The sequence below is a fragment of the Amblyomma americanum genome, chromosome 7 (genome assembly GCF_052857255.1).
Source record: "Amblyomma americanum isolate KBUSLIRL-KWMA chromosome 7, ASM5285725v1, whole genome shotgun sequence".
Lineage (NCBI taxonomy): Eukaryota > Metazoa > Arthropoda > Arachnida > Ixodida > Ixodidae > Amblyomma > Amblyomma americanum.
The window spans coordinates 138,168,814-138,239,321 of NC_135503.1; the positions used below are offsets into that span (position 1 = coordinate 138,168,814).

Sequence of the window (70,508 nt, forward strand, 5' to 3'; positions counted from 1 at the left end):
ACTGGTCAAGCACACCCCCGCAAGAGTGACAGTGGTGCCGAGCTTTTTTTTTTCTTTTTTGCTTGACTGCATTTTAGTGTATACCATACCTTACGATTTTATGGTACATTTGTTGGGGACTGGGAAATAGATAGGCGCATGGCAGCAGCGAAACAAGTCAGGAACATTTCATTGAGTCTATCGATGATAAATAAAATGAAAATATTTTGTCTAGACTGCATTTTGCTCCAAATAGTGGCCAGTCGGCTAGGTGGAGATGCGGTTTGCTTGGTATGATTGAAGGCGAGGATAAGCGGAATATTACAGTCAGGTGATTATTTCCAGGGGTTGTCAATAACATCCTATTTATAATCAGTAAAAACAGCTGATGAAGTAAAAGACAAATTATACGGCTCATTCAACCTGAACTCGGATAGCATTATGTGTTCAGAAGCGTGAATTGTTGGGCGAGTTGGTACATGTTCACGTGAAAAAAATCAGCGAGAAAAGACGCAAGACCAGAGAAAGACACACACAGACTGTCGCCGGCGACAGTCTATGTGTGTCTTCCTCTGGTCTTGCGTCTTTTCTCGGTGGTTTTTTTTACGTGAGCATTATGTGTGTTTGTCTGAATTGAGCACGTAGATAATGAGCGGAATAAAATCTTTAAACCATGGCTTCTGGTGTTAGTTTCTTCACTTCCTCAGAAACAGGAGTGTAAATAAAATTCCCAACAACTATTTATGGCTCTTGTAGCTGTTTTAAAAAGTGCTTCGAAGTCATGAAGTGTTTACGTTAGAAGTTGCTCAAGATACAAGGAACATATTGTGATCATTTTGAAATTAAAAAAAGTGACTACAACAAGCCTCATATTTGGTTTTAAGGCTGATTTCGAGAGTTTCAACACCACTGTGAACAACAATAGCAACAACCGTAGAGTCTCAGCTTGCTTTCTCCCGGTCACAACAGAAGACTTTGCTCTTCTTTAAAATTTTGTTGTGCTGACGTACCAAGTTAGCCCCTTGTAAGCATAAAGCCATCGACTTTAAAAGATCTCTTACATGGATGCAACTTTTTGTAAGCGCACGATAGTTTCAACGTAATAGGAACGCCATGTTTAATGACTTTTGTATATTTCGTTAAAAACGTAGTTTTCTGGATTTTTTATTTTTCCTTTTATTGCACGCTCAAGATTTCCGGCAGATTTCCGGACCCCAGATATGAGGCACGCGGCAGTAAACAGCGCCGGATTATTTACGAACGCCTGAGGTTCTTTAAGCCGCACTGATACCTCGCTATGCTGCAGAACTTTTTGCATTTCGCTTCAATTGAAATGTGGTCGCCGCGGTGATTTGCACATAAACATAGCCCCTATTTCCATATAGCAGCATCCGCACGCAGCATACCAACATGGCAAAGTAGCAGCGCGATGCGTCCGAAACCATCTATGTGAGCACGCAAATTCACTGAAGGAGGAGTTCATGTAATTATCTCCTAATTCACTGATCGCCAGTGACCCAGCACCAGGTACCGCGTTTCGATGGAGGCGAAAAGCAAAAGGCGCTCCTGTGCTGTGCGATGTCAGAGCATGTTAGAGATCCCCAGGTGGTCGAAATTATCCTGGAGCCCTCCATTACGGCACCTCTTTCTTCCTTCCTTCGCTCACTCCCTCCGTTATCCCTCCTCTTATGGCGTGGTTCTGGTGTCCACCAAGATATGTGAGACAGTTACTGCATCATTTCCTTTCCTCAAAACCATCTTTAAAGCGAAAGCTTTACTTGCCGCAGTTTGAGCCGTTTCGCGTGATTCCTGGAGAGCCGTGCTGCGCCTACGCGAGGAGCAGTGAGGACACACGGCGCATTTCTCTCCCTCGCTCCCTGGTCGCAACTGCGCATGCTGCGTAGCGCTGCGCCTTTCCTCAAAATGCAACTTTGAATTTTCAGTTTTCTCTTCTTTCCCTCCCTCCTTTATCCCTTCCTTTACGGCGCGGCTCCTGTGGCCACCGAGATATTGTCACGAGGTGGTGACGGGAACTCCGCCGGGGTCACGTAGCACCGACTGGGGTCCGGTCTTCAGGAAGGCACAGAGCAGCTCGTAAGAGAATACTTTAATAGGCTGGCTTACGCCCACTAAGAACAGCTCTGAAAACTCAGCGGCGGCGATAGCAGCGAACGTGCTCGGCGGTCGTCGACTAACAGAATGCCCGCCGCTCTTAGCCGTGCTCGATTTTAAAGGCGTCAAGGAAAGTTCCAGAACGTAGTAGGCACACTTGCGCGAGGCTAGGAAAAATCGAGATAACTCTGGTCGCGTCTCGCGTCCCAGAAAATTGATAATGCGGCGTGCCTGCCGCGATAAGAAGATCAGACAAAAAGCAAGCTTCGCGGCATTACTCCCCCCTTAAAGAAGCATCGACCCGATGCTTAAAAACAGGGATAACGGACATAAAGATACAGAGCATACAAAATAAATACTCATAATGTAAACACAAAGAGTCATTAGCGCGAATAGTAAGGCTTCAGACGGGCGACGTGGATAACTTCTGAGCGTGTGCGGCGTCTCTGGGATGCTGTAACTCCGTCAGGGACGACTTCATAGTCCAGATTACCCAGTCTGCGAAGAATCCTGTACGGGCCGAAATAGCGGCGCAGAAGTTTTTCACTCAGTCCGCGGCGGCGAATCGGCGTCCAAACCCAAACTCTATCGCCTGGCTTGTACTGCACTGCGCGTCTTCGAAGATTGTAGCGTCGGGCGTCGGTGCGCTGCTGGTCTTGTATTGTCTCACGGGCAAGTCGTCGAGCTTGTTCTGCGCGCTGCAGGTAGGCGGCGACGTCGAGGTTACTTTCGTCGGTAACGTCGGGCAGCATGGCGTCGAGTGTGGTCGTGGCCTCCCTCCCGTGGACGAGACTAAATGGTGTCATTTGGGTGGTCGCTTGCACAGCGGTGTTGTAGGCGAACACCGCATAGGGAAGAATGACGTCCCATGTCTTGTGTTCTCCGTCTACGTACATAGAAAGCATATCGGCGATGGTCTTGTTGAGGCGTTCTGTAAGCCCGTTTGTCTGCGGATGGTACGCAGTTGTTCTCCGGTGACTTGTATGGCTGTGCTGCAGAATGGCCTGGGTTAGCTCCGCCGTGAACGCTGTCCCCCTGTCTGTTATCAGTATTTCGGGGGCGCCGTGTCGTAAAAGAATGGATTCGACGAAGAATTTGGCGACTTCTGCTGCTGTGCCGTTCGGGAGGGCCTTTGCTTCGGCGTACCTGGTGAGATAATCGGTCGCCACAATAATCCACTTGTTGCCCGTCGTTGATGTTGGGAAGGGGCCAAGTAGGTCCATACCGACCTCCTGGAAAGGTCTTGATGGCGGTCGAATCGGCTGCAGGAACCCTGCTGGTCTTTTCGGTGGCGTTTTCCGGCGTTGGCATTCACGACAACTCTTAACGTAGTGCGCGACGTCGGAGGATAGACGAGGCCAGTAATATCTCTCTTGGATTCGGCGGAGGGTGCGAGTAAACCCGAGGTGGCCAGCCATTGGTTCGTCATGCGAAGCCTGCAGAATTTCGTCCCGAAGGCTCTTCGGGACGACGAGAAGGTAGGCGGCCTTGTTCGGTGAGAAATTCTTCTTCACGACGATTCCCTGTTGCAGACAGTAGGACGATAGTCCACGCCTGAAGAGGGCAGGAGGTGAAGGAGACTTCCCCTCAAGATACTCGTGCAGGCGCTGTAGGTCAGGATCAGATTGCTGCTGTCGTGCGAAGTCGCTGGAACTTAGCAGTCCAAGGAAAGCTGAAGTTCGTTGAAGGCTTCCGCTTGTGCCGAATTCCATGTGAATGGTACGTCTGCCTTGGAGAGCTTGGTCAGAGGTTCCGCGACGCGCGAAAAATTCCTCACAAAGCGTCTGTAATAAGCACACAATCCCAGAAATCTGCGGACCGCCTTCTTGTCATGAGGCTGCGGGAAATTGGCAATGGCGGCTGTCTTCTGCGGGTCGGGGCGCACGCCGTCCTTGCTGATGATGTGGCCGAGAAACAATAGTTCGTGGTAGGCAAACCGGCAATTTTCAGGCTTCAGGGTAAGTCCGGATAACTTGATTGCGTCGAGTACTGCCTTCAGCCTCCGGAGGTGTTCCTCGAAGCTCGCTGCGAAGACTACAACGTCGTCTAGATAGACGAGACAGGTTTGCCACTTGAGGCCTGCCAACACTGTGTCCATTACCCTTTGGAAAGTTGCGGGTGCGGAGCAAAGCCCAAATGGCATGACTTTGAACTCGTACAGTCCGTCCGGTGTGATGAAGGCAGTCTTTTCCCGGTCTCTTTCGTCGACTTCAATCTGCCAATATCCACTCTTGAGATCCATCGACGAGAAATACATGGCGTGGCAGAGCCTGTCCAGAGTGTCGTCGATCCTCGGGAGGGGGTAGACGTCTTTTTTCGTAATCTTGTTCAGTCGCCGATAATCGACGCAGAATCGAAGAGCACCGTCTTTCTTTCTCACTAGAACGACCGGTGCCGCCCATGGGCTCTTCGAAGGTTGGATGACGTCGTCGCGAAGCATTTCCTCTACTTGGTCCCGGATGGCCTGTCGTTCTCGCGGCGACACACGGTAAGGGCTTTGGCGGAGAGGTCTGGTGTGTTCGTCGGTTATAATTCGATGTTTGGCTATCGTCGTTTGTCGCACCTTTGATGACGAGGCGAAACATTCGCTGTAACTTTGAAGAAGAAGGGTGATTTTCTCTTGTCGGTCCCGGGGTAATGCTGGGTTGATGGCGAACGTGGGAGCATGGTCTTGCTTTAGGCTGTCATTTAGGTTCGTCGGAGATGATGAAGGCGTCCAGTAAATCAGTTGCTTCGTCCAAGAACGCAATTGTAGTGCCTCTGTTGAGGTGTCGGTATTCTTCGCTGAAGTTCGTGACCAGTACTTCGGCTTTTCCATGCCGCAAATGAGCGATGCCTCTTGCGACGCCAAGTCGTCTGTCTAAGAGCAACTGCGTGTTTCCCTCGATGATGCCTTCTGCGTCTTCGAAATTTCTTGCACAGACGGGGACGATGACGCTGGACCGGGGTGGGATGGTTAGTTCTTCATCGAGAACACTGAGGGCCTTTGACTGCTCTGGGGTTGTTTTCGGAGGTAAAGCTTCGTCCGTCGAAAGCGTGACGGACTTGGACTTGAGGTCGATGACTGCGCGGTGCTGTGTCAAGAAGTCCATCCCCAAAATGACGTCACGGGAACATTTCTGAAGTACGACGAATGCTGTCGGATATGTGTGTCCGTTGACAGTCAGTCTCGCAGTGCACCTTCCTGATGGCGTGATGAGGTGTCCGCCTGCTGTGCGTATCTGCGGGCCATCCCAAGTCGTCGTCACTTTCTTGATCCGGTCGGCGAAGGAACCACTCAGCACGGAATAGTCAGCTCCCGTGTCGATTAGAGCAGTAACGTTTCGGCCGTCGACAGTCACCTCTAGATCGGAAGTCCTTTCTCTTGCGTTGCACGTAACTTTCGGCGTCGGGTCACGGCTTGGTCGGTGATTGCGACTGCGGCTGCAGGGGCTTGTCGATGTCGGTGGCCTGGGGGTCTCTAAGTTGCGTCGTGTCGTCGTCGGTGCGGCGTCGCCGTGAGTTCTCGTCGTTGGAGGGTCTTCGTTTTTTTGCCGGGAAGCAACCTCACCTCCTAAGGTTGCTGTTTTCAGTTTCCCCTACGGGGGCTGGGGGACCTTCCTCGCACAGCCGCTGCGTAGCTGTGGCGGGGCGACGTGAAGCGCGAGGCTCGCGGCGAGGGTGAGCGGGAAAATCGGCTCGACACGTATTCGTCGCGGCGCAGGTAGTCGTCGATTTCTTGTGGATGTTGGCTGAAGCGTGGTCGTGGTGCGTCAACGGCGAATCCACGAAGACCGATGCGTCGGAACGGGCAGTGACGCAGGACGTGACCGGCTTCACCGCAGTGGAAGCACAGCGGACGGTTGTCACGGTTTCTCCAGGTGTCGCATTTCCTTGGGCCCGAACGTTGTTCGTAGGTCGGGCGGGCGGGGCCCGGAGGGCGGCGGTCCAGCACTGCTGGCTCACGTCGAATAGGACTTGGGGTGGCACGTCGAGGCGCGGGCTTGCGTACTGCAGCGACGTAACTCATGGCTGGAGCTTGAGGTTCAGTCGTCGCAGAAGGGGAGCCAAGCGCATGCCGCACTTCTTCACGGACGACTTCCGTCAGGCTCGCTACTTGAGGTTGTGAAGATGATGGCAGCAGCCGGCGTAGTTCTTCGCGGGCGATTTCACGGATGATCTCCCGCAAGTCGCTGGTTGTAGTCGTCGTGTCCGGAAAGCTGGAGCAGACCGGCGGTGGTCGGTTGTACTGCCTTGTGCGGGCGTCCAGGGTCTTCTCAATCGTTGACGCTTCTTCAGCGAATTCGGCGACAGTCTTGGGCGGATTTCGTACGAGACCAGCGAAAAGAGACTCCTTTACGCCCCGCATTAGATATCCCGTTTTCTTCTCCTCCGTCATATTCGGGTCAGCTCGGCGGAAAAGACGCTGCATTTCTTCGACGTACATGCTGACAGTTTCGTTTGGGTGCTGCATTCGTTACTCCAGCAGCATCTGCGCATTTTCCTTCCGGAGAATGTTGGTAAACGCCTTCACGACTTCAGACTTGAATAATTTCCAGGTCTTCAAGGTAGTCTCGTGGTTTTCGTACCACGTTCTTGCAGGACCGTCAAGGGAAAAGAAAACATAGCGGAGCTTCATGTCATCTTCCCACCTGTTAAATGTAGCCACGCGCTCAAATTTGTCTATCCAATCTTCCGGGTCGTCGCCAGGGTAGCCGTGGAAGGTTTGAGGCACCCGTGGCTGGTGGAGCATGACAGGGGTGGACGTCGCTGGCTCGGTCATGGTGGGCGCTGGAGCTTGTTGTCGTTGTCGAGTAGGATCCGATAGTAATCCGTGCTGAGCTTGCAGGCCTTGAAGACGGCGGCTGTGTCGTACCTCGGGATCTTCTTGGCTCTCGTTCTCTACGGTGGATCTTCCAGGTTGGGTTGGGTGCATCTACCCCGCACCTCCACCAGATGTCACGAGGTGGTGACGGGAACTCCGCCGGGGTCACGTAGCACCGACTGGGGTCCGGTCTTGAGGAAGGCACAGAGCAGCTCGTAAGAGAATACTTTAATAAGCTGGCTTACGCCCACTAAGAGCAGCTCTGAAAACTCAGCGGCGGCGATAGCAGCGAACGTGCTCGGCGGTCGTCAACTAACAGAATGCCCGCCGCTCTTAGCCGTGCTAGATTTTAAAGGCGGCAAGGAAAGTTCGAGAACATAGTAGGCACACTTGCGCGGGGCTAGGAAAAATCGAGATAACTCTGGTCGCGTCTCGCGTCCCAGAAAATTGATAATGCGGCGTGCCTGCCGCGATAAGAAGATCAGACAAAAAGCAAGCTTCGCGGCAATATGTTAGACGGTGACTGCGCCTTGCGCGCTCGCCGCGCCATCTGGCATGACGTCACACCACACGGCTCACCGCCGCCACCGTTTGGTATGACGTCACACCGCGTTCCTCGTCGTTGCACTCGCCTCCACTTGCTTCGCCAGCTGCGTCGCATGCCTGAAAACATCTTGGAGGATTGAAAAGGAGAGCTCGCGTGCGCCGCAACCACAGCTGTGTCCTCTTTAATGTGACAACAACATAGCTAGACAACCCCACTAACCTGGGCTTGCAATCAAGATTAACCAAGGCTAACCATGCTATGCCTTAGCTTTCGCTACGTATATACTGGCATAGCCGAGCTAAGCCACTGCCAATTTCCTCTCTCTCTCGCTCCCTAGTCACTATTGCGCAAGCGCCACTAGTAGCACCGAGCCACAGGTGTTCCGCCGCTGCGCAGCGCCGCGCCTTTCCTCAAATAATAACAATAATAATAATTGGTTTGAGGGGAAAGGAAATGGCGCATTATCTGTCTCATATATCGTTGGACACCTGAAACGCGCCGTAAGGGAAGGGATAAGGAGGGAGTGAAAGAAGAAAGGAAGGATGAGGTGCCGTAGTGGAGGGCTCCGGAATAATTTCGACCACCTGGGGATCTTTAACGTGCACTGACATCGCACAGCACACGGGCGCCTTAGCGTTTTTCCTCCATAAAAACGCAGCCGCCGTGGTCGTGCTCGAACCCGGGAATAATAATAAATGCAAATCCAACTTTCAATTTTCAGTTTTCTCTTTCCTCTTTTACCTCCCTGCTTTATCCCTTCCTTTACGGCGCGGTTCGTGTGTTTACCGAGATATGTGAGACGGTTACTGTGCCATTTCCTTTTCTCAAAAACAAAACAAAACAAATGAGCCGACGGCGTTATAGAGTTTATTGGCGTTGACAACTTTGCAAAGACCACTCATTTTCACGAAAGGAAAGGCGCACAACCGGCTCCGTGGGTCAGTGGAGACCTCAATCTCGATTTCGCTTTGTATACTTTGTGTATCCTGGATTAGCTGGGGATAACCCACATTAGTTTTTCTTAATTAATTAAGTTAGGAGGCAAGAAACGCCACATCAGGGCGGTAAAATGTGAAGTTATACCTACAAGAAAATCTAGTAAGCACACATGCACACAAAGAATTTCTGAAGATGAGAACATGACTCCTTTGTGTGTGAGAAATGTCGACACACATTTCGTCCCACACACACTGAGGCCGGGAACGTCAGCCAGATTCAGAGAAGAATCGTGATGCAACAAACTGGTCACCCTTCATTGTCCTGCGGTGAGGACAGAAAAATGAATGCAGATGCAAATTACGAGGACTTCGTGAACAGTGCACAACTTCGTCTCCTTTTTTGTTGTCCTGGTTTGTGCGCTGTTTTCTATGCTTTGGCAGCGTGCACAAACCGACCCATCTCCCAACACTGTTACAGAGAAACCCAGTTTATATGTTTGGTTGACATCATTGGCAACTATTTATTGTTAATTGAGTTTCCGTGTCGTTGCAAGTGCTGACACGAGTGTACCAAGCCCCAGTATACGACTTCCGAAGTGATGGTCTGCGGCTCTATCAAACTGACACAAAATACTTTTTTTGCATCATGTTCACAATAAATGAAATAAATAAGCACTCTGTATGAGGATACAAGACAGCAGATTCTCCTGCTTCTTAAAGCTCGTCTTCAGCGCACCATATCGTCCACAACACTAAGAGCGCATTCTCACAGGTAAGTAGACATCGAACAGAAATAACTTCAAAACTCGTACTCAAGAATCCCGCAACTCAAAACTTGACTGCGTGATATTTTTAGCAAATATAACGGTCAGCAGCGTTCTTCTCTCTCTCAGAACACAGAACACATAAAGCTTTAAGACCAATGGGAGACTTTCCACTTAGGCTACGGTCCGGAGGTTAATCTGAAGACCGTCCGCCTGGCCGAAGCCGCCACTAGGGGCCAAGGGCTCTTAGCTGTCGTCTAGGTGAGAAGGGTGCAGCCTTCCCTACATCTGTTGGACAAATAAAGTTTTACAATCCAATCGAACCACATATTGTGAAGGGTGGCCGCCTCTGTTTGCACAGAACGCGTTGGTGACCCTGGTTCAGCACTCGTCCGCGGGCGGTTTGTGCTGCGGTCCCAGCGCATTGGCGAAAGGGCTGCTCAAGGGCCAAGGCTTGAACCGGTCCGAGGATAGGTACTCCTTGAGTCCCGGCAGGTCGGCCATCATCTGGCAGTATTCTTCGAGAGCACGGTAGCCGTTGCGGAAGGTGCTCATCCCGAGAGTCCTGACCGCCTGCGCATTTCCATGAAGCAGTAAACGTGTCTCTCGGCCGGTCACGCCATTTTCACAAATCGAAACTAAACACCCCGATATATCCGGTTATGGGTCTCAATGACGAGAGCACAGGTTAAAATAAAAAGGTAAGCCCCATTATCTCCCACTGAATGTACCTGCTGCGGGCTGCAATCAGTTAATCAGAGCACATCATTGAATGTGCCTTCTGGGGACGTCATAAATAAATTCCTAAATGATGCACCTAATGCTCGGTGCATGCCCGCATACGATATCCAGAGCAGAGCGCTGCACGGCATGACTGCAATTTTCTATCCCCATTTTAAAATTATTCTCTTAAATCCCTGTACATACAAGGATACACATATTTTGAACCAGAGGTATTTCGAACGAAACAACAAGGAACCTTATTGTTCTTTTTTGAAATTTAAACCTTTTTCATGGGTGCTCAGACTCGCATTTCGGGAAAGCTATTTAGGCAGATTTCAGTAAGTCCCCTGGGCTTCCATAGAAGCACAAGTGCACGGAAGGAGCTCAATAACGGGGTGTGCATTGACATCTCGGCCAGCAAATTCATTTTCTATGAAGGAAATTAATTTTTCATACCGCTTCAGCGTACTGAAGTGTAGCGTATGTAACAGCTACGATGTGTCATGAAATGCAATATAAAGTGTGTGTTACTGTTGCGCGAATACTTCGCACCCCATTTGTTCGAAACCCAGTGCCCGAAGTTGTTAGTAACTTCCCGAATATACATGTTTTTTGGCTCGTCATCTCGCACAATAATTTTCCTCGTCAAAAACAGAACGCAAGGTTCAGCCATTATCAAGGGCCTGCGCTGTTTGTTTTGCATGACAATTTTGTTTCGTCCAGTTTCATTACAACTTCCGGTTTCCAGCGCCACACAGCGCAAAAGAGGAGGCCTTTAATTGCGACGGATAATCAACCTTACGAATCTTACGCAACCTTACCGCAACATTAGAGCAGCCTTATAAATCGGATGAGCTTGCCTTGAAAATGCGTTCGTATTTTTCGAAACTCACAAGAAAGGCGGTATTTTTTTCTGAAGTAAATAACTATATATTCCTCTGTATTCGTCAAGTAGAAAATCAAAAAGCGCTGCGGCGCATTGGATTACCACTGCGCTTTGGACGCACCAGACAGAAGTTTGAGTCCCTTGGGTTATTTTCTTTGAGCTAGCTTCGGGTTTCTATTCCACTACTTTTTCGCAGTCGCATGAGAGTTCAACTGCAAGCATGATAAGGCAGCAAGGCCCCCATCTCGCTAACATCACATTAACGGATGTCACGTTGGGGCCGGTCAGACTAACAACGCTGGTTAGTACCGGGATGCAGTTACCGAAATCGGCCAGCATGGCCGCGGGTAACTCGCGGTCACAGCACGCGCTATCGGTTCGACATAGCAGGAAAAATGTCATGAAAGCCCGAGTACGTTGGTCGTTTCATTTGCGCATATTTGGCACACTCGATTAATAAGCCTTCGTGCGGTCTTGGTAACCTTCTCTGGGTATTTGTGGCTCCGAGCTTGCAGAGTCAGTAAATACATACCTTCCTCTTCGTCTCTTTAAGCTCACCTCAAAGTTTGCTTGAGGATATAATCTTTCACAGGAAATAATTTCTGAGTTGCGGGCCCGTGGCGCCAGCGCCTGTGCCGCTACAACCAGAAGTCGTGGGCGGAGCAAGAATACCATGAACGCACGCGAAAAGCGGATGGCCTCATTAATTGTTAAAGTTCGCGAAAGCTTACTGCACTTCCAGCACCGAGTCTCGTGGACATAAGCGCGCGTACGTCAGCGCGCCTCCCGGTGGGAACACTAACCTGGAGTGTCTCGTACAGCAGAAAGTCGACGTATGTGACATCCTTTCCGGCGCCAAATGGACCGTGCTTGGCCAGGTAAGCTTCGAACTGGTGCAGCTTCTCGGCCACGTCCACCAGGAACTGGCGTCGCTTATCGTCCCCGTAGTCCGGGTCGTAGCAGAGCAGTGCCGCAGACGAGAAAACGTCCGACGCCTGCGGAACGTTCGACTCGTGACACCAAACGCCATGGCCAGTATTAAACAGATAAAGTTGTTCATTTTGCTTTGTGCATTTCAAGAGTCAACAGCGAGCCTACCTTCCCGAAAGAAGTCTAAATTGAAATACGACTGCCAGTACCATAGAGAACAAGACCAGTTGAGTACTGGGTGCTCACAGTCAAGTTGAAGCACACCTTGAAGGATCAAGTATCAATGCAACGGAAGAAGTATACCCCGAGATTTCAGCTTCCAAACTATCCCATCAGAATCCGCTGTTAAGCTCTATGCGCCTTTCACACCAACACCTCTGAACGTTCGCCCTAACCCTAGGTCGCCCTGTGTCGCACCGCCCTAACGAAGTCAGTTTCGAGCTTCTTCCGGGATAATCAACCATCTGATGGAAAAAAGTGCGGTTGGGCTCTGCGTTGCATTCTCTGCAAAAACTGTGGATCCAATGTACTGAAGACGCCCTGACAATGTATCGACTCCTCCAATAAACAAGCGCGGTGCGTGCTGAAAAAAGCAAGCGTGCGATAAGGACTTCAAAAATAAGGAAAAAACTGCTTGTTCCGGTTTATTTTCGAGGATTAAACGAATTACGGCTCCGGTTTTCACAGTGCAGATGGCGCAGAAAACCATAGAAATTTCAACACGAAGTTTCCTTCACAGTGTCACCTTACTATGAACTCTAAATTCTGCGTTCGCTTTCTTGAGGTTGTTACAACGCCATTTGTCTGACACCGCATCGCCATGCTCGGTATAAAGGCGAGACCAGAAATGCAGGGTCGGCGTAAGAAGCCCCCTTTTTGAAGCGAAAAGCTTCACTAGGCTCGTCAACACCGGGCTGTGCGTGAGCCTAACTACAGATTTGCAACAGCTGCGCATGCGCGAAACCGAGTGACGTCACGCGGAGCGCAGGTGGTCGCTGCTGCCGCATCCTTCGTAGCCACCGCGCCCTGACTCAGTCGTCTGACCGTGAAACAGAGTGACGTCACGCGGAGCGCAGGTGGCCGCTGCTGCCGCAGCCGTCGTCGCCGCCGCGCGCTGCCTCCGTCGTCTGACCTTTCGCCATGGAAGGAGGAGAAGAAGACCCAGAAGTGGTAACGTGGGAGTTATAGATTTTAATAGCCTCGTATAACGATTGTGCAAGCTTTTTATACCTAAGACAACACGTTTTGGAAAAGCTAAAAAGGTATACCCAAATTGTAACCCTATGTAACCCTAAGCTAAACCATGAGCATCGCCACGAAGCTTTTCGCTTCGATATATCATGGCTTAACAGTTTAGCTAAGTCTCAGCCCAACTTTTTTGACAGCCCCGCTTATTACTGAGAGATTTCCTCATATTGTTTCCACTGACTGCGTCGTTCACGGGGAAGGCTGTACTTTTAAATCAAGTTCTGCGGCGAAAAGTTCTGTGGACTGTAATCAAACGTCCCTAGAGAGCACCGAGAACGTTCAACGCACTGAAGTTGCGCTGCTACTTTCCAACAAGAGAAGAGTTCAAATGCGAGAAAGTCAACGCACTGAAGTTGCGCTGCTACTTTTCAACAAGACAAGAGTTCAAATGCGAGAAAGTCAACACACTGAAGTTGCGCTGCTACTTTCCAACAAGCCAAGAGTTCAAATGCGAGAAAGTCAACGCACTGAAGTTGCGCTGCTACTTTCCAACAAGACAAGAGTTCAAATGCGAGAAAGTCAACGCACTGAAGTTGCGCTGCTACTTTCCAACAAGACAAGAGTTCAAATGCGAGAAAGTCAACGCACTGAAGTTGCGCTGCTACTTTTCAACAAGACAAGAGTTCAAATGCGAGAAAGTCCACGCACTGAAGTTGCGCTGCTACTTTTCAACAAGACAAGAGTTCAAATGCGAGAAAGTCAACGCACTGAAGTTGCGCTGCTACTTTTCAACAAGACAAGAGTTCAAATGCGAGAAAGTCAACGCACTGAAGTTGCGCTGCTACTTTTCAACAAGACAAGAGTTCAAATGCGAGAAAGTCCACGCACTGAAGTTGCGCTGCTACTTTTCAACAAGACAAGAGTTCAAATGCGAGAAAGTCAACGCACTGAAGTTGCGCTGCTACTTTCCAACAAGCCAAGAGTTCAAATGCGAGAAAGTCAACGCACTGAAGTTGCGCTGCTACTTTTCAACAAGACAAGAGTTCAACAAATGCGAGAAAGTCAACGCACTGAAGTTGCGCTGCTACTTTCCAACAAGACAAGAGTTCAAATGCGAGAAAGTCAACGCACTGAAGTGCGCTGCTACTTTCAACAAGACAAGAGTTCAAATGCGAGAAAGTCAACGCACTGAAGTTGCGCTGCTACTTTCCAACAAGACAAGAGTTCAAATGCGAGAAAGTCAACGCACTGAAGTTGCGCTGCTACTTTCCAACAAGACAAGAGTTCAAATGCGAGAAAGTCAACGCACTGAAGTTGCGCTGCTACTTTCCAACAAGACAAGAGTTCAAATGCGAGAAAGTCAACGCACTGAAGTTGCGCTGCTACTTTCCAACAAGACAAGAGTTCAAATGCGAGAAAGTCAACGCACTGAAGTTGCGCTGCTACTTTCCAACAAGACAAGAGTTCAAATGCGAGAAAGTCAACGCACTGAAGTTCGCTGCTACTTTCCAACAAGACAAGAGTTCAAATGCGAGAAAGTCAACGCACTGAAGTTGCGCTGCTACTTTCCAACAAGACAAGAGTTCAAATGCGAGAAAGTCAACGCACTGAAGTTGCGCTGCTACTTTCCAACAAGACAAGAGTTCAAATGCGAGAAAGTCAACGCACTGAAGTTGCGCTGCTACTTTCCAACAAGACAAGAGTTCAAATGCGAGAAAGTCAACGCACTGAAGTTGCGCTGCTACTTTCCAACAAGACAAGAGTTCAAATGCGAGAAAGTCAACGCACTGAAGTTGCGCTGCTACTTTCCAACAAGACAAGAGTTCAAATGCGAGAAAGTCAACGCACTGAAGTTGCGCTGCTACTTTCCAACAAGACAAGAGTTCAAATGCGAGAAAGTCAACGCACTGAAGTTGCGCTGCTACTTTCCAACAAGACAAGAGTTCAAATGCGAGAAAGTCAACGCACTGAAGTTGCGCTGCTACTTTCCAACAAGACAAGAGTTCAAATGCGAGAAAGTCAACGCACTGAAGTTGCGCTGCTACTTTCCAACAAGACAAGAGTTCAAATGCGAGAAAGTCAACGCACTGAAGTTGCGCTGCTACTTTCCAACAAGACAAGAGTTCAAATGCGAGAAAGTCAACGCACTGAAGTTGCGCTGCTACTTTCCAACAAGACAAGAGTTCAAATGCGAGAAAGTCAACGCACTGAAGTTGCGCTGCTACTTTCCAACAAGACAAGAGTTCAAATGCGAGAAAGTCAACGCACTGAAGTTGCGCTGCTACTTTCCAACAAGACAAGAGTTCAAATGCGAGAAAGTCAACGCACTGAAGTTGCGCTGCTACTTTCCAACAAGACAAGAGTTCAAATGCGAGAAAGTCAACGCACTGAAGTTGCGCTGCTACTTTCCAACAAGACAAGAGTTCAAATGCGAGAAAGTCAACGCACTGAAGTTGCGCTGCTACTTTCCAACAAGACAAGAGTTCAAATGCGAGAAAGTCAACGCACTGAAGTTGCGCTGCTACTTTCCAACAAGACAAGAGTTCAAATGCGAGAAAGTCAACGCACTGAAGTTGCGCTGCTACTTTCCAACAAGACAAGAGTTCAAATGCGAGAAAGTCAACGCACTGAAGTTGCGCTGCTACTTTCCAACAAGACAAGAGTTCAAATGCGAGAAAGTCAACGCACTGAAGTTGCGCTGCTACTTTCCAACAAGACAAGAGTTCAAATGCGAGAAAGTCAACGCACTGAAGTTGCGCTGCTACTTTCCAACAAGACAAGAGTTCAAATGCGAGAAAGTCAACGCACTGAAGTTGCGCTGCTACTTTCCAACAAGACAAGAGTTCAAATGCGAGAAAGTCAACGCACTGAAGTTGCGCTGCTACTTTCCAACAAGACAAGAGTTCAAATGCGAGAAAGTCAACGCACTGAAGTTGCGCTGCTACTTTTCAACAAGACAAGAGTTCAAATGCGAGAAAGTCAACGCACTGAAGTTGCGCTGCTACTTTCCAACAAGAGAAGAGTTCAAATGCGAGAAAGTCAACGCACTGAAGTTGCGCTGCTACTTTCCAACAAGACAAGAGTTCAAATGCGAGAAAGTCAACGCACTGAAGTTGCGCTGCTACTTTCCAACAAGACAAGAGTTCAAATGCGAGAAAGTCAACGCACTGAAGTTGCGCTGCTACTTTCCAACAAGCCAAGAGTTCAAATGCGAGAAAGTCAACGCACTGAAGTTGCGCTGCTACTTTCCAACAAGACAAGAGTTCAAATGCGAGAAAGTCAAGGCACTGAAGTTGCGCTGCTACTTTCCAACAAGACAAGAGTTCAAATGCGAGAAAGTCAACGCACTGAAGTTGCGCTGCTACTTTCCAACAAGACAAGAGTTCAAATGCGAGAAAGTCAACGCACTGAAGTTGCGCTGCTACTTTTCAACAAGACAAGAGTTCAAATGCGAGAAAGTCAACGCACTGAAGTTGCGCTGCTACTTTCCAACAAGAGAAGAGTTCAAATGCGAGAAAGTCAACGCACTGAAGTTGCGCTGCTACTTTCCAACAAGAGAAGAGTTCAAATGCGAGAAAGTCAACGCACTGAAGTTGCGCTGCTACTTTCAACAAGACAAGAGTTCAAATGCGAGAAAGTCAACGCACTGAAGTTGCGCTGCTACTTTCCAACAAGCCAAGAGTTCAAATGCGAGAAAGTCAACGCACTGAAGTTGCGCTGCTACTTTCCAACAAGACAAGAGTTCAAATGCGAGAAAGTCAACGCACTGAAGTTGCGCTGCTACTTTCCAACAAGACAAGAGTTCAAATGCGAGAAAGTCAACGCACTGAAGTTGCGCTGCTACTTTCCAACAAGACAAGAGTTCAAATGCGAGAAAGTCAACGCACTGAAGTTGCGCTGCTACTTTCCAACAAGACAAGAGTTCAAATGCGAGAAAGTCAACGCACTGAAGTGCGCTGCTACTTTCCAACAAGACAAGAGTTCAAATGCGAGAAAGTCAACGCACTGAAGTTGCGCTGCTACTTTCCAACAAGACAAGAGTTCAAATGCGAGAAAGTCAACGCACTGAAGTTGCGCTGCTACTTTCCAACAAGACAAGAGTTCAAATGCGAGAAAGTCAACGCACTGAAGTTGCGCTGCTACTTTCCAACAAGACAAGAGTTCAAATGCGATAAAGTCAACGCACTGAAGTGGCGCTGCTACTTTCCAACAAGACAAGAGTTCAAATGCGAGAAAGTCAACGCACTGAAGTTGCGCTGCTACTTTCCAACAAGACAAGAGTTCAAATGCGAGAAAGTCAACGCACTGAAGTCGCTGCTACTTTCCAACAAGACAAGAGTTCAAATGCGAGAAAGTCAACGCACTGAAGTCGCTGCTACTTTCCAACAAGACAAGAGTTCAAATGCGAGAAAGTCAACGCACTGAAGTTGCGCTGCTACTTTCCAACAAGACAAGAGTTCAAATGCGAGAAAGTCAACGCACTGAAGTCGCTGCTACTTTCCAACAAGACAAGAGCTCAAATGCGAGAAAGTCAACGCACTGAAGTTGCGCTGCTACTTTCCAACAAGAGAAGAGTTCAAATGCGAGAAAGTCAACGCACTGAAGTTGCGCTGCTACTTTCCAACAAGAGAAGAGTTCAAATGCGAGAAAGTCAACGCACTGAAGTTGCGCTGCTACTTTTCAACAAGAGAAGAGTTCAAATGCGAGAAAGTCAACGCACTGAAGTTGCGCTGCTACTTTTCAACAAGACAAGAGTTCAAATGCGAGAAAGTCAACGCACTGAAGTTGCGCTGCTACTTTCCAACAAGCCAAGAGTTCAAATGCGAGAAAGTCAACGCACTGAAGTTGCGCTGCTACTTTCCAACAAGACAAGAGTTCAAATGCGAGAAAGTCAACGCACTGAAGTTGCGCTGCTACTTTCCAACAAGACAAGAGTTCAAATGCGAGAAAGTCAACGCACTGAAGTTGCGCTGCTACTTTCCAACAAGAGAAGAGTTCAAATGCGAGAAAGTCAACGCACTGAAGTTGCGCTGCTACTTTCCAACAAGACAAGAGTTCAAATGCGAGAAAGTCAAAGCACTGTAGTCGCTGCTACTTTCCAACAAGACAAGAGCTCAAATGCGAGAAAGTCAACGCACTGAAGTTGCGCTGCTACTTTCCAACAAGAGAAGAGTTCAAATGCGAGAAAGTCAACGCACTGAAGTTGCGCTGCTACTTTCCAACAAGAGAAGAGTTCAAATGCGAGAAAGTCAACGCACTGAAGTTGCGCTGCTACTTTTCAACAAGACAAGAGTTCAAATGCGAGAAAGTCAACGCACTGAAGTTGCGCTGCTACTTTCCAACAAGACAAGAGTTCAAATGCGAGAAAGTCAACGCACTGAAGTTGCGCTGCTACTTTCCAACAAGCCAAGAGTTCAAATGCGAGAAAGTCAACGCACTGAAGTTGCGCTGCTACTTTCCAACAAGACAAGAGTTCAAATGCGAGAAAGTCAAGGCACTGAAGTTGCGCTGCTACTTTCCAACAAGACAAGAGTTCAAATGCGAGAAAGTCAACGCACTGAAGTTGCGCTGCTACTTTCCAACAAGACAAGAGTTCAAATGCGAGAAAGTCAACGCCCTGAAGTTGCGCTGCTACTTTTCAACAAGACAAGAGTTCAAATGCGAGAAAGTCAACGCACTGAAGTTGCGCTGCTACTTTCCAACAAGAGAAGAGTTCAAATGCGAGAAAGTCAACGCACTGAAGTTGCGCTGCTACTTTTCAACAAGACAAGAGTTCAAATGCGAGAAAGTCAACGCACTGAAGTTGCGCTGCTACTTTCCAACAAGACAAGAGTTCAAATGCGAGAAAGTCAACGCACTGAAGTTGCGCTGCTACTTTCCAACAAGCCAAGAGTTCAAATGCGAGAAAGTCAACGCACTGAAGTTGCGCTGCTACTTTCCAACAAGACAAGAGTTCAAATGCGAGAAAGTCAAGGCACTGAAGTTGCGCTGCTACTTTCCAACAAGACAAGAGTTCAAATGCGAGAAAGTCAACGCACTGAAGTTGCGCTGCTACTTTCCAACAAGACAAGAGTTCAAATGCGAGAAAGTCAACGCCCTGAAGTTGCGCTGCTACTTTTCAACAAGACAAGAGTTCAAATGCGAGAAAGTCAACGCACTGAAGTTGCGCTGCTACTTTCCAACAAGAGAAGAGTTCAAATGCGAGAAAGTCAACGCACTGAAGTTGCGCTGCTACTTTCCAACAAGAGAAGAGTTCAAATGCGAGAAAGTCAACGCACTGAAGTTGCGCTGCTACTTTCCAACAAGAGAAGAGTTCAAATGCGAGAAAGTCAACGCACTGAAGTTGCGCTGCTACTTTTCAACAAGACAAGAGTTCAAATGCGAGAAAGTCAACGCACTGAAGTTGCGCTGCTACTTTCCAACAAGCCAAGAGTTCAAATGCGAGAAAGTCAACGCACTGAAGTTGCGCTGCTACTTTCCAACAAGACAAGAGTTCAAATGCGAGAAAGTCAACGCACTGAAGTTGCGCTGCTACTTTCCAACAAGACAAGAGTTCAAATGCGAGAAAGTCAAAGCACTGAAGTTGCGCTGCTACTTTCCAACAAGAGTTCAAATGCGAGAAAGTCAACGCACTGAAGTCGCTGCTACTTTCCAACAAGAAAGAGTTCAAATGCGAGAAAGTCAACGCACTGAAGTCGCTGCTACTTTCCAACAAGACAAGAGTTCAAATGCGAGAAAGTCAACGCACTGAAGTTGCGCTGCTACTTTCCAACAAGACAAGAGTTCAAATGCGAGAAAGTCAACGCACTGAAGATGCGCTGCTACTTTCCAACAAGACAAGAGTTCAAATGCGATAAAGTCAACGCACTGAAGTGGCGCTGCTACTTTCCAACAAGACAAGAGTTCAAATGCGAGAAAGTCAACGCACTGTAGTCGCTGCTACTTTCCAACAAGACAAGAGTTCAAATGCGAGAAAGTCAACGCACTGAAGTTGCGCTGCTACTTTCCAACAAGACAAGAGTTCAAATGCGAGAAAGTCAACGCACTGAAGTCGCTGCTACTTTCCAACAAGACAAGAGTTCAAATGCGAGAAAGTCAACGCACTGAAGTCGCTGCTACTTTCCAACAAGACAAGAGTTCAAATGCGAGAAAGTCAACGCACTGAAGTTGCGCTGCTACTTTCCAACAAGACAAGAGTTCAAATGCGAGAAAGTCAACGCACTGAAGTCGCTGCTACTTTCCAACAAGACAAGAGCTCAAATGCGAGAAAGTCAACGCACTGAAGTCGCTGCTACTTTCCAGCAAGACAAGAGTTCAAATGCGAGAAAGTCAACGCACTGAAGTTGCGCTGCTACTTTCCAACAAGACAAGAGTTCAAATGCGAGAATGTCAACGCACTGAAGTTGCGCTGCTACTTTCCAAGACAAGAGTTCAAATGCGAGAAAGTCAACGCACTGAAGTTGCGCTGCTACTTTCCAACAAGACAAGAGTTCAAATGCGAGAAAGTCAACGCACTGAAGTCGCTGCTACTTTCCAACAAGACAAGAGCTCAAATGCGAGAAAGTCAACGCACTGAAGTCGCTGCTACTTTCCAACAAGACAAGAGTTCAAATGCGAGAAAGTCAACGCACTGAAGTTGCGCTGCTACTTTCCAACAAGACAAGAGTTCAAATGCGAGAAAGTCAACGCACTGAAGTTGCGCTGCTACTTTCCAACAAGACAAGAGTTCAAATGCGATAAAGTCAACGCACTGAAGTGGCGCTGCTACTTTCCAACAAGACAAGAGTTCAAATGCGAGAAAGTCAACGCACTGTAGTCGCTGCTACTTTCCAACAAGACAAGAGTTCAAATGCGAGAAAGTCAACGCACTGAAGTTGCGCTGCTACTTTCCAACAAGACAAGAGTTCAAATGCGAGAAAGTCAACGCACTGAAGTCGCTGCTACTTTCCAACAAGACAAGAGTTCAAATGCGAGAAAGTCAACGCACTGAAGTCGCTGCTACTTTCCAACAAGACAAGAGTTCAAATGCGAGAAAGTCAACGCACTGAAGTTGCGCTGCTACTTTCCAACAAGAGAAGATTTCAAATGCGAGAAAGTCAACGCACTGAAGTTGCGCTGCTACTTTCCAACAAGAGAAGAGTTCAAATGCGAGAAAGTCAACGCACTGAAGTTGCGCTGCTACTTTTCAACAAGACAAGAGTTCAAATGCGAGAAAGTCAACGCACTGAAGTTGCGCTGCTACTTTCCAACAAGACAAGAGTTCAAATGCGAGAAAGTCAACGCACTGAAGTTGCGCTGCTACTTTCCAACAAGCCAAGAGTTCAAATGCGAGAAAGTCAACGCACTGAAGTTGCGCTGCTACTTTCCAACAAGACAAGAGTTCAAATGCGAGAAAGTCAAGGCACTGAAGTTGCGCTGCTACTTTCCAACAAGACAAGAGTTCAAATGCGAGAAAGTCAACGCACTGAAGTTGCGCTGCTACTTTCCAACAAGACAAGAGTTCAAATGCGAGAAAGTCAACGCCCTGAAGTTGCGCTGCTACTTTTCAACAAGACAAGAGTTCAAATGCGAGAAAGTCAACGCACTGAAGTTGCGCTGCTACTTTCCAACAAGAGAAGAGTTCAAATGCGAGAAAGTCAACGCACTGAAGTTGCGCTGCTACTTTCCAACAAGAGAAGAGTTCAAATGCGAGAAAGTCAACGCACTGAAGTTGCGCTGCTACTTTTCAACAAGACAAGAGTTCAAATGCGAGAAAGTCAACGCACTGAAGTTGCGCTGCTACTTTCCAACAAGCCAAGAGTTCAAATGCGAGAAAGTCAACGCACTGAAGTTGCGCTGCTACTTTCCAACAAGACAAGAGTTCAAATGCGAGAAAGTCAACGCACTGAAGTTGCGCTGCTACTTTCCAACAAGACAAGAGTTCAAATGCGAGAAAGTCAAAGCACTGAAGTTGCGCTGCTACTTTCCAACAAGACAAGAGTTCAAATGCGAGAAAGTCAACGCACTGAAGTCGCTGCTACTTTCCAACAAGAAAGAGTTCAAATGCGAGAAAGTCAACGCACTGAAGTCGCTGCTACTTTCCAACAAGACAAGAGTTCAAATGCGAGAAAGTCAACGCACTGAAGTTGCGCTGCTACTTTCCAACAAGACAAGAGTTCAAATGCGAGAAAGTCAACGCACTGAAGTTGCGCTGCTACTTTCCAACAAGACAAGAGTTCAAATGCGATAAAGTCAACGCACTGAAGTGGCGCTGCTACTTTCCAACAAGACAAGAGTTCAAATGCGAGAAAGTCAACGCACTGTAGTCGCTGCTACTTTCCAACAAGACAAGAGTTCAAATGCGAGAAAGTCAACGCACTGAAGTTGCGCTGCTACTTTCCAACAAGACAAGAGTTCAAATGCGAGAAAGTCAACGCACTGAAGTCGCTGCTACTTTCCAACAAGACAAGAGTTCAAATGCGAGAAAGTCAACGCACTGAAGTCGCTGCTACTTTCCAACAAGACAAGAGTCCAAATGCGAGAAAGTCAACGCACTGAAGTTGCGCTGCTACTTTCCAACAAGACAAGAGTTCAAATGCGAGAAAGTCAACGCACTGAAGTCGCTGCTACTTTCCAACAAGACAAGAGCTCAAATGCGAGAAAGTCAACGCACTGAAGTCGCTGCTACTTTCCAGCAAGACAAGAGTTCAAATGCGAGAAAGTCAACGCACTGAAGTTGCGCTGCTACTTTCCAACAAGACAAGAGTTCAAATGCGAGAAAGTCAACGCACTGAAGTTGCGCTGCTACTTTCCAAGACAAGAGTTCAAATGCGAGAAAGTCAACGCACTGAAGTTGCGCTGCTACTTTCCAACAAGACAAGAGTTCAAATGCGAGAAAGTCAACGCACTGAAGTCGCTGCTACTTTCCAACAAGACAAGAGCTCAAATGCGAGAAAGTCAACGCACTGAAGTTGCGCTGCTACTTTCCAACAAGACAAGAGTTCAAATGCGAGAAAGTCAACGCACTGAAGTTGCGCTGCTACTTTCCAACAAGACAAGAGTTCAAATGCGAGAAAGTCAACGCACTGAAGTTGCGCTGCTACTTTCCAACAAGACAAGAGCTCAAATGCGAGAAAGTCAACGCACTGAAGTCGCTGCTACTTTCCAACAAGACAAGAGTTCAAATGCGAGAAAGTCAACGCACTGAAGTCGCTGCTACTTTCCAACAAGACAAGAGTTCAAATGCGAGAAAGTCAACGCACTGAAGTTGCGCTGCTACTTTCCAACAAGACAAGAGTTCAAATGCGAGAAAGTCAACGCACTGAAGTTGCGCTGCTACTTTCCAACAAGACAAGAGTTCAAATGCGAGAAAGTCAACGCACTGAAGTGGCGCTGCTACTTTCCAACAAGACAGGAGTTCAAATGCGAGAAAGTCAACGCACTGAAGTCGCTGCTGCTTTCCAACAAGACAAGACTTTAAATGCGAGAAAGTCAACGCACTGAAGTTGCGCTGCTACTTTCCAACAAGACAAGAGTTCAAATGCGAGAAAGTCAACGCACTGAAGTCGCTGCTACTTTCCAACAAGACAAGAGTTCAAATGCGAGAAAGTCAACGCACTGAAGTTGCGCTGCTACTTTCCAACAAGACAAGAGTTCAAATGCGAGAAAGTCAACGCACTGAAGTCGCTGCTACTTTCCAACAAGACAAGAGTTCAAATGCGTGAAAGTCAACGCACTGAAGTTGCGCTGCTACTTTCCAACAAGACAAGAGTTCAAATGCGAGAAAGTCAACGCACTGAAGTCGCTGCTACTTTCCAACAAGACAAGAGTTCAAATGCGAGAAAGTCAACGCACTGAAGTTGCGCTGCTACTTTCCAACAAGACAAGAGTTCAAATGCGAGAAAGTCAACGCACTGAAGTTGCGCTGCTACTTTCCAACAAGACAAGAGTTCAAATGCGAGAAAGTCAACGCACTGAAGTTGCGCTGCTACTTTGCAACAAGACAACAGTTCAAATGCGAGAAAGTCAACGCACTGAAGTCGCTGCTACTTTCCAACAAGACAAGAGTTCAAATGCGAGAAAGTCAACGCACTGAAGTTGTCGCTGCTACTTTCCAACAAGACAAGAGTTCAAATGCGAGAAAGTCAACGCACTGAAGTTGCGCTGCTACTTTCCAACAAGACAAGAGTTCAAATGCGAGAAAGTCAACGCACTGAAGTTGCGCTTCTACTTTCCAACAAGACAAGAGTTCAAATGCGAGAAAGTCAACGCACTGAAGTCGCTGCTACTTTCCAACAAGACAAGAGTTCAAATGCGAGAAAGTCAACGCACTGAAGTTGCGCTGCTACTTTCCAACAAGACAAGAGTTCAAATGCGAGGAAGTCAACGCACTGAAGTTGCGCTGCTACATTTCAACAAGACAAGAGTTCAAATGCGAGAAAGTCAACGCACTGAAGTCGCTGCTACTTTCCAACAAGACAAGAGTTCAAATGCGAGAAAGTCAACGCACTGAAGTTGCGCTGCTACTTTCCAACAAGACAAGAGTTCAAATGCGAGAAAGTCAACGCACTGAAGTTGCGCTGCTACTTTCCAACAAGACAAGAGTTCAAATGCGAGAAAGTCAACGCACTGAAGTCGCTGCTACTTTCCAACAAGACAAGAGTTCAAATGCGAGAAAGTCAACGCACTGAAGTTGCGCTGCTACTTTCCAACAAGACAGAGTTCAAATGCGAGAAAGTCAACGCACTGAAGTTGCGCTGCTACTTTCCAACAAGACAAGAGTTCAAATGCGAGAAAGTCAACGCACTGAAGTCGCTGCTACTTTCCAACAAGACAAGAGTTCAAATGCGAGAAAGTCAACGCACTGAAGTCGCTGCTACTTTCCAACAAGACAAGAGTTCAAATGCGAGAAAGTCAACGCACTGAAGTTGCGCTGCTACTTTCCAACAAGACAAGAGTTCAAATGCGAGAAAGTCAACGCACTGAAGTCGCTGCTACTTTCCAACAAGACAAGAGCTCAAATGCGAGAAAGTCAACGCACTGAAGTCGCTGCTACTTTCCAGCAAGACAAGAGTTCAAATGCGAGAAAGTCAACGCACTGAAGTTGCGCTGCTACTTTCCAACAAGACAAGAGTTCAAATGCGAGAATGTCAACGCACTGAAGTTGCGCTGCTACTTTCCAAGACAAGAGTTCAAATGCGAGAAAGTCAACGCACTGAAGTTGCGCTGCTACTTTCCAACAAGACAAGAGTTCAAATGCGAGAAAGTCAACGCACTGAAGTCGCTGCTACTTTCCAACAAGACAAGAGCTCAAATGCGAGAAAGTCAACGCACTGAAGTCGCTGCTACTTTCCAACAAGACAAGAGTTCAAATGCGAGAAAGTCAACGCACTGAAGTTGCGCTGCTACTTTCCAACAAGACAAGAGTTCAAATGCGAGAAAGTCAACGCACTGAAGTTGCGCTGCTACTTTCCAACAAGACAAGAGTTCAAATGCGATAAAGTCAACGCACTGAAGTGGCGCTGCTACTTTCCAACAAGACAAGAGTTCAAATGCGAGAAAGTCAACGCACTGTAGTCGCTGCTACTTTCCAACAAGACAAGAGTTCAAATGCGAGAAAGTCAACGCACTGAAGTTGCGCTGCTACTTTCCAACAAGACAAGAGTTCAAATGCGAGAAAGTCAACGCACTGAAGTCGCTGCTACTTTCCAACAAGACAAGAGTTCAAATGCGAGAAAGTCAACGCACTGAAGTCGCTGCTACTTTCCAACAAGACAAGAGTTCAAATGCGAGAAAGTCAACGCACTGAAGTTGCGCTGCTACTTTCCAACAAGAGAAGATTTCAAATGCGAGAAAGTCAACGCACTGAAGTTGCGCTGCTACTTTCCAACAAGAGAAGAGTTCAAATGCGAGAAAGTCAACGCACTGAAGTTGCGCTGCTACTTTTCAACAAGACAAGAGTTCAAATGCGAGAAAGTCAACGCACTGAAGTTGCGCTGCTACTTTCCAACAAGACAAGAGTTCAAATGCGAGAAAGTCAACGCACTGAAGTTGCGCTGCTACTTTCCAACAAGCCAAGAGTTCAAATGCGAGAAAGTCAACGCACTGAAGTTGCGCTGCTACTTTCCAACAAGACAAGAGTTCAAATGCGAGAAAGTCAAGGCACTGAAGTTGCGCTGCTACTTTCCAACAAGACAAGAGTTCAAATGCGAGAAAGTCAACGCACTGAAGTTGCGCTGCTACTTTCCAACAAGACAAGAGTTCAAATGCGAGAAAGTCAACGCCCTGAAGTTGCGCTGCTACTTTTCAACAAGACAAGAGTTCAAATGCGAGAAAGTCAACGCACTGAAGTTGCGCTGCTACTTTCCAACAAGAGAAGAGTTCAAATGCGAGAAAGTCAACGCACTGAAGTTGCGCTGCTACTTTCCAACAAGAGAAGAGTTCAAATGCGAGAAAGTCAACGCACTGAAGTTGCGCTGCTACTTTTCAACAAGACAAGAGTTCAAATGCGAGAAAGTCAACGCACTGAAGTTGCGCTGCTACTTTCCAACAAGCCAAGAGTTCAAATGCGAGAAAGTCAACGCACTGAAGTTGCGCTGCTACTTTCCAACAAGACAAGAGTTCAAATGCGAGAAAGTCAACGCACTGAAGTTGCGCTGCTACTTTCCAACAAGACAAGAGTTCAAATGCGAGAAAGTCAAAGCACTGAAGTTGCGCTGCTACTTTCCAACAAGACAAGAGTTCAAATGCGAGAAAGTCAACGCACTGAAGTCGCTGCTACTTTCCAACAAGAAAGAGTTCAAATGCGAGAAAGTCAACGCACTGAAGTCGCTGCTACTTTCCAACAAGACAAGAGTTCAAATGCGAGAAAGTCAACGCACTGAAGTTGCGCTGCTACTTTCCAACAAGACAAGAGTTCAAATGCGAGAAAGTCAACGCACTGAAGTTGCGCTGCTACTTTCCAACAAGACAAGAGTTCAAATGCGATAAAGTCAACGCACTGAAGTGGCGCTGCTACTTTCCAACAAGACAAGAGTTCAAATGCGAGAAAGTCAACGCACTGTAGTCGCTGCTACTTTCCAACAAGACAAGAGTTCAAATGCGAGAAAGTCAACGCACTGAAGTTGCGCTGCTACTTTCCAACAAGACAAGAGTTCAAATGCGAGAAAGTCAACGCACTGAAGTCGCTGCTACTTTCCAACAAGACAAGAGTTCAAATGCGAGAAAGTCAACGCACTGAAGTCGCTGCTACTTTCCAACAAGACAAGAGTCCAAATGCGAGAAAGTCAACGCACTGAAGTTGCGCTGCTACTTTCCAACAAGACAAGAGTTCAAATGCGAGAAAGTCAACGCACTGAAGTCGCTGCTACTTTCCAACAAGACAAGAGCTCAAATGCGAGAAAGTCAACGCACTGAAGTCGCTGCTACTTTCCAGCAAGACAAGAGTTCAAATGCGAGAAAGTCAACGCACTGAAGTTGCGCTGCTACTTTCCAACAAGACAAGAGTTCAAATGCGAGAAAGTCAACGCACTGAAGTTGCGCTGCTACTTTCCAAGACAAGAGTTCAAATGCGAGAAAGTCAACGCACTGAAGTTGCGCTGCTACTTTCCAACAAGACAAGAGTTCAAATGCGAGAAAGTCAACGCACTGAAGTCGCTGCTACTTTCCAACAAGACAAGAGCTCAAATGCGAGAAAGTCAACGCACTGAAGTTGCGCTGCTACTTTCCAACAAGACAAGAGTTCAAATGCGAGAAAGTCAACGCACTGAAGTTGCGCTGCTACTTTCCAACAAGACAAGAGTTCAAATGCGAGAAAGTCAACGCACTGAAGTTGCGCTGCTACTTTCCAACAAGACAAGAGCTCAAATGCGAGAAAGTCAACGCACTGAAGTCGCTGCTACTTTCCAACAAGACAAGAGTTCAAATGCGAGAAAGTCAACGCACTGAAGTCGCTGCTACTTTCCAACAAGACAAGAGTTCAAATGCGAGAAAGTCAACGCACTGAAGTTGCGCTGCTACTTTCCAACAAGACAAGAGTTCAAATGCGAGAAAGTCAACGCACTGAAGTTGCGCTGCTACTTTCCAACAAGACAAGAGTTCAAATGCGAGAAAGTCAACGCACTGAAGTGGCGCTGCTACTTTCCAACAAGACAGGAGTTCAAATGCGAGAAAGTCAACGCACTGAAGTCGCTGCTGCTTTCCAACAAGACAAGACTTTAAATGCGAGAAAGTCAACGCACTGAAGTTGCGCTGCTACTTTCCAACAAGACAAGAGTTCAAATGCGAGAAAGTCAACGCACTGAAGTCGCTGCTACTTTCCAACAAGACAAGAGTTCAAATGCGAGAAAGTCAACGCACTGAAGTTGCGCTGCTACTTTCCAACAAGACAAGAGTTCAAATGCGAGAAAGTCAACGCACTGAAGTCGCTGCTACTTTCCAACAAGACAAGAGTTCAAATGCGTGAAAGTCAACGCACTGAAGTTGCGCTGCTACTTTCCAACAAGACAAGAGTTCAAATGCGAGAAAGTCAACGCACTGAAGTCGCTGCTACTTTCCAACAAGACAAGAGTTCAAATGCGAGAAAGTCAACGCACTGAAGTTGCGCTGCTACTTTCCAACAAGACAAGAGTTCAAATGCGAGAAAGTCAACGCACTGAAGTTGCGCTGCTACTTTCCAACAAGACAAGAGTTCAAATGCGAGAAAGTCAACGCACTGAAGTTGCGCTGCTACTTTGCAACAAGACAACAGTTCAAATGCGAGAAAGTCAACGCACTGAAGTCGCTGCTACTTTCCAACAAGACAAGAGTTCAAATGCGAGAAAGTCAACGCACTGAAGTTGTCGCTGCTACTTTCCAACAAGACAAGAGTTCAAATGCGAGAAAGTCAACGCACTGAAGTTGCGCTGCTACTTTCCAACAAGACAAGAGTTCAAATGCGAGAAAGTCAACGCACTGAAGTTGCGCTTCTACTTTCCAACAAGACAAGAGTTCAAATGCGAGAAAGTCAACGCACTGAAGTCGCTGCTACTTTCCAACAAGACAAGAGTTCAAATGCGAGAAAGTCAACGCACTGAAGTTGCGCTGCTACTTTCCAACAAGACAAGAGTTCAAATGCGAGGAAGTCAACGCACTGAAGTTGCGCTGCTACATTTCAACAAGACAAGAGTTCAAATGCGAGAAAGTCAACGCACTGAAGTCGCTGCTACTTTCCAACAAGACAAGAGTTCAAATGCGAGAAAGTCAACGCACTGAAGTTGCGCTGCTACTTTCCAACAAGACAAGAGTTCAAATGCGAGAAAGTCAACGCACTGAAGTTGCGCTGCTACTTTCCAACAAGACAAGAGTTCAAATGCGAGAAAGTCAACGCACTGAAGTCGCTGCTACTTTCCAACAAGACAAGAGTTCAAATGCGAGAAAGTCAACGCACTGAAGTTGCGCTGCTACTTTCCAACAAGACAGAGTTCAAATGCGAGAAAGTCAACGCACTGAAGTTGCGCTGCTACTTTCCAACAAGACAAGAGTTCAAATGCGAGAAAGTCAACGCACTGAAGTCGCTGCTACTTTCCAACAAGACAAGAGTTCAAATGCGAGAAAGTCAACGCACTGAAGTTGCGCTGCTACTTTCCAACAAGACAAGAGTTCAAATGCGAGAAAGTCAACGCACTGAAGTTGCGCTGCTACTTTCCAACAAGACAACAGTTCAAATGCGAGAAAGTCAACGCACTGAAGTTGCGCTGCTACTTTCCAACAAGACAAGAGTTCAAATGCGAGAAAGTCAACGCACTGAAGTCGCTGCTACTTTCCAACAAGACAAGAGTTCAAATGCGAGAAAGTCAACGCACTGAAGTTGCGCTGCTACTTTCCAACAAGACAGAGTTCAAATGCGAGAAAGTCAACGCACTGAAGTTGCGCTGCTACTTTCCAACAAGACAAGAGTTCAAATGCGAGAAAGTCAACGCACTGAAGTTGCGCTTCTACTTTCCAACAAGACAAGAGTTCAAATGCGAGAAAGTCAACGCACTGAAGTCGCTGCTACTTTCCAACAAGACAAGAGTTCAAATGTGAGAAAGTCAACGCACTGAAGTTGCGCTGCTACTTTCCAACAAGACAAGAGTTCAAATGCGAGGAAGTCAACGCACTGAAGTTGCGCTGCTACTTTTCAACAAGACAAGAGTTCAAATGCGAGAAAGTCAACGCACTGAAGTCGCTGCTACTTTCCAACAAGACAAGAGTTCAAATGCGAGAAAGTCAACGCACTGAAGTTGCGCTGCTACTTTCCAACAAGACAAGAGTTCAAATGCGAGAAAGTCAACGCACTGAAGTTGCGCTGCTACTTTCCAACAAGACAAGAGTTCAAATGCGAGAAAGTCAACGCACTGAAGTCGCTGCTACTTTCCAACAAGACAAGAGTTCAAATGCGAGAAAGTCAACGCACTGAAGTTGCGCTGCTACTTTCCAACAAGACAGAGTTCAAATGCGAGAAAGTCAACGCACTGAAGTTGCGCTGCTACTTTCCAACAAGACAAGAGTTCAAATGCGAGAAAGTCAACGCACTGAAGTCGCTGCTACTTTCCAACAAGACAAGAGTTCAAATGCGAGAAAGTCAACGCACTGAAGTTGCGCTGCTACTTTCCAACAAGACAAGAGTTCAAATGCGAGAAAGTCAACGCACTGAAGTTGCGCTGCTACTTTCCAACAAGACAACAGTTCAAATGCGAGAAAGTCAACGCACTGACGTTGCGCTGCTACTTTCTAACAAGACAAGAGTTCAAATGCGAGAAAGTCAGCGCACTGAAGTTTCGCTGCTACTTTCCAACAAGACAAGAGTTCAAATGAGAGAAAGTCAACGCACTGAAGTTGTCGCTGCTACTTTCCAACAAGACAAGAGTTCAAATGCGAGAAAGTCAACGCACTGAAGTTGCGCTGCTACTTTCCAACAAGACAAGAGTTCAAATGCGAGGAAGTCAACGCACTGAAGTTGTCGCTGCTACTTTCCAACAAGAGAAGAGTTCAAATGCGAGAAAGTCAACGCACTGAAGTTGTCGCTGCTACTTTCCAACAAGAGAAGAGTTCAAATGCGAGAAAGTCAACGCACTGAAGTTGTCGCTGCTACTTTCCAACAAGAGAAGAGTTCAAATGCGAGAAAGGCAATTTCACCACGCGACATTAGCGCAGGAAGACAAGGCGGGGTGGCTACGTGTTCTCTCTAGACAGCCTGATGAATAACAAGCACTCCAAGAAACTAAAAATGTGGAAATGAAAAGGTCCCTCCGGGGAGCCGTCTTGGTCAAATACCGGTTCTGGAAAGCCTTGCGCGCTGCTTTGCAATTGTCACCTTGGCTTCCTTAGCAATTGCAACAGCCTAGTCTGACAAAGCTGCGTTGTCGGGCGTGTACCATGTCTGACAGAAGCCTAGCGGTTGGGGTGGGAACCGGGGGGAGGGGGTGCGATTTAACTTGCTTTTACAATCGGACGTGAGGGGCAATCCAGTATGTCGCGGCTGTGGAATGCGGGATCCCGCTGCCTCTAGGCAAGAAGCGAAAACTTGTATCTGACATGGCGCAATCGGGGATAAAGTGGTATATTTCTACGTCCTAAATGCGATAGTGGTGACGGTGAGACTTCAAGATAGTATTTCCAGGACAGCGCTCAATGGACCTGGCTCGCAGCTATACCGGAGTGCATCCAAAGTTTTCAATTAGGAGGGGGCTGCACATGCTCAGCAGGACGTGAAAACTCCCACCCTTTTGTGCCTGTCCTGGTATGGAGTAAGAGCGACAGCTGCACTGCACTCCATTCTTTGGCACCCTTAGTGCATCCACTCCCATGCCAAGATGGACCAAGTGACGAAAGGGGCTGCATTCTAACGAGGGCTCACTCGCCGGTCCATATGTTTCTTTTTAGCCAAGGCCCACTTGGATAACACTATCTTGGGGCGGCAGGGAAACGAGTGAGTTTTTGCTACGACCTATTACGACGCCCTCCCCCTGGAACAAAATCTCTCATGAGCTGTCGTTGTGAAGTATATCGAAACCAGAACAACAACCTGTTGCTCCAGCACGTCAACTCGGCGCTGGGTGTCCTCGTCCCTGGGTGCAAGCCCGTGCTTTCGACCCAGGTAGCGCAGGATGGCCTGGCTCTGCGTCATACGCACATCGCCGTCGATCAGGTACGGCAGGTTGGGGAAGTCCAGGTCGAGCTTGAACTTCTCCGCCAGCCACTCGTCACGGCTGGGCTCCGGGCCATCGCCATAGCCATACCTGCGCGCACAGATGGGAAAATGCTCTCATTTTTACTTTTCCTCCATCACCCTCACTTTTGAATCCATGGCCCTCCCTGACCCTCGCACTCATTTTGAAAAGTTAGCCGGCCCTCCCTCACCCTCACCCTAACTTCAAAAAATTTGTTGGGCCTCCATCGCCTTCGCATCGTCGGCCCTCCCTCACCCTCAATAACTGTCGTTTTAAAACTCGAGCTATTTTTTGTAGTCAGGCGCCTGAGTACATTACTGAGTAACAAACTTAAGGCAAGCCCTCCAGGCACTATTGAACGAGAGGCTAGATGTTTACATTGTTGTGTGTGTCCGTGTACGTGTGTTGTTTGAGCTAATATGTGAGACAAAAACGAGACAGCTACAAGTTGAGCCCAAAAATATCACTCTGCCTTTATTTCTGGCACGCACTGCGTGCATACATGTGCCCTGCAGTCGTAACATTTCACTGTTATCTATTTACACTACTAACATGAGTCAGCGTGTCGTTGTGTCTGTGTACAAAAGATAATGTATGCCAACGATATTTAAAAAACAAAGCAGTAGCGTTTACCACGACGATTACAATAAGTGCTTAGCGCAGAATATACTTATAACAAGAAAAGTTTGTAGGTCGCTTAATTATCATTGCCCGATGACATTGCGATTGCACTGGGTCTTCTGAATTTCACTGGTTCTAATCTTCCGCCATTTCCAGCGGTTTTCTGCATGCTCGTCTGATGACGCTTCCACGCGCACGGATGGAGAGATGAAGACCACGCTTTCAAGCTACAGCGCGAAAGACTGGCACTTAAACACGCGTGAACGTGGGTACGTGACAAAGACGACGACATTGCAAGTATAGCTCGAGAGCTTGGCAGTTCATACAGGCCGGGCTCGATGTTAAGATTTTTCCTAGCTGATCGTACATCCGACGGAAGTCTATGAACCGACCGACTTTAAATCGGAGTGGCATTCCCTCTTGGTGATGGGCTCAGCCTTACCTCGCGTCTGGAATAATAATAATAATAATAATAATAATAATAATAATAATAATTGGTTTCGGGGGAAAGGAAATGGCACAGTATCTGTCTCATATATCGTTGGACACCTGAACCACGCCGTAAGGGAAGGGATAAAGGAGGGAGTGAAAGAAGAAAGGAAGAAGAGGTGCCGTAGTGGAGGACTCTGGAATAATTTCGACCACCTGGGGATCTTTAACGTGCACTGACATCGCACAGCACACGGGCGCCTTAGCGTTTTTATCTGGAAACTGCTGCTCTGTCTTTTTGCAATATGTTTCGTGGCGTTTCCTAAAAGCTTTGCAAATAATTTACTTAATGGAAATAGTATATATTTTTAATGCAATGATTACCATGCTTAAAAAAAGCTGTAGTGATGGCCTAGTGGTCTCAAGTAGCGGCCAGCGGAACTGATTTTTTAGCGCCGCCGCTGGTTCGGATCTTGCTCCCCCAGCTATGAAGTTTTTTAAGTGCGATGCCAGCTTTCCGCTGCAGTGAGGCACTTATGCTGTCGCTAAAAATAAAACATTATTCAGGCCACTTGAAGGTCAAACTGGTCGCTAAAATGCAGCATTTTGGCTGAATAATGGTAATCAGTAACTCCCCGAGTATGGAGTGAACGATTCCTGTGGCAGCCATATTAGTGCCTTTAGCCCTTCCACTCCGCTGAAAAGCGATTGTCTGTCTGTTCGAAGCCTGTTTCTAGCACGTGGTCCACCTTGGTCATGTGACGTTGTGATGACATCACAAGCTGCCCACCGGACTGCGAGCAAACTGCCCACCGTGTAAGCTAATTTAATGATTAGTCGCGAGAGATTCCTCAGGAAGAACGTTGATAGAATTGACAAATTCTACCGCCGTACAAGTCTAACATGATGCGATATCACGCAAACTTACGCATTATGAGATATCTACCGAAGTAAGCCAGTTCAGGTCAAGCAAAAGCATAGAAATTAAAGATAGACCATGAAAAACCAGTGCCAATGGTGCTAGCGCACGATAATTCGTGGTTAACCCCAAGCCAAACTGCCTGTGAGTTTTTTTTTTTTTTGCACGTCTACGCATTACCCAAACGCCTGGTGTCAATTGCCTATCGTGCCTGCAAGAAATCTGGTTCGTAAAATCAGGCTCGCGATTACGTGGTGCACGTCTCACCATGGACAGAAATAAACAAAGAGATGCTTCAGTTATTTGGAGAGCAGTACAACTGTTTCTTTTTTTAGCACCTCGTACAATGCAAGGCGAAGCGAGCGATGATTCAGACCAAGGTGGTTAAGCTTCTGCTTTACTTCCATGGTAAGACTACAGTGGTCGGCTTTGCTCACCACACTGCGGCACCGCTTTCCTACACCGCAATTCCAGCGGAAATATTAAGATACGAGTGCACTGAACTACTCACAGTGTCAATGAAAAACTTCCACACCAACGCAGCCAACAGGCTTTGAGCTGACAGTGGAATTTGCGCTGCAGCGAGTTCTTTGAAACCTCACTAAGCTGAAATCGAACTTCGTTCCGGGAAACAAGGCTTAGAACATGGGAGTTCAACAGCCTTACTAGGTAACATTTCTGCATGCTTTGCTCTACACTCTGATCATCTGAAGGACTCAGGGCTGATAACGAAAATGCTAACTGCGGTGCCACGGTTCCCGTTGGACCGGCGGCCACCCACAAGGCCCGACCATTAGTGCTACGGTGAAGTTTCCACGCCTACCACTAGCGCCGCCTAGCAGCCATCACCTGCACTGTCTAGTAGGAAGGGGGCAGCTACGGTGGCTAGAAATACGGAACGGCGGCCGATGAAACGCCAAAATCGTCAGCATACTGCGGTGTCCTCCAATGCCACATTGAAGAAAGCTAAGATAAGAGTGTCTTCTACTTGTTTTGGAGCGAACGCGCGAATAAAAGCGGCAGCGAGATAGATTCAGGTGGTTTAACGAGCACGGCGAATCCGCATGCGGCTCATTCTTTCATTGGTTTGTCGTCCAAGCTTTGATTTTCTTAACGCAATGCGGCTTTGCCGCTCGTGGCGCATGTAACGTGCGCAGAGAAGACGGCAAACCATGCAAGCCGCGGCCGACGCCCGAAGGATCAATTACTTAAGTCGGGAATACCAACGCGACGTAATGCACCACCTTTCACAACTTTCCCCGCTTTATAAAATCGCGAAGCTCCTACAGTGGCTGCTTAAGGATGGCTGAGATGCATAAGTAACCTGTGCACTCTAAAAACAATTTGCCGGATTGGCGTTGGTCCCTGATACAGCAACTAAATCCACACCGCTTCAACTGCACTCGGATCACTTTTGTTTTTTAGTAGCTTCAATGTTAGTGTTTTCTTGCGTACGCGGCACGAAAACTTCCCGCAGTATTTGTTCCAGGATACATGGCAATCTCACATATAGCTTCATTCGTTTTACATCGAACCGAAACAATTTTTTTATTTAAATATGCTGCTGTAGGCTGTGCTTTACAATGACACTTAGCGTTGTTGAGGTAGGTATGCCGTTATCGGCTGCCGTGTGGCTTAATTTCGTCCGAAATGCTCTGTGCTCTTAATTTTCGACCGTAGCAAGTGCGCTGAAGAGGCAGAGGAAAGCATGTTAAGTTTATACCAGCCTTAAATTTCGTATAGTGATGCAGACGATAGACAGAAACTTGTTTGTCCAGCTTTCTCGGACAACTATTTCATTGCGTAACAATTAATGAAACAACTTCCAATGTTGCACATTCTCAGGCTGACTGGTCTGCTGCAGATGATCACTGTGTCATCCCTACGCCTGCGTCTTCTCGGAGAAGCTACCACAGGCGTGTGTTACGACGGCGGCGTCCTGTAGCGGCGTCATGCTTTCAGTGTCCTGGAAGCAAGCCTTGCAGGTGCCTGATATATATATGATGCACCTGCGGAACCCACGCATGCTGTTAATCTAGAAAGCATGAAGAGCGGTAACCTCTATAAAACCCATCTAATGGCAGTCATAAACGATCGTAAGTTATTACGCATGTATTGAGGTGCAAGGACAGGCATATTTATTTCACGCCCAAGCATGTTTTTACACGTCCTCAGACTCACTACATGCGTTTTAAATTACGACGCGTTAAAGGCAACCAAAGTGAACAGATTTTGGCCTGGTTAATATACTAGCACAGTTATTCGAAACCACAAGAACAAATGTTGAACAAATTTTCTGTGCGTAACGCATGTAGTTCGCGGAAGTCCATTTGAATATTGTCACGGTGTTGGTGACAAGAGAGGACCTGTTAGAAGGCAGGGCTCGGCAGCACGTCCTTCAGTTGGCGAGACGGCGAACTTCAACGTCTTTCAAAACGAGAGCACCACGAGCGTCGTCTTCTTTCCGAGCGCCACGAACGCCACCTGGCATTCCTCCCCTCTTAAAAAAAAAAACACGCGCAGAAGAGCGCGCGAACACAAGCACACACACACAAGCACACACAAGCACAATTAATCACACAAGAGAGGCACGAAGATTCTGGGTGGGTCCCCGTGCCAAATACGGCTTCAGGCGCAAAACATGGACGATCTCTGGACGGGGCTTTCGACGGGTTCTCTGCTGGGAAAGTTCAGTGTCCGGTTCTACCTCGTAATTAACGTCGCTGACGCGCCGCAAGACTTTGTAGGGACCGAAATAGCGGCAAATGAGTTTTTCGGACAAGCCGCGTCGTCGAACAGGTATCCATACCCAAACCTGGTCGCCGGGATGGTAGGAGACTTGTCTGTGCCGGAGGTTGTATCGCCGCGAGTCTTTGTCTTGTTGCTGGGTGATGTGAATACGGGCTAGCTGACGAGCCTGCTCGGCTTCGTGGGTAAACTCCTCAGCGTCAGCAGAAAGATGGTCATCGGTTGCGCAAGGGAGCATTGCGTCGAGCATCGTCTGAACCTCCCTGCCGTATAGGAGGCGGAACGGTGTGAAACGGGTCGTCTCTTGAACTGCTGTGTTGTAGGCGAATGTCACGTACGGTATGATCGTATCCCAATTCCTGTGTTGTACATCGACGTACATCGCCAGCATGTCCGCCATAGTCTTATTAAGCCGCTCTGTCAGCCCATTTGCCTGCGGGTGGTAAGCAGTAGTTTTCCGGTGGGTCGTCCCGCTTAGCTGAAAAATTTCGGCCATCATCTGGGAAGTAAATGAGGTTCCTCGGTCGGTAATGACGTAGGTCGGGGCGCCGTGCCGAAGTACGATCTGATGCACGAAGAAATCCGCAACCTCGGACGCTGTGCCCCGGGGTAAAGCTTTGGCCTCGGCGTATCGAGTGAGGTAGTCTGTGGCAATGATGATGTACCGGTTGCCACCCGAGGACAAAGGGAACGGACCGAGAAGGTCAATGCCGACCTGATCGAATGGGGCGCGTGGTGGTGCAATAGGTTGGAGGAGTCCCGGAGGCTTGGCGGTCGGGGCCTTACGGCGCTGACATTGCCGACAGCTCTGCACATAGCGTTTGACAACAGTGGCGAGTTTGGGCCAGTAGAACAGCTGGCGGATTCTGGAAAGCGTGCGAGAGTATCCTAAATGGCCAGAGGTTGGTTCGTCATGGCACGCAGAAAGTATTTCCTCCTGAAGTGTTGTCGGCACGACGAGGAGATACGCGCGCGAACTGGAACCAGGGTTCTTCTTATAGAGCACGCCTCGTTGCAGGGAAAACGACGACAGGTGTCGAGAAAAACATTTAGGAACGGTGGCTGGCTGGCCTTCCAAATAATCGATGAGGGGTCGTAGCACTGGATCGGCGCGTTGTTGGGTTGAGAAATCAGAAGAATTGATAGCCCCAAGGAAACTGATGTCGTCGTCCGTGTCGGGGGTTGCGAGTTCGACAGGCGCACGAGAGAGGGTGTCGGCGTCTTCATGCTTATGTCCGGACTTATAAACAATGGTGAGGTCAAACTCCTGCAGGCGAAGGCTCCATCGCGCCAGGCGTCCAGACGGGTCACGCAGGTTGGTCAACCAACACAAGGAGTGGTGGTCAGTGACCACTTTGAAAGGGCGTCCATAAAGATAGGGGCGAAATTTCGCAGCAGCCCAAATAATGGCGAGGCATTCTTTTTCTGTCGTCGAATAGTTCATCTCTGCGCGTGACAGAGCGCGGCTTGCATAAGCGATGACTCGTTCAACGCCATCCTGGCGTTGCACGAGAACCGCGCCGAGGCCGATGTTGCTGGCGTCGGTGTGTATCTCAGTGTCACCTCGCTCATCAAAATGGGCAAGAACGGGCGGCGTTTGAAGTCGCAGGCGGAGCTCGGCGAAAGCCATTTCTTGCTCGTGGGACCAAACAAAAGGTGTGGTGTCACGGGTGAGGCGAGTCAGCGGTTCTGCGAGGTCAGCGAAATTTTCGATAAAACGCCGATAGTAACTGCAGAGCCCTAGGAAGCGCCGAACAGCTTTCTTGTCACGTGGCAGTGGAAATTCCGCAACCGCGGCCAGCTTGTCGGGGTCGGGCTTCACGCCGGCGGCGCTGACGACATGGCCGAGAAATTTCAGCTCCTGGTAACCGAAGTGGCATTTTTGGGGCTTCAATGTCAGGTTAGCTGAACGAAGGGCTTCGAGGACCGTCCGCAGGCGATCAAGGTGTTGACTAAATGAGTCGGCGAAAACCACCACGTCGTCGAGATAGACTAGGCAACACTGCCATTTAAGACCAGAAAGGACAGTGTCCATCATCCGCTGAAATGTGGCAGGCGCAGAACAAAGACCGAAAGGTAGAACTTTAAATTCATAAAGGCCGTCGGGAGTGACAAAGGCCGTCTTCTCACGATCCCGCTCATCGACCTCAATTTGCCAGTAGCCACTTTTTAGGTCGATGGACGAAAAATAACGAGCGCGCCGAAGGCGGTCGAGAGAGTCGTCAATACGTGGCAATGGGTAAACGTCCTTCTTCGTGACTGCATTCAGCTTCCGGTAATCGACGCAGAAACGGAGGGTGCCGTCTTTCTTTTTAACGAGGACGACCGGCGAGGACCATGGGCTGTTGGAAGGCTGAATAACGTCATCTTCGAGCATCTCCTTAACTTGGGACTTAATGACTTCGCGCTCTGTAGACGATACCCGATAGGGGTGTTGACGGATCGGGTGTACGTCATCGTACGTCACGATGTGGTGCTTGGCTATGGTAGTTTGACGCACTTTCGACGAGGAGGCGAAACACTGTCTGAATTCGAGCAATAGTGCACACAGCTGCTCCCGTTGGCTGGTTGACAGCGCGGAGTTGACATCGAGGCTCTCGAGGGGAAAAGGAGGCTGCACTGGTTCTGAGGAGAAGCACTCGGAAACATCGGAGATGCGTTCGATAAAGGCTACGGAAGTGCCGCGAAAAAGATGCCGATGCTCGTGCGAAAAATTGGTAGCAAGTACCTGTGACTGGCCACTGTGAAGATGGATCAGACTGCGGGCCACGCACACGCCTTGCGTCAACAGTAATGACAGGTTGGTTTCGGCGATGGCGTCACCGTCTTGAAATGATTCGCACTCAACCGTAATGAAGGCGCTGGTTCGAGGCGGCAGGGTGACTGTGTCCGTAGAAACTCGAAGTGTCTGGCTTGGTCGCGGCGCGTTGGGGAGGGCGACAGCACTCTCAGTTGAAAACGTGACCTTGTTATCGCGTAGGTCAATAATCGCCCCATATTCACGCAGAAAGTCGACACCTAAGATGAGGTCGCGCGAACAGTTATTCAGAACAAGACAGCAGACGACAAATGTGGACTCCCGGATTTGAACTCGGGCGGTGCACATGCCGAGAGGTGCAATCAAATGACCGCCCGCAGTGCGAACGTGTGTGCCAGCCCATGGCGTGAGAACCTTTTTGAGGACGGCGGCGAGCTGGCTGCTTAAAATCGAATAATCAGCACCAGTATCTAATAACGCTCGAACGTGGCGACCATCCAGCATCACAGGTATGTCTAAGGAAAGCCGCTCACGAGATGCAGGCTCCGGAGAGGATGATCGGGCACAGGCGTCGTTGTCTGCAGGCTGTGCCACCGGTAGTTCGTCGGCGTGGCGTGTGCTTTCTAATGGGGTCAGTGCGTCGGAAGTATCGGAGAATGCGGGCGTCTGAATCGGTGAGGCGCCGTCATGTGTCAGTGTCGATGTGTCGAAGCGAACGGGTACTGCGGACCTCGGAACCGTCGAAGCGTCGTTATGTCGAGGGAGTGTCGCTGTGTCGGAGTGAATGGTGACCGCGGACTTCGGAACCCGCGAGGCGTCGGCATGTCGTGCCCGCGGCGATGGGGGGTCCCCCTCAGAACGACGTCCAGCGAGCCCACCCCCTAAGGTCGCTGGTTGCAGTTTTCCCGCCGTGGGCTGGGCGACCGGCCTTGCGCCGCCCGGGAAAAACTCGCGGTAGAAGGTGAAGGACGACTCCCGGGCGATGGGGATCGAGCCCGCTGGCGACGAGACTGTTGCCAACGTTGGTCTTCAAGAAAATCCGCGACGGCCCTGGGTCGTTCGCCATAGCGGGGTCGAGGAGAATCGGGGGGAAACCCTTCGAGGCCCAGACGGCGGTAGGGGCAGTGCCGATACAGGTGACCTGGTTCCCCGCAGTGAAAGCATAGGGGGCGTCTGTCGGATGTGCGCCACACGTCGGTTTTGCGCGCGGACGGTCGGGGAGCTTCCACGTACTGCAGCACGGGTGCAGGCGGCCCCGGCACTTCAGCAGGAGCCGGAACGAAGGACGCCGGTGCTGGAGCAGGGGACTGCAGGGCTTCGGCGTAGGTGAGACGACGGTCAGGCGCGAAAGGAGGAGGGGATGGACGAGCCTCACCGGCAGGTAAGGACGGCCGGAGCACTTGCTGCACCTCCTCGCGGACAAAGGTCGCCATGGAGCTTTGAGCTGTGGTAGGGGCCCCGTACAGCTGCCGGATTTCTTCGTGCACAATCGACCGTATGAGATCGCGTATCCGGGAGGCATCGGTGCCGTGGAACGGTAACTCGCTGGAAACGGAGGCGGCGGATACGGGTCGATCGTACGCGGATGCTCTTTGCTGAAGAACCCTCTCGATCGTGGAAGACTCAGTGAGGAACTCGGCGACAGTCTTCGGAGGGCTGCGGACAAGGCCGGCAAAAAGTTGCTCCTTGACGCCACGCATGAGATGGCGCAGTTTTTTGTCCTCGGGCATTGCAGGGTCCGCGCGTCTGAAAAGGCGCGTCATGTCCTCGACATACGCTGCAACATTTTCATTGGGCAGCTGAACGCGAGATTGCAGAGCGCGTTCTGCCCGTTCGCGACGATCCGAGCTGCCGTATGTGTCTAGGAGCCGACGCCGGAACTCACTCCAAGAGACCAGCTGATCTTCGCGGTTCTCGAACCAAATCCGAGCGCCGTCCTCCAGGCTAAAGTAGACGTTCCGGAGCTGGGCGGCGTCATCCCACTGGTTGAATGCGGCAACGCGCTCGTAGTGCTGCAACCAGTCTTCCACGTCTTCAAAGATGTCGCCGTGGAAGGACTTCGGGATGCGGGGGTTCTGGAGCGTGAAGTAGGGTGTCGACGCCCCAAGCATTGGGATGCTCAAGGCAGGTTGCTCCGTGGACATACCGGATGGAACAGGCTCGGGGGGTAAGCCTCGAATCCGGCGGCGAGTACGGTGAACAGGCGTCGTGACGGGAATTGGACTGGAGCTTCGACTAACGGTTGGGGTACGGGACATGAGATCGATCCGACCTCCACCAGATTTGTCACGGTGTTGGTGACAAGAGAGGACCTGTTAGAAGGCAGGGCTCGGCAGCACGTCCTTCAGTTGGCGAGACGGCGAACTTCAACGTCTTTCAAAACGAGAGCACCACGAGCGTCGTCTTCTTTCCGAGCGCCACGAACGCCACCTGGCAATATTGACCCCGTGCATTGGCACGAAGCTTGTTTGTTTCAGAATGTTTCCTTACCAGGACACACATATTCTGCTGTGCAAATTCTTCCGCCAGTCACAGAAAAACCGGAGCGAAAATAAAACACACTCAAAAGGAGTTTGACTTCGAAAGCCGTAGTGCCGCATCAACGGTGTCGTGTTTCCCGCAGTGTTGCGAAAGCATAGCCGCTGTCGAAGCTGCCAGGTGACTGCGGCGATCAGGACGTGTTGCTAAACTAATCTAGAAAAGCTCTTGCTCTTCGGAACAGTAAAGCCGAGAAAGAAACTCTACGAACGCAACAGAAAGCCAGGAGCCAGCGATCGCGCCTGCCACGCTCCAACGGCATCGTCTGCTCCGTCCTACTATGTGATTACTCTTTTGAAAACCAGGTGCCGCCAGGCGTCAAGTTGACAGTTGACAGCCCTGCGGCGCGGACACTTGTTTTGGTGCTCTTCGGATTAGGCGTGGTGACCGGGACTTGGCGGACGGTGACTGCGAGAGCGCCGTGACTACGACAGATAGATGAGTTCTTTCCTCCTATATTTTGAGAGTTTAGATTTAGGCTAGTTTTAGATCTAGGCTAGTTATGTGAAGCGCTCGCGAAAGAGCAGGTCAGTGCCCTAACGGCCGGGCCTTTTCCGGCCGGCAGCTATAGATTTGCAGGGCTCATTTGTGAGTTAACTGGTTTAGACAGGTAGTTAGTATTTCTTTTCAGGTTATTGGCTTTTGCGGTAAGCAGAATTTTATTTGAGCAAGTCATCTCAAGTGTTTTTTTTCTTTTCTAGCATTTTGTGGTAGTAATAATAGAGTGCTGCTAGATGGTCAAGCAACTGAAGGTTAAATGCAAGGAGTGCGAGGCGTCGGCGAATTTGAAGGAAACGCGGTTCGAATTCGTGGAGGGGGCCGAAGGCGCGCATTTTATGTGCAAATGCTGCGTATTAGGTGCATGCCTGGACAGGGCTGACGAAGCGAACACCAGCCTAGCGCTACATATGGATGGCCTAGAAAAAGAGCTACAGGTAGAGAGGGCAGAGAAGCGGAAGCGAAAACTTAAAGAACAGCTTAGTCATTTGTTGGAGGCAAAAATGGCTGACACCGCCAAGCGAAGCCAAATTGAGGGACATTCCAGAGCCAGCCACGTGCATGGATGGGGTCTGCACTGACATGGACCGCAATAAGAAAAGACAGAAACAGCTACGCACACGTGGCAGCTAGGAGGTCTGGAGGAGATGGAGGGAAGGGGAACACGCTAACTCCAAAGGTATGAAGTCACTGTCACAGATAAGAGGCAGCATAATAATCGGGAAGTTAGGATGGAGGAAGGGAATAGTCTAGTGCTTATCGATGGTGATTCAAATATGTGTAGGTGCAAAAGAACTATAATGGAGCGTGCAAAGGGTGATAAGCGGGTAGCGGTCGGGGCATTTCCGGGCAGGACAATGGACGCAGTACTGAGAGATAAAAAAAAACGAACTTTCTAAGAATGTTGCAGAGCGCAATTTGGTAGTGGTAGCGGCGGGGCTAAATGATGCCTTGAATGGTGAAGCCCCAAAAGTAGTGGAAAGATTAGCGGAGGGAGTTGACGATTTAAGGGCGATAGCACAGCAAGTCCAGATCGTGGTGTGCACAGTGCCGGAGGTGCAAGGACGGAACAGAGAAATTGCCAAGAACGTTGTGGCTGTTAATCGGTAGCTAAGGAAGTTAAGCCAGGAGAAAGGTGTTACGAAGTTTTCTAGCGGCAGCAACGTTGCTCCAGTAGTGAACGAGACGGTCGTACCATGCAGAAGACACCAGGTTTATTCACACTCGTGAATATAAAGGAAAGGGGAGAGGGAAAGTGTGATAGAAATCAAGTAAAGACTGCGCACATGCGCACTAGACGGAATAGCTTGGTCGTCAAGTTCATGGGTTACAGCAAAAAGCTTTGAAGTGGCAGACATACACAGGTAAGTGCATAGAGCAGGCCTTGGCAGAGGCTTTACACGAGATGGCGTCCATTTTATTGGGAGGCTAGGAGCCGAGATCGGCTGGCGCCTGGCAGCCCTGGCTTTTTAATAGGGTCAACTGCGGCTCAGGGCGTAGGGGTAGGTAGAAGCAAAGTAGAAAGTGTAACAATGGACGCTGACGCCAATGATATAGCCACTAGGAGGTCCAGGAAGAAAACTACAAAAAATAAATTTAACACCAGGATCAGGTACATAAACATGCAAGGCGGTAGAAAGAGAGCGAAGTGGTTAGAGATAGAACAGCAGTTGAAGGACGAAGAAGTAGGTGTATACGCGCTATGCGAGACACATCTCAGGGATCTAGAAGACCCACCATTTATTGATGGCTACGTCTGGGAAGGGAGCAACAGAACAACAACGGAGAGGAAGGGAGGAGCAGAAATGCTGATACAACAAGGAACAAATTGGCAAAGAATAAAGTCAACTTGCAAGGAACGTACATGTCTGGGTATCAGGTACAATTGCCTGTGAAAGGACATGGCTAGGAGTAGTTTAATTAGGGACAGGGGACAAATGCAGGCAAGAGAACACGGATCTAGTTAAGTGTCTCAGTGATGATATAAAGCAGTTTGGAGAAGGCGCCGATATTATTGTTCTGGGTGACATGAATGGCCACATCGAGGATCTGGATGGATACACAGATTGTAACGAGAAGTTGATGCTAGACTTCTTTGGGCGACACAACCTAGTCATTGTAAATAAAGAAACTAAGTGTGAGGTACAAACCACGTGGGAATCCCGTAAGAGGCAAACGACCATTGTCTACTGCTTAATCTCGCAGGGGATGTATAGCAAGGTCGCAATAATGGAAATAGACGAAGAGGGGAAGTACTGCCAGAAGGAATCATAAGCGTATTAGTCTACAGTTGGGAGCACTGTTCAAAATAGAAATGAAGGGGAGTAAAAAAAACGCAAAATTAAATTACGAAAAAATAGCGCTAATAACGTCCGGCATAGAGGCAGCGATAGAGAAACATCGCATGGAAAAGTGGAATTATGATCAGAACTACTCATTCGTACAAAAATAAAGGAAGTAAAACGAGTAAACCTCTGGAGAGGAAAGAGGAAGCCATGAAGTTGGTGGTATAACGAAATTAGTGAGGACATCGAACAACGACGGTTGGCATCACGGGAACACAGAGAAGCAAAGAGGGCGCAGTTATCTGAAGAGGAAATAGGCTAGAAATTTGAATCTTGTCGACAAAAAAAAAAACAAGTGCATGTCCTCGTCCGGCTAAAATAAAGCAGTCATCTGGTCTCTGGCTGGCTGAAGTTCGCTATGCAATGGGGGGGGGGGGGGGGGGGGCAAGAAAATTTTGGAAACATATAAGCTGGCTGGTTAAAACGAATCAAAGAAAGCAGGAGCAGATTCACGATGCCGAGGGAAAATGTTTAGAGGAAGACGATGCTGTGAAGTACATTACATCAGTTATAGCTGAGTCATTTAGGAGCGACGATAGAGTAATCACCCCAAATGAGGGAGGAACACAGGACAGCACAATATAAAACAGCGTAGAACTGACCAATCTTAACTGTAAGAAGGCAGAAGCAAATATTCCAAGATGTACGTCCGCAGGGATAGACGAAATTTGAATCAAGCTAATTAATGAACCTGGCCCAAGAGGCAAGGAAACGCTGATAAAAGCATTGGAGGCAGTCATAACAAATAAGCAAATTCCGCCCAGCTGGAAACAGAGTAAAATGAATTTGATTTATAAAGGAAAAGGCAATAAAACGAACATAAAATCCTTCTGACCGATTACGATAACATCACTTATATACAGGCTGGCGATGCAGGCGGTGAAATTAAAAATGAAGTCATGGGTAGAAAGTAATAGAATACTCGGAGAACTTCAGAACGGGTTCGGAAGTGGTAGGCGCTTAGATGATAGCCTGGTCGTGCTTACCCAGTACTTAGAAATAGCTAAGGCGGAAAATAGACCTCTATATTTAGCCGTCCTGTGCATAAGCGGTGCATGCGACAACGTGAACAGGGAACTCCTGTGGAACATATTAAAAGTTGAAGGTATCGGTCATGAGGTAATGGATATTCTACAGGAAATATATAGAGAAAATAAAGTTGAAATAACATGGGAAGGGATTAAGAGTACAACAACTGTCGAGGTACACAAAGGATTAAGGCAAGGTTGTCCTCTGGCGCCGCTGCTGTTCATGATTTATATGATAAATACGGAAAGAAGGCTACAAGGAAGCAATCTAGATGTAATCTGTCGTATAGATTAGGGGGAAAGGTTGTTGAGCAACGACTACCAGGTTTAATGTATGTGGACGATATTGCACTGTTAGCAGATAGCCAGGTAGATTTGCAAACTTTGGTGAATTGCTGTGGAGACGATGAAGACAGTCTAGGTTTCAGTTTGAGCGCAACTAAGTCAGATGTGATGGTTTTCAACGATACAACTGATCACGAGCTTACAATACAAGGCCACGAAATACCCCGAGTGGCCGAATACAAATATCTCGGGGTATGGGTAAACGAAGGGCATATGTACACGGAAAAGCAACAGCAGTCTCTCATAGCAAAAGGGCGAAGAGATGGCGGAATAATGAAACATAGGGCATTGTGGGGCTACAACAGGTATGAAGTCCTCAGATGTATTTGGAAAGGAATAATGGTGCCGGGGCTTACTTTCGGGTGCCAGGGCTTACTTTCGGGTCTGTGCTTAAGGGCAGAAGTTCAGTCGCGATTAGAAGTAAATCAGAGAGCTGTTGGAAGATTAGCACTAGGTGCCCACCGGAAAACCACAAACGAGGCAGTACAGGGGGGTATGGGCTGGGCATCGTTGGAAGCACGGGAAGCTCAGAGTAAAATTTTATACGAAGAACGCCTGAGGAAATTGGATGATAACAGGTGGGCAGCTAAGGTATTTAAATACTTATACCGAAAGATCGTCGACTCTCAATGGAGGAAAAAAACTAGGAAGCTAACCAGTAAGTATGCAGGACACAAGGACGCAGAAAGAAAGGGCATTAAACGACAGGTTAAAAACGTCGAAGGTAAAAATTGGATAGATTCAATGGAAAAGAAGCATAGTGTAGAACTAGATCGATACTGGAAAAGGCAGATCAGGAAGAAAACATTTTATGATAACTCAAGAGGCAGTGCCTTTTTCTTTGAAGCTAGATCAGGGTGTCTTCGAACGCGCAGCTACAAAAAAGAAATTGAACGAAGAAGAGAGAGAGAACGAAGAAGATGGCACATGTGCTGTGTGTGGTAAATCTGTAGAAACAATAGAACGCCTCATTCTAAAATGTGATGGTATCCATCCCGATGTCATCGTAGACACAGTCACTCTTCCTGAGGCCCTAGGGTTTAGAGATAACAATAGTCATGTAAATAAGTCTGCGGTGTAAATTATTAAAAAGCGATTGGAGGCTTGGTTGCTTAAAAGCAGAGAGGTGACATAAGTTTAATAGTGTAGGAAAACGTATTTTATAGAAAATGGCGAATTTTATTAATAACTTACGGCAGAGTTAAACCAAAATAAATGGAAAAAATCTGAGCATGGTAGCAACTGCCGCCACCACGTTTCAAAGGGGACGCTCCTACCTTCCATCCATCCATCCAGGAGCGCCTCCTATGCAGCGCAGGTTCCCTATGCAGGGCTCTTCACCTAAAACTTTACACAGTTTTTAAAAGTAGTATCTTTAGTTACAAGATCGCTTTTTTTCGGCATAGCATTGTGAGCACGCGGTGACGAAGAAGGTGTGCGGACCCCGCTTTTCGTTTCCACCTTGTGTACCTCTAGACTGCATAAAGTTTGTCTTCCCCGGCAACCTTCACCCTAATAACTGGCGCTGAAAAACGGGAATCCATAACGGGCTGCACAGGCAAAAAAACGTTAGCCGGAGTACGGTTCGAGCCATCAACCTCGCCCTCAGACCGTGCCTCTTGTCCTCCTCGCCCTCACCTCATCATGTCTCCCCTCCCTCGCCCTCACCTCTCCATGTATTTCTTTCCTCACCCTCGTCCTCACAAATTTCCATGCGTCCATCCTCCCTTACCCTTACCTCACCGAGAGAAACCCTCATGAGGTGAGGGTGAGGACGCCCTCATCAGGGCTCGCCCTCGTTAGGATGTCCATCTCTGCCTGCGCGCGTGGCGCGACGACAGGAACAGTCTCCAGATGTAGTGGACTCCCTTTACGCGTACTACCAAATGTTAACGTTAGATAATGAAAGACCTCCTCAGTCTCCTTCGATAACCTTACTTTATTCCCGACTAAATGATAATTCGATAATAGTACAGGCCAAAGCTTACTGAGGCACGGGCGACTCACAAATTTCCTGATTATGCCGGGTGTTTCGCCTGAAATCGCGGAGTGATTGCGTTGTAAACCTTTTCGTTTTAGCATATATGGTTTTAACCGCGTTTTAGCAGCTTTGGATATAGCCGCGTGGCACAGTAAAAAATGTATAAAAATCGTCTAAAGACGGGAAACCTTCGTGGCCTAGTAAACAATTGTGAGTTCGCGCTCTGTGTGTGAGTCTCCTTCGTACCTTGTTTGTACCATAATGTTGATAGTGCTTCGTAAGCATACAGAACGAATCAATAAGAAAGCAAACACGCTAACCCCTGGCAATGCGGGCCGATCGCAAGACTGCGGCTATTCTAAAGCTTGGAGGCATGCTCCGCCTACAATAAGAGTTTTTAGAACAATGCGTAAAATTTCAAAGTAGAACGGAAAGATCACTATGCCGTGCATAGCTGCCACGTCGCATTCAAAAGCGGACGGCACGAAACCATGCATGATATTCAGAACAGCCACAAACACATGATCGGTTCGCATCCCCACGGACCAGCGTTTTCACTTTCATACTGTTTCTACCTGCACAACCAACTCGGCCAGACGTGGCAGTAATTAAATTACTTTAATACATTTGCAGTAATTTAATTTTTTGCTGTAATTTGGACTGTATTCATTGATTCATTCATTCATTCATTTTTATTTGTTCTTCACAACATGACGTACACATTGTGAAAGGGGCCAAGAAGAAAAGCCGTTCCTTTACGGCTTGAAAAAAAATCTTGGTCCCCCCTGGCATTGACGGCAACGAAGCAACACAGTCCAGAAACAAATGTACAGAAAAAAATATACAGAAATATACAGAGACAAACAAAATTATAACTTGGCATTTTTATGAAAGGTATGGCGACAAGCTCATGGAACGGTCGGGAAATAAAGACATGCAATCATAATGAAACAGTGGCTAAATATCTGTACAAGGTGTTTTGTTTATGAAATGTGTGGTGTGTATTAGGGACATGCAAATTAATAAAACAACGCCTTCAGGTTCCGGAAATTTAGTCCTAAAATATCTGTTCCCGCTTTAATATGTTCATTTAGTAATCTAGGCAGGTTATTCCTAAGACTCTGAAACCCATAGTTCGTACGGCATTTTGGCACTTTCCAACGGTCTGTTGTCCTCGTATTGTAGGCCGCGTTGCCTATTAATTCTAAGTTCGATATGTCCAAAAACAGCCTTTGATTTTCCTTGATGCTGAGTTTATATTCGCGTAGGAGTTTATAATGATACATTTTAGTTATTGGAATGACCTTAAGATTTCTGAAGATAAATTTACTTGAGTAAAACTTAGGCAAATTATTAATGATCCGTAAAACCTTTTTTTGCATCCTTAAAAGACTACTAAGGTTTTTGTCGGTCGTTGTGCCCCAGACTAAATGAGAATAGTTCATGTAAGAAGAAAATAAGGCATAATAAATGGCTAGTTTTGCAGACATTGGAAAGACATAACGATTTCGACTGAGTATACCTGTTATGGAACATAATTTCTGCAAAATATGGTTTACGTGGTCATCCCATTGCAACGTCTTGGAAAAGAAAACGCCCAATACCTTTATTATTTCGACGACCTCAATCCTTGTACCTCTAAACAGAAGATCGTAATCGGTAGATAGCTGCTTACCCTTAGGGTGAAAAATTACTGCTTTTGTTTTTTTTGTATTAATATTCAGTTGATTACTGTCTGTCCATGCTTCCAACTTTTTTAAGGCTATGTTTCCTTTAACGAACGCGTCAGCACAAGAGGACGAAGGCACAAATATACTAGTGTCGTCTGCATATATAACTAACTTCAGGTCAGATGATATACATACTATATCATTAATGTATAAATTAAAGAGTAAGGGACCAAGAATACTTCCTTGAGGTACGCCTGCGACTATTGCTTTCTGATTAGATATTAAATGGCTTACTTGAACAAATTGTTTTCTGTGAGAGAGATAACTAATTAACATATTAAGTGCATGTCCTCTGATACCGTAGTGATGTAATTTATCAAAAAGAATAGAGTGATTAATGTTGTCAAAAGCCTGCGTAAAGTCAACAAAAATCCCCAGAACGTAGTTTTTATCCTCGAAGTTTTGCAAAATGTATTCTTTTTGATCAAGAAGTGCCAGTTCTGTGGACCGATGTTTTTGGAAGCCATACTGCGATTTTGTGATTATATCATATTTGTGGCAGAAACGTGAAAGTTGTTTGAATAGGATTTTTTCCAGACCTTTAGAAAACACAGGCAATATTGATATGGGGCGGTAGTTCGAAACATCTCGATTATCACCCTTTTTTTTGTATAGCGGAATCACTCGAGCCACTTGCATTTTTGTTGGATAAACTGCAGTTGAAAGGCAAAGATTATATATGTAGGTTAGTATGGGACTTATAACGTCAAGGACATATTTCACTGGACTAATTTGCACATCGTCAGCGTCGCAGCTACGCGAATTTTTCAAATTTGCAAACACAGAGCAAACTTCTTGAATGTCGGTTGGTTCCAAGAAAAAAGTATTGGTGTTAGCTGTACTTTGCATTGTGTTGTTTCCTGAAGGGCGTGCAGTCACATTCCTGTTAACAAAGAACTCGTTAATAGCATTAACCATTGCGTCCCCTCTCAGCGTTTTTCCGTCATGTATAATCTCTACTACAGAATCTTTTTCCTGCCCACGTCCCATAAGAGCATTCATTTTACTCCATAATTCACTCATTCGACCTGAACACATAGAAAAGTAACGAAAGTAGTAGGCGTCCCTGCACTTTTTCAGTTCTTTATTTAAAACATTACGGAAACGTTTAAAAGCTAGAAGGTCCGCCTCATTACGGGAATTCATAAATGTTTTGAAAAGTCGATCTTTTTTATGGATTTTTTTATGAAGTTCACGGGTCATCCAAGGTTTTTTATAATTTTTGTTCTTTACACGTTCCTTACGAATGAAATGCTTTTTATAGATACATAAGAAACGACCCATAAACGCTTCATATGCAGCATTTGCATCAGCAATGTTCCGGATGTAGTCCCAGCTTGTAGTTTCTAACTCTGTACGGAAAGAGTCTAGTTTTTTCTGTGAAATCAACTGACAAAACATCGCAGGGCTCTCTGTTGTATTAAACGGATTAGTGTCAACCTTACAACATATTGCCATATGGTCACTAATGGAACAGGGAAGAATAGCTGTAGTGATGGACCCTATATCATAATTAGCTAGGAACAAATCTATAGTAGTTTCTGAAGTAGGTGTCAACCGAGTAGCCATATTTATAAGGTTAGAGCAGGCATTGCTACTAAGCAGATTTTCAAATTCAACTTTTCTGGAGGTATTACATGACATGTCAATATTAAAGTCACCGCCAATAATGACATTATAATGATTTTCATTTACAAATGTTAACATATTGTCTAGGAACTCAAAAAAATCACACACATTGCCATCTGGAGGACGGTAGCATGCTGCAATAACGATATCTTTTGCCTGCACACACACAATTTCATAACTATCTGTAACAGCAGAGAAGTCTGCCAATAAACGGGCTTGTAAGGAGTTTTCTACAAGAAGAGATACGCCCCCACCACGGCGCTTGGTTCTATGAACATAAAATGTTTTCATGGTAGGAAGGTAAAACGCATCCGTTTCATGAGCTTGCCAGGTCTCGGTAAACATAAGTACATTGAAGCAATTCTGTATTCTATTATATAAGCACTCAAGTTCAGCAGTTTTGTTTTGTAGAGACTGAACGTTTAAATGGAAACAACGCAGGAGAGTGTCTCTATTTCCATATTCTTTGGTTAGCTCATCCAAAGATATGTATCCCAAATGCGCCATTGAACTTGGAATTTAGACGCAATTACTTTCCTCCTCTAGTAATTTAGAAAATGTAATCAACTACTTCGGAGCAGTAATTTAGTAGCAATAGTAGTTATTTACTTTCGAAATTTTGTTTCCTGAAATAATTCACTGCTCTTCGTGTCGGCAAAGCTTTGGTTTCTCGTACTACCTGCAGAAAGCCTCGAAATCAGAAACGGCGTGTGCCAAGCCTGAACCGATTAAGGGATAGGGAAGTACTAAAGAAATCAGTAAGACTTAGAAGGATTGAGTAAGAGCAAGAATTGAACAGGCCTCAGGGGAAATGCGAGGACAAGAGGGAAAACTCGCACCTCTTGTCTTCGTGGTCGACCCCGGCATGGGCAAGCAGATAGCGGATGGATTGGGCCAGGCCTCGAATGTCCCAGTAGCCGAGAACCACGGGCGCCATGCTTGCAGAGTTCTCCGCTCTTCAGGGGTCGATGCGCACTCACGCCGCGATCGCTGCTGGTTCGCTGGATTTCCTGCTGCGGCCATTGCTCTCGCCCTCTCCGTGCGGCAGCTGGAGACGCGCCTTTACTTTTCCCTCTCCCCACCCTCTTCTCTCGGGCGGTCACCTGTTCCGTGCACCGCTCGAGCACTGCGGCTCCCGCCAACTGAGACACTTGCAGCCTATACTGTAAACTGTCACCGAAAGAAACAGTTATCGCTGTCGCCAGGAGACCTCGTGCATCGGTCTCAGCCGACCGCCGCTTGAAGCTACAGTGGAACGGAAATTACACTGTACGAGAGCCGCGCTGCTTGAATTTGCACGGACAGGCACTTGACCTTTATTATTTATCCTCGTTAACAGGTTGTTTGCTTGTTTGTTTGTCTGTTTGTTTGTTTGTCATAGCGACTCAGGCTATGAGGGAAGCTGTAGTGAAGAGCTCCGGAAATTTCGACCACCTGGACAGGCGGGTTCCCGGGTTCGAACCCGACCGCGGCGGCTGCGTTTTTATGGCGGCAAAACGCTAAGACGCCCGTGTGCTGTGCAATGTCAGTGCACGTTAAAGATCCCCAGGTGGTCGAAATTATTCCAGAGCCCTCCACTACGGCCCCTCTCTCTTCCTTTCTTCTTTCACACCCTCCTTTATCCCTTCCCTTACGGCGCTGTTCAGGTGTCCAACGATATATGAGACAGATACTGCGTCATTTCCTTTCACCAAAAACCAATTATTATTATTATGGACAGGCGCTGTCCGTGTGTTCTAAAGAGATGACGCATGCGGTTCCACCGTAGTTGATCCTTATATCATATGACTAAGCTGTGCGGCACCAGGACTTAAGCCACCAGGGTGGCTCAGTGGTTATGGTGCTCGACTGCTGACCCGAAACACGCGGCTTCGATCCCGGCCGCGGCGGTTGCGTCTCGTGTGAGGCGAAATACTAGAAGCCCATGTACTGCGCGATGTCAGTGCACGTTAATAAAGAACCCGAGGTGGTCGAAATTATCCGGAGCCCTGCACTACGGCGTCCCTTATAGGCTGAGTCGCTTTGCGATGTTAAATTTCATAAACAAACAAACAAGCATTCTGACAAGACAGAACAGAAAAATGTTACTTCAGACGCGTAAGCGCACATGATCGTGAATAAAAAAGGTTTATTGCTCATTCCCACTCTTTACCACAGAGGTAGTAAAAACCCTACAATTCAATAACGCTGCTTATGCATTTTTTTTCACGTGTAAATTTCATTCAGTCACGTGGACAATGGGGAACATTCAAAATGTTCTTGCGTCCACGAGATGCTTGAATTTTCCCATGTCTTCCAGGGAACCCAAGTAAAAAAACCTTGTCGGTGAGTTGGAAAAGATCCACAATCGCTGCAGTTCTTTCTTTTTCTTTCTTTTCTTTATTCTCAGAAACAGGACACAAACTGTTGGTTGGACCCATAGCCATTACGGCTAGTGAGGGGTCCAAATACAACACAAGCACAATACTCAGATATTATGGCAGACTTAGCACGTATTAGAGCAAACGTCAAGTTCAATGACCGTGACTGGGGGCCAGGGGGAAACACTTCATATTGAATTTTCGGAAAATTTATTATGGAAAACCTGGTGCAGAAAAAAATAAAAATTGCTTCCCATGATAACATGAACATCACTGCCATTTCAGGTGATGATGTATAATTATGTGTCACAGTCACGGCTTCGGAGGTATATGTTTGTCTAGGTATTTGTAGTTGATATTATTACGAGGTTATTTCCGCAGCAGGCGCGATAGGCCGCACAAAGAAATCACAGCAAAAACCAAGTGACTCAAGGACTAGCTGCAGCGTCCTCGTCGTCGTCAACTGCCCAGAGACAGAACAACGTCCTCTTCGCTTCGCGACTGTGTACCGTAACACTACCCCCTCCCCCTCCGCCTCGTTGGAGAAGGCGCAGTCTCTGGGCGTCCTAAGGTGGCGGGTACGAGTGGTAGGGTTTAAGACGAGCGACGTGCACAAACCGTGTGGATTGGGCCGCGGAAGGAGAGTTGGGGTGCAGCGGCGTGAGTTCGTAGGTCACAATGCTCAGTTGCCTCAAGACGCGGTAAGGACCGACGTAACGAGGCAGTAGCTTCTCACACAGGCCCACACAATGTGCACGGAGCCAGAGGAGTACCAGGCAGCCGGGAGGGTAATGGACGTCACGATGACGAAGGTCGTAACGACGTTTTTGAGTGGTCTGAAAACCGTCGAGACTATCCCGAGCAATTGGCGGGCGGCATCAGCATGGGCAATGGCGTCACAAGCGTAAGTGCTGGCAGAAAGGTCAAGAGGCAGTAAGCTGTCAAAGGGTATAACAACGGGTCGCGGCCAAAGAGCAGGTAGAAGCGGGAGTATCCGGTGGGATCATGGCGTGAGGAATTGTAGGCGAACGTCACGAAAGGTAAACTGACGTCCCAATCACGATGGTGGTCGGAGACTTACACAGACAGCACGTCCGTCAGGGTGCGGTTAAATTGCTCAGTAAGGCCGTTTGTTTTGAGATGATAGGCCGTCGTGAACTTGTGACGGGTGGAGCAGGAGCGAAGAAGGTCGTGGACCAATTTAGAAAGGAATCGGGGCCTAGATCTGTAAGCAGTAGACGAGGAGCGCCGTGAAGCAGGACAACGTCATGGAGGAGAAAGTCGACGACATCGGAGGCACTGCTGGTCGGGATAGCGCGCGTGATAGCGTACCGGGTAGTGCAATCGGTCGCAACGGCAATCCACTAGTTCCCGGAAGTTGATGTGGGAAAATGCCCGAGCATATCGAGACCAATACGGAAAAATAGGCCAGTCGGAATGTCGATGGGCTGAAGCCGGCCACTAGGCGGAAGCGGGGGCTGACATTGATTGCAGGCAGCAACAGCAACGTATCCGCGGACAGCGCGGTAAAGGCCAGGCAAAAAGAACCGCCGGCGCACGCTGTCGTACGTGCGGGACACGCCGCGGTGCCCCGCAGTAGGGGTGTCATGAAGCTGGGCAAGGACTGTGGAGCGGAGATGCGTCAGGACGACAGACAAGAGGTTGGCACCATCAGGGTGCATATTGCGACGGTACATAGTATCGTGATGCAGCACGAGCAGGCTCAGATCAGGATCGGAAGTGCCGCTTCGGAGGCGGTCGATTATATATGGCGCATAGATGGACCACAGCGCTGCTCGTCGCCGATGTGTAGAAAGTCCGATACGGACAAAACACAATGGTCGGTATCATGGTTGTGGGAATCAGGAGGATCGACAGGATGGCAGTACAAACAGTCAGCGTCTTAGTGCAGCTGGCCGGACTTGTAGACAACAGTAAATGCGTATTCCTGCAATCGCAAGGCCCTGCGACCCAGTCGGCCTGTGGGGTCTTTAAGAGAGGACAGCCAACACAAGGCATGATGGTCCGTAACTACGCTGAAGGGCCTCCCAAAGAAATAAGGGCGAAATTTTTTACCGTTTTGACAAGTGCAAGGCACTCCCGCTCAGTAATGGAATAGTTACGTTCGGAGGGAGATAGTAAGCGGCTGGCGTGGGCAATGACACGATAGTGGTCGTGCTGGCGATGCGCAAGGATGGCACAAATACCACGGCCACTGGCGTCGGTGCGAAGTTCCGTAGGCGCAGAAGGGTTGAAATGGGCCAGCACAGGTGGAGCAGTGAGGGCGGCAACAAGTACGGTGAAGGCGCGAGCTTGGTCAAGGTCCCAGGAGAAAGGCACATCCTTCTTCAGGAGGGTGGTTAGGGGTGGGCCATGTCGGCGAAGTTCGGGGCGAACCGGCTGAAATACAAGCAGAGCCCGAGAAAACTGCTCACATCGCTTGAACGGGGGCTGGAGAACTCGCGAATGGCACGAACTTTGGCAAGGTCTGACTTGACACCATGGAGAAGCATCAACCAATTGGCCGAGGACCTTAATTTGGCGCTGGCCGAAGCTGCACTTCTTCAAGATCAGTTGCAGACCGGCGCGGCGGAAGACGGCAAGGATAGTAGAAAAACGGTGTAGGTGGCTTTCGAAACTTGGGGAAAAAACTACAACGTCATCTAGGTAGCACAAGCACGTCGTCCATTTGAATCCACGCAGGAGCGAGTCCATCATGCGCTCAAAGGTGGCAGGAGCGTTGCAGAGGCCAAAAGGCATGACCTTGAATTGGTACAGGCCATCGGGGGTGACAAAAGCAGTCTTTTACAGGTAATTTAGTAATTGTGATGGAGAGCAGTGCCTCTGCACTCTGGTGCACAGTTGTTTTCTTTCTGAAGTCAGCACTTTGTGTCCCTTAATAGCTTTTAAAGGCATTAAATGATTCTGCCTCTTGTATCTAACTGGTTATCAGTTCTTTTACCAACAATATTTTCCTAACTCCAGTTATCAGCCTACACCCCTAGCTGGACACGGTCAGCCACGAGGACAATGCCAAAGATGGCCTGAACAAATACCACCTGCTATAACAGCTCTCCTCACTGAGTGCTGTTGAAGGTCATGTGGCACAGCTTGCAGGTATTGTTTTCGTGTCGCAGAGTGGTTAATTATTACACGCACCGCAGCGGTGGCCAAGTGGTTGAGCATCCGCCTCGCATGCGGTAGGTGCGGGGTTCGATCCTCAGTGCCGCAGGGTATCCACCGGCGATACAATGGTTACAAGCTTTCCCCTGGTCTGGTGCTCGGCTAATCAGGGGTGAAATGCTTGGAAAATGGGTATTTCACCACCTTGGGTAATCGAAAGTACCTTGTGCCATGGAACACTTTGGCCATAGATGCCCTTGCGTCATAAAAATCCACAACCTTCGTCATCAGCTATTACAGGTAATAAGCTTAATTACATGCGGAAAAAGTCCCAGTTCGGAAGTTGTAGATCGTACTGATACACAGCAGATTCAAATGTTTACAGCAAGGTGCCATTTGTGCGGGCGCCTTTTACCAGCCCGAAAAGGAAGCCGACCAATGGGTTAGCATTTGCCGGCGCACACATTAGGGCCCCTGAAAGAGCAAAGCCGAGTCGGGGAGGGCGTTCTTGAGTTGAGCGGATTTTGTACCCAGGAAGCACATCTTTGGACACTGAAGCAGCACTGCTATCCTGTGGCAGTTTTCGCATTTCTGGGGCTTTCTTTTTAGGCTGGTAAAAAGAAGATTATGATGATTTTTAAGGGCGCAAGGGCATCTGCGGCCTTAGCGCACCATGGCACAAGGTTTCTTCTACTCATGGTGGGGTCAAAGACCCATTTCCTAAGCATTACACCCTGAAAAGGCCGAGCATCAGGCAGGGTTAAGCTTGTGCCCGTTGTGTCACCGGTGGGTACATGGCGGCACTGGAGATCGAACCCCGCACCTTCCGCATGGAAGGCGGATGCTGGTAAAAAGATGTACGTAAATGGTACCTTGTTGTAAACATTTCATTCTGCTTGTTTTTAAACGCGACCTATAAGCTCTGAATTGACATTGCTTTACAGAAGCCAGTATTTAGAAACTTAGCTAAATAGTCTTCTTTTTGTGCAAGATCTAAGACCGAAAAAAATGCTGCACACAAGACCACGTGGCTCTCAACAGCACTCGGTTGTACTGGTGCCAACATTTTTAAAAACTTGGTTACGTTTAGCTGCATGGGAGACCTCGTAGATAAATCAGTACGTTAAGCGCATATATACTGGGCAAGCAAATCTTAGAGCTTCACCTAGAAAGGTCCTCATGCCGAGGCCTGGTAGAATTAAAGGCAAATGATTTAATGAAGTTTCTCTAACTGCATGCCCGTGACAAAATGCAAACTGCAATTCAATTGTCCAACGTATTTCAAGTCGTATTTATTCAGAATTAGGGAACCGAGATGACTCGGGTCACATTTAGGTTGCCTCTGCTGGCCTTGCATTCAACACACAATAAGCGGTTTGGTGGATATTGAAACAATCGTTCTTCTTAGAAGGGTCACAACAGTGAACTTCTTTCCTTGTTCTGTTCGCGTGTGAGGACTGTCAGTGTTTTAAGCTTTTCGGCACTACTTTGCGCCGCCTATTATTATTACCGCTACAGTTCCCGTCACACGGCACCGGGAGATCAGTGCATCGGCGTACGCGGTGCAAAGACCCGCTGACGGCATGACGCCTAGCTAAAATGACGACCTCATCAAAAGCGGCACAAGCAGGAAAAAAACTAATATATTGGTAACAGGTGCACGAGAGCTCTTTTACTCGTGTTAAGGTAACCCATCGTAAAAAAAAATCACAGACTATCTTCTCGTCGAAAGTAGATGTAAGCATGAAATGCACTGCAGGAAATGCGCAGCCTTGAGCCGCGGCGGCTGCGTTTTTATGGAGGAAAAACGCTAAGGCGCCCGTGTGCTCTGCGATGTCAGTGCACGTTAAAGATCCCCAGGTGGTCGAAATTATTCTGGAGCCCTCCACTACGGCACCTATTCTTCCTTTCCTCTTTCACTCCCTCCTTTATCCCTTCCCTTACGGCGCGGTTCAGGTGTCCGAAGATATATGAGACAGATACTGCGCCATTTCCTTCCCCCCCCCCAAAAAAAAACCGATTATTATTATCTAGGACGACTCATAGATACCGCACACGTGTCTTGGGTAGCGTCCTTCATTGGCCACTTTCCTTTGGCTTTTCTTCACGAGCGACAGCGCGTCCGGCTTTGGTTGCCGCTTTTTATGTGCGGCGCCCGCTCTCGCCACGTGCTCAAGTAGAGGGGCAGGTGCCAGCACGTGCTACACAGAACGCTAAGACCTCTATGGACCACATATCAAAGCCGGTCAGAAATATCACCAAGGCCACAGAACAACTTCTGAAACAAAACTTTTTTATTTCCCTGTGTACATCATATTTTCTTGTGCACCGAAAACCTCAGTATATTTTTCAGAGTTCGTGGAATTGATCAAGCGATCAGGTCCCGCCTAATACTTTATAGAGGTGCCATTGCGGTTTCCTCTGAAAGAACGGCCAGCCAGCGTTGCTGCAAAATTCGTTAAAAAGTCACTTTTGTGACCGCATGCAGGGTTATTTACAGCCGTTTGGTTAGAACAGAAGAGCACAGCTGTGTCGCGCAGCAGTGTCCTTTGCACAAAAAGTACATTTGAAGCTGTGCACGCGCCGTGCAGAGATTTTTGCTTGCTCCATAGTATTTCGTATATTGTGGCGAGCAGGTGCGATGAAGAGAAAGCGTAATAGCAATTAATGCACCGCATGCCTTTTTTTGTTTTTCGCTTGAACCCGCAGATAACGTTTCAGAAGGTGTCGTATTTCTCCTGACATCAAACTGGAGAGAAAAGACGCTGGCTGTAAAATAATTACTGTCCTGGAGAGCTGCTCTTCGGATAAGGCATAACTGGTTCGAATCGACGCGCTTTGGTCGGCTTCTTCTCATTAATTGGTCCTGAATTGCTTTGCTACTTTTTTGTTACTGCCTGTCCCAGACGAGAAAAATATGCTAGAGAACCTTTTTCCAGGAATTTTCTTTATAAACTTAAAGTTATAGAAGCCTCGTACCTCTCAGGTGATATAGCTTGTGCAGTTGGACATTGCTCGCTGTCTCATGATTAATGCTAGGATATCAGAGCCCCACCGCGTTAATGTTATAGTTTACAGACAAGACACACGAGCCTTTGTTACAAAGCTGCAGCCAATCAGCTTTAGAAACCTCAGAAAGTTCTGTGTGCTCTGGGATTCTCCTAGCTTGCACTTTCTGAAATCATGCACACATGATGAAAAGGAAGCCATAAGGTACACAGCACTTGAGACAACAGATTTGTTACACTCTAATTGGTTTTGTCGTTGCAACAAAAGGAGAAAAAAATCCCTAAATTATTCCTGCTGTTGCGTCTTCCACACAAACTGCTTTCCCCTTTTGTTGTTGTTGTCCTCTGCTGGAGTGGTATTCCCCTTTTGCATTATTACCAAGGCTTTCTTTACTTCCTCTTTCGTTACTGGCGGCGTGTGTAATTATCGTCCTGATTACATCGACTACTGTTGTACATCTGTGTAGAACTCCTTGGCCAGTTTAACTATCTTACCCATTTTATTAATGACATGCCTTATTCATTTCTTAGCGCATATATCTGATTTTCGTCTATGCCTAGTTTCCTCTTGACCGCTTTTAGGCTACCCCAGTCCTTTAGACCATGCTCGATTCTCTCCGCATTATATTTCCTTTTTTCAGTTACCTAACTCCTATTCATGAATTTTGATAGCTCTGCTAGTTCTGTTCTGTCTGTTCGGTTAGAAGCTTTCATGCTGTGGAGTTTATTAATCAGATCTTTCGTCTCGACGTGTTTATCATATCGTGGGAGCATGATATGTCCCAGATCTCAGGGCGCTGTGCTGGAACCCCGTGAGACCCACCTTTGTTCATACTGTTATGCGAAGAACTGACGCCGATACCACGCGATGCTCCTTATATCATCGCCACCGGCGTCGCAACTACGTACCGTATTTTCCGGACTATAACCGCAATTTCGCGAGGCGTGGACTGTACAGGCATGATTTAACGGGATAGCGTTCAAGGCCCCGTTGTCCAGAAAAGATGATGTCGGCGTTGTGAGGGAAAAATCACGAGCATGACTTTGGCAGGCAGTGCCCAGATAGCAACTTAGGAGGCAGGTTGGCCACATAGGTCACGTAACCTTGCGGCGTCATCGTAACCTGCCACCGGATAGTGAGCAAACTGCGCACCGTGGCAGATGGCAGTTAAATTAATTATTGGTAGCTCGGGAAAAGCAACCTGGGCCGTACAAGGCCCACTAGGAGCCCCTGCTATCGCAGCGCAGTGGCGCATCGCTTAACCGCTGCGCCAGGAAAGGTATGAGGACTTCCAGGGAGCTTGAATGTAAAGTAAATGACCAATTCTGCATATATGAGAATCACGCCATTACACTATCGCGTCATATCCTTCAGGCGGAGCTTAATTGTCGCTTCCAATTTTTTTTTTTGAAGATCGTTTGTCAGAGCCGACGAAGCGTAGCCTGGCTGTTTTCAAAGGGGTCATAAGAAGGTCTACCAACAAATCGTGGTTTTACGTTGAAGCTACTAGACACGACGTTATTATGGGTATTAAAAAAAAGAAGTAGGGCTGAGCTGTAAATAGTAATTTGAAGCTATCGGCTCTAAGCCCCTCCCTCTGGCAGCCACGGCCATTTTGAAGCAGCCCGAGTGACGTCATAGACTAGCAGCGTCGTCTGCTACAAAACTGAGTGCGCGCGCCTACTCGAATCCGGTCCTGGCACATTGTAAAGTCGCTGAGACCGGGAAGAAGATGCACAGAAAAGGGAAGGCACAGGTCTTTGTTCACTTTGTCCTCCAAATTCCCCGCTTCGCCTCACCGCTCCAAGCCTGAAGAAAAAACAGCCCACTCCCCTACGCTCATTACCCGCAGTTCAGTTGTTCAGTCCTAAGCAGCACGTGACTGGCAGTCTATGTCGTCACGAGTAGTCACGAACCGCGAGCGTTCCAGTGTTGCCTGGTTTCCACACGGTTCAGAACAAATCTAAAGTTAAATTAGAGATTACTCGCTGCACCAAATGAGCTCATATTTCGTCCAGTTGTTCCCAGATGGACACCGAACAGCATGCAATAAAGAGCTTGAGTCTGAAAATAAACGTGTCATAACTCATTTAATTAGGAGAAACCGACCAAAGCGCGTCGATTCGGACCGGTTATGCCTTAATTATCCGAAGAATACCTCTCCAGGACAGCAATTATTTTGCAGCCAGCGGCCTTTCTCTCCAGTTTGATGTCAGGAGAAATATGACAGCGTCTGTGAAGTTCGCTAACTTTCCCTGGCGCAATACAGTTTCGTGGTAGCGAGGAATGCCGCGTTTGCTTAGAGGGACGCCCGACGGGGACTCGGCTGCGGCTGTATTGTGGTCGGCGCGTGGCCAAAAAAAGAGACCTGTCGCGTCCCCGTCTCCCCTTCTTGCAACGGTTGTCCGCACCGTCAAGCGAATAACCCGCCCTGAAGAAGCTTAGACATGTAGGGCACTCGACATGTGCGCAGCACCAAAGGGTCGCCGAGAATTTCGGGCATGCGGGAGAGACACCTCGTAGAATCAAGTGACCGTGAAGTGCTTATTACCTTGACGACTGTTTTTTTTTTTTGTAGAGAACCGAACGTCTTGAATGATACGCTTGTCTCGCATGCATGTGTGCGAAAGAGAAGGCAGATGCCAAGGTTGGGAATGCAGTAATTTCTATGCGGTCGGAAATGGTAGTGGTGTATGTGCTGTTTGTGTGTTTGATTGCAACATCTCCTTTCGCGAATGTTTGGTTGGTCGAGGGAATTGCAGAGTTTTGGTCTTCCTTTCCCTAAACATTGATTGGTGACGAGGGTCGCTTGTTATTTTATTGGTTACTAAAGGCGGAGACAGAAGGTTTAAAACCAAGCGCTCTGGGTAAAACGAGGGCTGAATTCGGCTGATCAACGGTTTAGTTATGTTGTAAATTTCTCTTTGCTCGTCTCTTCTTGTTTTATTTATGTTGTAAATAAATAGTTAACCTTCTTCTTTCCTCGAGTAAGGTTAATGTTTGCGAGTTAGAACCACCCAGTCATCAAGAAAGCCTGATTTCATCATCAACAAGGTGTTTCCTCTCATCGCCACCTTAAGGCGAAATTCAACTGCGTCTGAAACGTTATCCGCGTGTTCAGGCGAAAAAAAAGGAGAGTTCTCGAAGAAGAATGCGGCGCATTGCTTTTGCTGATGACTAGAAGAACTAGGGCTAGAAATAACAAGTGAACTCCCAGAAACCAACGTTATGCGATTTCTTGACTTGACGTTAGCCTTTCTAGGCGCTCACAACATATGCTGGCGGTACGGACCACGAAGCTAGAAGGGACTGCTCTCCTACACATCTGCGCACTCCAAGATCATCAAGCGGGGAGCCTGCCTGACCACTTTTACACCAGCTCTTGCGCCTACCTTTTTGGGACTGAGGGAAATGTCATTAATGTAAGGAATGACCGTGTACGGATTCATTTCCTCTGATGTGGTTGTGACATATTTTCTTGCAGAATCCATTCTGCGACACTGGATAGCAGTTTCTTCAGGTAACCTGCTGCTTTCAGCCGACTGTTCTACCCGCCGGGGGTAGAAAAAAAACTGCCCTGCCCTGCCTTGCCCTGCCTGCCTGCCTGCCTGCCTGCCTTTACGGTTTCCGCTGAAAGAATAGCCAGCCGGCGCTGCTGCAACATCCGTCGAAATAGCTACGTTTGTGCCTGGAGGGTTGATTACAGCCGTTTGGTTGGAACAGGCAGGCAGGCAGGCAGGCAGGCAGGCAGGCAGGCAGGCAGGCAGGCAGGCAGGCAGGCAGGCAGGCAGGCAGGCAGGCAGGCAGGCAGGCAGGCAGGCAGGCAGGCAGGCAGGCAGGCAGGCAGGCAGGCAGGCAGGCAGGCAGGCAGGCAGGCAGGCAGGCAGGCAGGCAGGCAGGCAGGCAGGCAGGCAGGCAGGCAGGCAGGCAGGCAGGCAGGCAGGCAGGCAGGCAGGCAGGCAGGCAGGCAGGCAGGCAGGCAGGCAGGCAGGCAGGCAGGCAGGCAGGCAGGCAGGCAGGCAGGCAGGCAGGCAGGCAGGCAGGCAGGCAGGCAGGCAGGCAGGCAGGCAGGCAGGCAGGCAGGCAGGCAGGCAGGCAGGCAGGCAGGCAGGCAGGCAGGCAGGCAGGCAGGCAGGCAGGCAGGCAGGCAGGCAGGCAGGCAGGCAGGCAGGCAGGCAGGCAGGCAGGCAGGCAGGCAGGCAGGCAGGCAGGCAGGCAGGCAGGCAGGCAGGCAGGCAGGCAGGCAGGCAGGCAGGCAGGCAGGCAGGCAGGCAGGCAGGCAGGCAGGCAGGCAGGCAGGCAGGCAGGCAGGCAGGCAGGCAGGCAGGCAGGCAGGCAGGCAGGCAGGCAGGCAGGCAGGCAGGCAGGCAGGCAGGCAGGCAGGCAGGCAGGCAGGCAGGCAGGCAGGCAGGCAGGCAGGCAGGCAGGCAGGCAGGCAGGCAGGCAGGCAGGCAGGCAGGCAGGCAGGCAGGCAGGCAGGCAGGCAGGCAGGCAGGCAGGCAGGCAGGCAGGCAGGCAGGCAGGCAGGCAGGCAGGCAGGCAGGCAGGCAGGCAGGCAGGCAGGCAGGCAGGCAGGCAGGCAGGCAGGCAGGCAGGCAGGCAGGCAGGCAGGCAGGCAGGCAGGCAGGCAGGCAGGCAGGCAGGCAGGCAGGCAGGCAGGCAGGCAGGCAGGCAGGCAGGCAGGCAGGCAGGCAGGCAGGCAGGCAGGCAGGCAGGCAGGCAGGCAGGCAGGCAGGCAGGCAGGCAGGCAGGCAGGCAGGCAGGCAGGCAGGCAGGCAGGCAGGCAGGCAGGCAGGCAGGCAGGCAGGCAGGCAGGCAGGCAGGCAGGCAGGCAGGCAGGCAGGCAGGCAGGCAGGCAGGCAGGCAGGCAGGCAGGCAGGCAGGCAGGCAGGCAGGCAGGCAGGCAGGCAGGCAGGCAGGCAGGCAGGCAGGCAGGCAGGCAGGCAGGCAGGCAGGCAGGCAGGCAGGCAGGCAGGCAGGCAGGCAGGCAGGCAGGCAGGCAGGCAGGCAGGCAGGCAGGCAGGCAGGCAGGCAGGCAGGCAGGCAGGCAGGCAGGCAGGCAGGCAGGCAGGCAGGCAGGCAGGCAGGCAGGCAGGCAGGCAGGCAGGCAGGCAGGCAGGCAGGCAGGCAGGCAGGCAGGCAGGCAGGCAGGCAGGCAGGCAGGCAGGCAGGCAGGCAGGCAGGCAGGCAGGCAGGCAGGCAGGCAGGCAGGCAGGCAGGCAGGCAGGCAGGCAGGCAGGCAGGCAGGCAGGCAGGCAGGCAGGCAGGCAGGCAGGCAGGCAGGCAGGCAGGCAGGCAGGCAGGCAGGCAGGCAGGCAGGCAGGCAGGCAGGCAGGCAGGCAGGCAGGCAGGCAGGCAGGCAGGCAGGCAGGCAGGCAGGCAGGCAGGCAGGCAGGCAGGCAGGCAGGCAGGCAGGCAGGCAGGCAGGCAGGCAGGCAGGCAGGCAGGCAGGCAGGCAGGCAGGCAGGCAGGCAGGCAGGCAGGCAGGCAGGCAGGCAGGCAGGCAGGCAGGCAGGCAGGCAGGCAGGCAGGCAGGCAGGCAGGCAGGCAGGCAGGCAGGCAGGCAGGCAGGCAGGCAGGCAGGCAGGCAGGCAGGCAGGCAGGCAGGCAGGCAGGCAGGCAGGCAGGCAGGCAGGCAGGCAGGCAGGCAGGCAGGCAGGCAGGCAGGCAGGCAGGCAGGCAGGCAGGCAGGCAGGCAGGCAGGCAGGCAGGCAGGCAGGCAGGCAGGCAGGCAGGCAGGCAGGCAGGCAGGCAGGCAGGCAGGCAGGCAGGCAGGCAGGCAGGCAGGCAGGCAGGCAGGCAGGCAGGCAGGCAGGCAGGCAGGCAGGCAGGCAGGCAGGCAGGCAGGCAGGCAGGCAGGCAGGCAGGCAGGCAGGCAGGCAGGCAGGCAGGCAGGCAGGCAGGCAGGCAGGCAGGCAGGCAGGCAGGCAGGCAGGCAGGCAGGCAGGCAGGCAGGCAGGCAGGCAGGCAGGCAGGCAGGCAGGCAGGCAGGCAGGCAGGCAGGCAGGCAGGCAGGCAGGCAGGCAGGCAGGCAGGCAGGCAGGCAGGCAGGCAGGCAGGCAGGCAGGCAGGCAGGCAGGCAGGCAGGCAGGCAGGCAGGCAGGCAGGCAGGCAGGCAGGCAGGCAGGCAGGCAGGCAGGCAGGCAGGCAGGCAGGCAGGCAGGCAGGCAGGCAGGCAGGCAGGCAGGCAGGCAGGCAGGCAGGCAGGCAGGCAGGCAGGCAGGCAGGCAGGCAGGCAGGCAGGCAGGCAGGCAGGCAGGCAGGCAGGCAGGCAGGCAGGCAGGCAGGCAGGCAGGCAGGCAGGCAGGCAGGCAGGCAGGCAGGCAGGCAGGCAGGCAGGCAGGCAGGCAGGCAGGCAGGCAGGCAGGCAGGCAGGCAGGCAGGCAGGCAGGCAGGCAGGCAGGCAGGCAGGCAGGCAGGCAGGCAGGCAGGCAGGCAGGCAGGCAGGCAGGCAGGCAGGCAGGCAGGCAGGCAGGCAGGCAGGCAGGCAGGCAGGCAGGCAGGCAGGCAGGCAGGCAGGCAGGCAGGCAGGCAGGCAGGCAGGCAGGCAGGCAGGCAGGCAGGCAGGCAGGCAGGCAGGCAGGCAGGCAGGCAGGCAGGCAGGCAGGCAGGCAGGCAGGCAGGCAGGCAGGCAGGCAGGCAGGCAGGCAGGCAGGCAGGCAGGCAGGCAGGCAGGCAGGCAGGCAGGCAGGCAGGCAGGCAGGCAGGCAGGCAGGCAGGCAGGCAGGCAGGCAGGCAGGCAGGCAGGCAGGCAGGCAGGCAGGCAGGCAGGCAGGCAGGCAGGCAGGCAGGCAGGCAGGCAGGCAGGCAGGCAGGCAGGCAGGCAGGCAGGCAGGCAGGCAGGCAGGCAGGCAGGCAGGCAGGCAGGCAGGCAGGCAGGCAGGCAGGCAGGCAGGCAGGCAGGCAGGCAGGCAGGCAGGCAGGCAGGCAGGCAGGCAGGCAGGCAGGCAGGCAGGCAGGCAGGCAGGCAGGCAGGCAGGCAGGCAGGCAGGCAGGCAGGCAGGCAGGCAGGCAGGCAGGCAGGCAGGCAGGCAGGCAGGCAGGCAGGCAGGCAGGCAGGCAGGCAGGCAGGCAGGCAGGCAGGCAGGCAGGCAGGCAGGCAGGCAGGCAGGCAGGCAGGCAGGCAGGCAGGCAGGCAGGCAGGCAGGCAGGCAGGCAGGCAGGCAGGCAGGCAGGCAGGCAGGCAGGCAGGCAGGCAGGCAGGCAGGCAGGCAGGCAGGCAGGCAGGCAGGCAGGCAGGCAGGCAGGCAGGCAGGCAGGCAGGCAGGCAGGCAGGCAGGCAGGCAGGCAGGCAGGCAGGCAGGCAGGCAGGCAGGCAGGCAGGCAGGCAGGCAGGCAGGCAGGCAGGCAGGCAGGCAGGCAGGCAGGCAGGCAGGCAGGCAGGCAGGCAGGCAGGCAGGCAGGCAGGCAGGCAGGCAGGCAGGCAGGCAGGCAGGCAGGCAGGCAGGCAGGCAGGCAGGCAGGCAGGCAGGCAGGCAGGCAGGCAGGCAGGCAGGCAGGCAGGCAGGCAGGCAGGCAGGCAGGCAGGCAGGCAGGCAGGCAGGCAGGCAGGCAGGCAGGCAGGCAGGCAGGCAGGCAGGCAGGCAGGCAGGCAGGCAGGCAGGCAGGCAGGCAGGCAGGCAGGCAGGCAGGCAGGCAGGCAGGCAGGCAGGCAGGCAGGCAGGCAGGCAGGCAGGCAGGCAGGCAGGCAGGCAGGCAGGCAGGCAGGCAGGCAGGCAGGCAGGCAGGCAGGCAGGCAGGCAGGCAGGCAGGCAGGCAGGCAGGCAGGCAGGCAGGCAGGCAGGCAGGCAGGCAGGCAGGCAGGCAGGCAGGCAGGCAGGCAGGCAGGCAGGCAGGCAGGCAGGCAGGCAGGCAGGCAGGCAGGCAGGCAGGCAGGCAGGCAGGCAGGCAGGCAGGCAGGCAGGCAGGCAGGCAGGCAGGCAGGCAGGCAGGCAGGCAGGCAGGCAGGCAGGCAGGCAGGCAGGCAGGCAGGCAGGCAGGCAGGCAGGCAGGCAGGCAGGCAGGCAGGCAGGCAGGCAGGCAGGCAGGCAGGCAGGCAGGCAGGCAGGCAGGCAGGCAGGCAGGCAGGCAGGCAGGCAGGCAGGCAGGCAGGCAGGCAGGCAGGCAGGCAGGCAGGCAGGCAGGCAGGCAGGCAGGCAGGCAGGCAGGCAGGCAGGCAGGCAGGCAGGCAGGCAGGCAGGCAGGCAGGCAGGCAGGCAGGCAGGCAGGCAGGCAGGCAGGCAGGCAGGCAGGCAGGCAGGCAGGCAGGCAGGCAGGCAGGCAGGCAGGCAGGCAGGCAGGCAGGCAGGCAGGCAGGCAGGCAGGCAGGCAGGCAGGCAGGCAGGCAGGCAGGCAGGCAGGCAGGCAGGCAGGCAGGCAGGCAGGCAGGCAGGCAGGCAGGCAGGCAGGCAGGCAGGCAGGCAGGCAGGCAGGCAGGCAGGCAGGCAGGCAGGCAGGCAGGCAGGCAGGCAGGCAGGCAGGCAGGCAGGCAGGCAGGCAGGCAGGCAGGCAGGCAGGCAGGCAGGCAGGCAGGCAGGCAGGCAGGCAGGCAGGCAGGCAGGCAGGCAGGCAGGCAGGCAGGCAGGCAGGCAGGCAGGCAGGCAGGCAGGCAGGCAGGCAGGCAGGCAGGCAGGCAGGCAGGCAGGCAGGCAGGCAGGCAGGCAGGCAGGCAGGCAGGCAGGCAGGCAGGCAGGCAGGCAGGCAGGCAGGCAGGCAGGCAGGCAGGCAGGCAGGCAGGCAGGCAGGCAGGCAGGCAGGCAGGCAGGCAGGCAGGCAGGCAGGCAGGCAGGCAGGCAGGCAGGCAGGCAGGCAGGCAGGCAGGCAGGCAGGCAGGCAGGCAGGCAGGCAGGCAGGCAGGCAGGCAGGCAGGCAGGCAGGCAGGCAGGCAGGCAGGCAGGCAGGCAGGCAGGCAGGCAGGCAGGCAGGCAGGCAGGCAGGCAGGCAGGCAGGCAGGCAGGCAGGCAGGCAGGCAGGCAGGCAGGCAGGCAGGCAGGCAGGCAGGCAGGCAGGCAGGCAGGCAGGCAGGCAGGCAGGCAGGCAGGCAGGCAGGCAGGCAGGCAGGCAGGCAGGCAGGCAGGCAGGCAGGCAGGCAGGCAGGCAGGCAGGCAGGCAGGCAGGCAGGCAGGCAGGCAGGCAGGCAGGCAGGCAGGCAGGCAGGCAGGCAGGCAGGCAGGCAGGCAGGCAGGCAGGCAGGCAGGCAGGCAGGCAGGCAGGCAGGCAGGCAGGCAGGCAGGCAGGCAGGCAGGCAGGCAGGCAGGCAGGCAGGCAGGCAGGCAGGCAGGCAGGCAGGCAGGCAGGCAGGCAGGCAGGCAGGCAGGCAGGCAGGCAGGCAGGCAGGCAGGCAGGCAGGCAGGCAGGCAGGCAGGCAGGCAGGCAGGCAGGCAGGCAGGCAGGCAGGCAGGCAGGCAGGCAGGCAGGCAGGCAGGCAGGCAGGCAGGCAGGCAGGCAGGCAGGCAGGCAGGCAGGCAGGCAGGCAGGCAGGCAGGCAGGCAGGCAGGCAGGCAGGCAGGCAGGCAGGCAGGCAGGCAGGCAGGCAGGCAGGCAGGCAGGCAGGCAGGCAGGCAGGCAGGCAGGCAGGCAGGCAGGCAGGCAGGCAGGCAGGCAGGCAGGCAGGCAGGCAGGCAGGCAGGCAGGCAGGCAGGCAGGCAGGCAGGCAGGCAGGCAGGCAGGCAGGCAGGCAGGCAGGCAGGCAGGCAGGCAGGCAGGCAGGCAGGCAGGCAGGCAGGCAGGCAGGCAGGCAGGCAGGCAGGCAGGCAGGCAGGCAGGCAGGCAGGCAGGCAGGCAGGCAGGCAGGCAGGCAGGCAGGCAGGCAGGCAGGCAGGCAGGCAGGCAGGCAGGCAGGCAGGCAGGCAGGCAGGCAGGCAGGCAGGCAGGCAGGCAGGCAGGCAGGCAGGCAGGCAGGCAGGCAGGCAGGCAGGCAGGCAGGCAGGCAGGCAGGCAGGCAGGCAGGCAGGCAGGCAGGCAGGCAGGCAGGCAGGCAGGCAGGCAGGCAGGCAGGCAGGCAGGCAGGCAGGCAGGCAGGCAGGCAGGCAGGCAGGCAGGCAGGCAGGCAGGCAGGCAGGCAGGCAGGCAGGCAGGCAGGCAGGCAGGCAGGCAGGCAGGCAGGCAGGCAGGCAGGCAGGCAGGCAGGCAGGCAGGCAGGCAGGCAGGCAGGCAGGCAGGCAGGCAGGCAGGCAGGCAGGCAGGCAGGCAGGCAGGCAGGCAGGCAGGCAGGCAGGCAGGCAGGCAGGCAGGCAGGCAGGCAGGCAGGCAGGCAGGCAGGCAGGCAGGCAGGCAGGCAGGCAGGCAGGCAGGCAGGCAGGCAGGCAGGCAGGCAGGCAGGCAGGCAGGCAGGCAGGCAGGCAGGCAGGCAGGCAGGCAGGCAGGCAGGCAGGCAGGCAGGCAGGCAGGCAGGCAGGCAGGCAGGCAGGCAGGCAGGCAGGCAGGCAG

At 50.4% G+C, this 70,508-nt stretch overlaps 1 protein-coding gene across 1 annotated transcript; it reads right to left on the reverse strand.

Annotated features, from left to right (window-relative positions):
• Nucleotides 1–8,317: 8,317 nt before the first annotated feature.
• Nucleotides 8,318–52,605, reverse strand: LOC144096607 (glutathione S-transferase Mu 2-like). Its single transcript, XM_077629417.1, has 4 exons — nucleotides 52,449–52,605; nucleotides 31,896–32,109; nucleotides 11,557–11,748; nucleotides 8,318–9,717 (listed from the first exon to the last, which is right to left on the reverse strand). Exons 1-4 carry the CDS (start codon nucleotides 52,544–52,546, stop codon nucleotides 9,526–9,528), a joined length of 696 nt encoding a protein of 231 aa, XP_077485543.1. The 5' UTR covers nucleotides 52,547–52,605; the 3' UTR covers nucleotides 8,318–9,525.
• Nucleotides 52,606–70,508: the final 17,903 nt, after the last annotated feature.

Bases quoted from the DNA above. Each gene is read 5' to 3' on its own strand.
- LOC144096607 (XM_077629417.1), bottom strand. From the start codon at position 52,546: ATGGCGCCCGTGGTTCTCGGCTACTGGGACATTCGAGGCCTGGCCCAA. The intron at 11,749-31,895 runs GTTGTTGTTCTG...AACGTTCCGCAG, and splicing joins TTGACGTGCTGGAGCAACAG to GCGTCGGACGTTTTCTCGTC. The intron at 9,718-11,556 runs GTTAGTGTTCCC...GGAAATGCGCAG, and splicing joins TGCTGTACGAGACACTCCAG to GCGGTCAGGACTCTCGGGAT.